Below are 72,089 nucleotides of genomic sequence, written 5' to 3' on the forward strand. Positions count from 1 at the left end.
TGTCAGCGGCAATATTTACAAAGAATACAACCCTAGAGCGGAGGGGAAATCTAGATACGCACTAGTAGGAAAACTATTATAGGTAGAAATGGCATCTGTGGCGCACCTAAAAGATGTGCTCCACAAAAATTATTTCTGTGGCGCAGCAAAAATATGCGCCACATAAATTTGTAATTTCTGTGGCGCATGGACAGACTGGTGCGCCACAGAATGTCGACTTTCTGTGGCGCATGTGGACGGATGCACCACAGAATTTCCATGGGGCCCACACGGGGTCCAGCGCTGCACATGGGCGAAGAGAATTCTGTGGCGCATGGTGTCATGTGCGCCACGGAAGTTCAAAATTCGGTGGTGCATGGTGGCATGTGCGCCACAGAAGTTCATATTTCTGTGGCGCACCAAAAATATGCGCCACAGAATTCTGCAGGATTTTTTCTCCCCACGCAACTCCACCCCCCCTAGATCGCCTTTTTTACCTTTGTAAAAAATAAAAAAAAAAGATAGAAATTTGAAAAAATAAAATCCTTGGAGATTCCCATATATTATGTCATCTAGCACCACTGAAATTTAACAAACATGAATTTCGACTTTTTTTGACAAATTACGTGGGAAAATCATCAAACTGGATTTCTGGTTGCATACGAAGTCGAAAAAAAAACGCACAATATATCAAAAATGTTCCCACGAAAATTAGAATCGTCAAATTCGAAAAGAGTAAAAAGTTACGGCCAGTTAAAGATTTTTTCTACAAAATATAAAAAACGAAAAAAAATTCTGTGGCGCACCAAGTGTCCGTGCGCCACAGAAGTTTTGCCCGAAAATTTTGAATTTGGCCGGCGCCAATCTCCTACTCCTCTTCTCCTCCACCACTTCTCATCCACCACTTCTCCTCTCACTTCTCCTCTCACTTCTCCATCTCCTCATTTCTCCTCCCACCACCATCACCACCACCACCTCCTCCCTTTTCCGGCGACCACCACCACCTTCTCCTCCTCCTCCGGCGACCACCACCACCTCCTCCGGTGAACACCTCCGGCGAGCACCACCAGCCACCACCACCTTCGGCCACCACCATCACCACCACCACCTCCTCCTCCTCCTCCGGCCACCACCACCACCACCACCAACTCCGGCCACCATCATCACCACCACCAACACCACCTCCTCCTCCTCCGGCCACCATCATCACCACCACCACCACCACCAACACCACCACCAACACCACCACCAACACCACCACCACCGGCCAAAACAACCACCACCACCACCTCCTCCTCCACCACCACCACCACCACCAAAAAAATCGGCGAAATTCCGGCGGCCCTAGATCTAGATCTAGATCTGGACGCCACTTTTTTTTTGAAATTCGAAAAAAAATTCTGTGGCGCATATTGGTATGGTGCGCCACAGAAGTTTGAAGAGAATTCTGTGGCGCATATTTGCATGGTGCGCCACAGAAGTTTCGAAAATTCTATGGCGCATGTACATATGCGCCACAGAATTCAAATACTAGTCGCGTGGCAACTGTGGCGATCTGGATATGCGCCACAGAATTCAAATTTGGTGCGCCACAGATAGCCTATTTTCCACTAGTGACGCACACTATCTAGCAAAAGAGAGGAGATAGATGAGGAAGAACCGGATGAAGATCACCTTCACCGTGATGATGCTCATCGTTGACTGCATTTCTCTTCTATGTGATCGTAGTTTAGATCACTAGCTTGCTTTCTATAATACCAGCGACTTGGTCAAGAATTATATACGTGTATAGCTTTCTTGCTTGTGATCTACTAGTTCGGTTCTAACATAATCTATATCTCTTATAAAGCAAAACCCGACTAGAGGGTCATTTAAGTTGTGTATCTCAACATGCAAGCTATTCACATCATCCATTTTATTAGCCATCCAATTGTCCATGTCATCCCCTACTAACATTCATTAATACTCTACATGCAAGCCGCATCATCAATTTTTAAGCCATCCAGTTATCCACATCATCAACTTTTAGCCGCCAACTACATAACCATTTCAAGTTAGTTTTTTTTAAGTTAGCCTCTTGACTATTTACGCCAACTGAATCATGCATGTGCCTACAAATAACATCCTATTCCAATCAACTTATATCCTTTTGTTTTTTACAAAATAGAGTTATCGGAGAAATTCCCGCTGCAACGCGCGGGGTATCTTTCTAGTTGAACCAATGATTTGGCCACTTATCTTCATGCATGTACTCACTGGCGGGCCTATGTGTATTCATGGGTATTCTGTTGAATACCCAATAATTTTGACAAAAATTTCGTGCAGTACTAAGCCCAGCCCAACAACATGAGCCGTGAGGCCTCAGTCCATCTCAGGCTAGTTCGATACGAACGTTCTCCACTTCTCCAGACTACAGTGCAGTACAACGACTGTTCGTTGTAGGCGAGGCGGCTGCCGCACGGGCGCAGCGATGCTGGCGGCAATGTCCGGCGAGCGGAGGCTGGCGGGAGCACTGGAGGACGGAGCTGGCACCCGACATAAATCCCGAATCCAGAATCCAGCGACCGGCGTTGGTCTGCATACGCCAACGACATCTATTCACGAAATCCTCTCACAGTAGGGTTCTAAATCTAAATCCCCAACTGATTATAATTTTCATATTTCCAAACTATCAAACCATCAATTGCTCTCCAAGTTCCAGTTAGATTATTGGTTGCTTGATTAGTGACTCAATCGATCTCATGATGATATACGTTACATCTGTACTAAATTTGTGGTGATAAACTAAGAACACACTGACAAAGAGATGAAGGGGGTGGGGGACAGTGGTGATTTGAAGTTATTGAACAATTTATCATATTATTTATCTACTATTTGAAATGACGGAAAATTTTGTGAAACTTTCTATTAATATTGAACCGTTTGTCAATCTTTATGTCTGTGTTGTTGTATTGCACAATTATTTACCCTTCAATTTTTGAATTGCCTTTTTGTTTGAGTTTGAATACCCATTCCAAATTGTCTTGGCCCGCCCTAGTATGTACTACCTGTGTAATTATATTGTATAATCTATATACTGAACTTCCATAAATACGTAGAAAAGTTTGGCAAAAAAACACATAACAATACCGCCGACGTACCAGTATAAGTACCGTTGGGGCACATGTGCGACATTCCGCCGGCGCACCAAGCTGGTATGCCAGTGGTGGACTCTATTGCCGGCGCACGAGGACGGTACGCTGGCAGTAAGCTGTCTACCGCAAGGGCACCAATGTTTTGCGTGCTGTAGACATTAAGCTTCATTGAATTTTTGTTTTCCTACTTGTAATTCATATAAATTGAAAAGATTTGTTGGTTCAAATTACCTTAGGGATATGACAAGATGCGGGATGAAATATTTTTCGAATAACACTATGATTTAATGCGACAAGGTGAACTTGACTAATCATCATACATTCTCTAGATCAAATAAGTTGCCAAATTATGAATGACATAACTAACACATGGGAATCCACAACTGATTAAATGTTCAACTCAAATTTGACATTCATTAGCATATAACTTATGATTGTTTTTTTATTTTTAAGATTGCATAAACTATAAATTTATTCCACATGCTCTTTGACACATTAAAGATGATGTGAGAATAAGGAAAAACACTATAGTATGTAAAATGCATTCATCAATAGTGTTAGTGGTTATTAATAGGTCGATATTTTTTTCTGAAAAAACAGTCAGCAGTAATCTTAACATCCACCACGTAGCATATGTTCTTAGCATTCATAATTAGATTAAAATTGTCTTCCATGTGTCCATAATAGTCCAATAGTGTATCTAAGGGCATCTCCAACGACCCGATGCAAAACGAACGCGAAAAGTGACTCTGCGTGTCCGTATGCGTGGGGCCGTGGATGAGAAATAGGCTAAAATGGACCCGCTATCTATTTGCTTCGGGGGTTCCCCTAGCGGCCCAACGCATTTGTTTTCCGAAATGTTTTTTGCACTGATAAAACAATTTACATTGTGCGAAAACATGAAAAAAATACCATGACCTACTAAAACCTTAAATCCTATCCTACGCCTCATCGTCGTTGGGCACCTGGGTCAGGTTGACGAGCTCTGGGGTCTCCCATGGCTAGTCGGGTACGTGCGGAGTAAATCCCGGTGCGGCAGATGGTGGAGCGACCTGTGCTCCCGAGGGGGACATGGACGGAGGTGCACCGGCCGGTGATGCCCACGAGTACATGGGCGGAGGTGGCGGTGGAGGGGACGGCACCGAAGACTTCAACGGCAGATTGAAGGCATCTTCCTCCGACAGCCTGGCAGCCTGAGGTGGACGGCGTATCGGGGCTGCGATGGCTGCGGCAACTCCGGTATGAGGATGCCTAGCCTCGTAGCCTCATCCTCGGTCATTTCGTCCGGGAGCTCGATTTCCCTGTCCTCATCCAGTGCCATCTGGATGTTGTGGAAGATGCTCGCGACGAAGTTGTTGGAGTCGTCCCATGTTTCCTAGAGCGGGGGAGGCGGCGCAGGTGGCGGTGTACGCGGCAATGGGCGACAAGGCCATGGAGTCGGGCCGAAGTTGTAGTCCCGGTCACCGAGTAACCACGCCTTACGCCGTTGTCTTTTTCGTGATTGCGATAGACGTCCCACCTCGGGGATTCGATGTCGTACGCATGGTCATCGCGAAGGTCCGACGGGAGAAAGGCCCACCTGCACCGGATCTCTTCGAGCCGCTCCGAGCCTGAACATGCCACCGGCAGGATGGGTACCCGCGTGGAGCTGAGGTGCTACCCGCCTGGAAGTTGCACGTCGTTCTAGCCGTCGCAGGGCTGTGAAATCTCGTAGAGCACCCTGGCAACTCTAATAAGGAGGGGGACCCTCATCCGAGGGTTCTCATCCTTCTTCACCCGCGACGAGGACGCCTCGTGGTCATTCTTCTTCTTCCCCATGGCGAGGCAGCAGAGCGCTGTGGTTGTTGGTGTGGTGGGAGTAATGGAGGCTAGGGAGGTATGGGTGATTGCAGGATGTCGCCGGCACCCTTTTAAAGATGGGTGCGGGCCTCAAAGCCATGTGCCATTGATGGTGGCGCATGATGACCCACAAGTATAGGGGGTGTATCGTAGTACTTTCGATAAATAAGAGTGTCGAACCCAACGAGGAGCAGAAGGTGTTGACAAGCAGTTTCGATGAAGGATTCACTGTAAATGCTCACAGACAAGTATTCAGGGGGTTTTGATATTGCAGATAAATAAAGTACAAGTAAATAAAATGCGAGAGAAATAATTGCAGCGAGTGGCCCAATCCTTTTTAGCACAAAGGACAAGCCGGGTTGTTTACTTATAATGACCAAACGTTCTTGAGGACACACGGGGATTTTAGTCTAGTGCTTTCGCTTCATGTGGCTTAATAATCTTCATTGTTTTGATAAGTGTTGTGTGGGTGAACCTATGCTAATGCACCGCCCTTCCTAGGACTAATACATACTTGTGATTATACCCCTTGCAAGCATCCGCAACTACAAGAAAGTAATTAAGATAAATCTAACCACAGCCTTAAACTGCGAGATCCTGCGATCCCTCTTGCATCGATATACTAACGGGGGCTCAGGTTTCGTCACTCCGGCAACCCCGCAATTAGCAACCGAATACAAGATGCACTCCCCTAGGCCCATAAATGGTGAAGTGTCGTGTAGTCGACGTTCACACGACACCACTAGAAGAATGACACCACAACTTAAATATCATAACATTGAATATTACTCAACCATAATTCACTACTAGCATTTAGACTTCACCCATGTCCTCAAGAACTAAACGAACTACTCACGAGACATCATATGGAATACAATCAGAGGTGATATGATGATGAATAACAATCTGAACATAAACCTTGGTTCAATGGTTTCACTCAATAGCATCTATAACAAGTAGAGAATAATGCCGGGAGAGTTTCCCCTATCATACAATCAAGATTTAACCCGAATTGTTACAGCGGTGACGAGGTGCAGCGGTGGTGATGGCGGTGTAGATGGTGGAGATGATGATGATGATGATGGAGATGATGTCCCGCTCGATGACGATGGCGATGGCGTCGATTTCCCCCTCCGGGAGGGAATTTCCCCGGCGGATTCCTGCCCGCCGGAGAGCTCTTTTCTCTCTGGTGTTCTCCGCCCCGCAGAGGCGGCTGTAACCCTTCGTGAGGTCCTCTCTGTGGCTTAGGTTTTCGGGACGAAGGAGTACGCGAAGAAAAGGAGGCGAAAGGGGTTGTGGGGCCCCCAGACCACATGGTGGCGCGGCCAGGCCATGGGCCGCGCCGCCCTATGGTCCGGGCCCACCGTGGCTCCTCTCTGCTTCCCCTTCCGGCTCCCTCCGTCATCCGGAAAAATAGGAATTTACGTGAAATTTCCTTCCACGAGTTGATCTTCCGAAATATTGCGTTCGACGGTGCTTTTTCCAGCAGAATCCCGGCTCCGGTGCTTGATCCTCCAATGATGATGAAACATGCAAAATAGATGAAATAACATAAGTATTGTGTCCCAATATGAAATATATCAATGAATAACAGCAAATTATGATACAAAATAGTGATGCAAATTGGACGTATCAACTCCCCTCAAGCTTAGACCTCGCTTGTCCCCAAGCGAAACTGAGCTCGATAAACAAGACCACATGTTTATGGAGTGAAGAGTCGATAAATAAAATACGGACAAGAAGCATCATATTCATTCACACAAGACATTCTAGTAAACAACTTCCTCATATAACTCATCTTGAAATAAGTAAAGAGAAATCACAAGTAAAGGTGCATAAGAAATCATAATTGGTGATGGCAAACTTTGTTCTTGGTCAGAGAACTACTAACGGATTGTACTTCTAAGCAAAGCTTTCATATTAGATTTTATAGCTGAGCCTTCATATTCAAGCATGACAATCTCTTCATAATCATTGATAACTTCAAAGTCATATTCATTCAGATAAAATTGGTACTAAACAAGAAAGTATAAAATACATGATTAAGCTGAATCATAGCATAAATGATTGGTTCACAACAACTCAATTGCTTGCTTGAGATAGAGAGAAATAGGTTTACTGACTCAACATAAAAGTAAAAGACAGGCCCTTCGCAGAGGGAAGCAGGGATTAAATCATGTGCTAGAGCTTTTCAAGTTTTGAAATCATATAAAGAGCATAAAAGTAAGATTTTGAGCGGTGTTTGTTGTTGTCAACGAATGGTAGCGGGCACTCTAACCCCCTTGCCAAACGAACCTTCCAAGAGCGGCTCCCATGAGGGACGGCATCTCTACCAGGCAAGGTAGATCATCCCCCTTCTCTTTTGTTTACACATGTATTTTAGTTTTATTAAGGATGACACTCCCCCAACCTTGGCTTTCTCAATCCATGGCTAACCGAATCCTCGGGTGCCTTCCAACATTCACATACCATGGAGGAGTGTCTATTGCAAAATTAAGTTGCTTACCGATAAATCGAGCAAAACATGTGAAGAGAATTATTAATGAAAGTTATTAATTGGGGCTGGGAACCCCGTTGCCAGCTCTTATTGCAAAATTATTGGATAAGCGGATGTGCCGCTAGTCCATTGGTGAAAGTCCGCCCAACAAGATTGAAAGATAAAACACCACATACTTCCTCATGAGCTATAGAACATTGACACAAATAAGGAGTAGTAGTTTGAATAATTTAAAGGTAGCACATGAAGTATTTACTTGGAATGGCAGAAAATACCATGTAGTAGGTAGGTATGGTGGACACAAATGGCATAGGTTTGGTCTAAGGTTATGGATGTATGAGAAGCATTCCCTCTCGATACGAGTCTTTGGCTAGCAAGGTTTGATAGCAAGCATAAAGGTTGAGGGAAACAAACAAATATACATATGATAGAAACAATCATGCATCTTTCTCATAAGCACAAGCAATTTTAACTTAAGAATACTAAGCATAGAGATAATAGAGTAATATATCTAAGTGTATTTCTCTCTTCTATTAAACATCAAGATGTTGTTGCTATTGACCAATGCTAAGTTTGCCAAAACCAAATAGATTTACTTGATGCTCCCAAAGTGATATCAATACTCATGTCAAGAGTAATCATATAATGGAGATTGCAAACTAAAATAAGGTGTGCAAAAAGTAAATGATAAGACTTCTCATTAATATTCCATAACGATAACTCACACCAACGGATACATAGATAACTAACTAAGAGAGATACTTCCACATTGCATACTATTCCATATGATAACTTCCCTACTCATGATATGACACTACTTGATAGTAAAAGATAAAGGTAATGATGATGTGATACCGCGGCACTCCCCCAAGCTTGGAACAAACCAAGGGGATGCCAATACCGATGATGAATTACTCCTTCGGTGATGATGGTGATGGATTCTTCTCGACAAGCTTCTTAACAAGCTCCTTTAAATCTTCAATCTCATAGGTGAGGTTGCGAATCATCTCCGAGTTGTGCTCAACGCGGCTCATAATCATGTCAGGTGGTGAATTCCAACTCTTAGAGTTGTTTCCCCATCCTTCGAGCTTCGATTTCATCTCTCCTGCAATGTCGAACGATCTATATCCCAATTACTTGGCAACACTACCTTGGGGTCCTTTCAGTTTGACGATCGTAGATTAGATTGCGGTAAGGGTTGTAATTGCTCGGAGAAGATGTCCTTGGAGCCAAGTAATGACGTGGAACCGCTCCTCCGGTAGCGATTCGTGCACTCCTCTTGATGTTGGATGGATTTGATATCACGCCAGTACTTGCAACGGTGGCTCGCTGGTGTTCCTGCGGAGCTTCCTCTACTTCTTCCTCATTCTCTCTTGCGTCTTCTTCCTTCAGTTCCGGGTCTTGAATATTTTCCTTCAAAGGTTCCTTGTCTTTGTTGTTGGAGGCCATGGTGCTTCTAGATCAAAACAAATCTGGCAGAAAACAGCTCAAAACAAAACACGACGAGAAAACGATATTACGGACCTCCAGGGGTCCGGGGGATTATATAGCAAATATTTTTACGACAAAAGGAAGGTTCCAGGCCGAAAACGAGTGGAAACGGGACGCCGAGGTGCCGTCACCATAGGTCGGCGCGGCCAGGGTGGGGCCCGCGCCGGCCTGTGGTGGCACGCCCTCGCGCGTCTTTTCCACTCCGTTTCGATTCCGTAATTTTTCATATTTCCTAAAATCAGCAGAAATAATGTTCGTAAAGGTAAACACGGACTTTTTATTACCTGTACTGTTACTTATTCAAAGTCCGAGTTACGGCGGATCGTCAATTTGTCCTTTGATGAAAGCCTCCGGTGTTTCCACTTGAATAATATCAACATCAACATTATAAGAATCACCCGAGATATAATGCTTGAGTCTTTGTCCATTCACCACTTGTGTGGCATTGCCTTGGAGAGAGCTAATTTTAATTGCTCCTGAACGATACACCTCCTCAACAACATATGGTCCTTCCCACTTCGAGAGTAATTTCCCTGCAAAGAATCTGAGACGAGACCGATACAATAGGACTTTATCCCCAACATTAAACTCTCTTTTGATGATCCTTCTATCATGCCACTTCTTAACTTTTTCTTTAAAGAGTTTAGCATTTTCATAAGCTTCACTTCTCCATTCATCTAGAGAACTTAATTGCAACAACCTCTTATTACCGGCTAATTTAGGATCTTTATTTAGTTCTCTAACAGACCCAATAAGCTTTGTGCTCTAGTTCTAGAGGTAAATGACAAGCTTTTCCATAAACCATTTTATAAGGTGACATTCCCATAGGATTTTTATAAGCAGTTCTATAAGCCCATAGTGCTTCTTTCAATTTGCTAGCCCAATTCTTTCTAGATTTATTAACGAGTCTTTCCTAAGATAGCTTTAATCTCTCTATTTGATAATTCTACTTGACCACTAGTTTGAGGGTGATAAGCGGAAGCAATTCTATGATTAATACCATACTTAGCAAGAGTTTTTCTAAAACCTCCATGAATAAAATGAGAACCTCCATCAGTCATAATATATCTAGGTACTCCAAATCTAGGAAATATAACATCTACAAGCATTTTTATAGAGGTCGATGGCGTGTAACTCACACGTTCGTTGGGAACCCCAAGAGGAAGGTATGATGCGCACGGTAGCAAGTTTTCCCTCGGAAAGAAACCAAGGTTTAATCGAACCGAGTAGGAGCCAAGAAGCACGTTGAAGGTTGATGGTCGCGAAATGTGATGCGGCGCAACACCAGGGATTCCGGCGCCAACGTGGAACCTGCACAACACAACCAAAGTACTTTGCCCCAACGAAACGAGTGAGGTTGTCAATCTCACCGGCTTGCTGTAACAAAGGATTAAGCGTATCGAGTGGAAGATGTTTGCAAAGAAAACAGTAAAACACAATTGCGTAGATTGTATGCTATGTAAAGAATAGGACCGGGGTCCACAGTTCACTAGAGGTGTCTCTCCCATAAGATAAAAGCATGTTGGGTGAACAAATTACGGTCGGGCAATTGACAAATAGAGAAAGGCATAACAATGCATATACATGATATGATAAATATAGTGAGATTTAATTGGGCATTACGACAAAGTACATAGACCGCCATCCAACTGCATCTATGCCTAAAAAGTCCACCTTCGGGTTATCATCCGAACCCCATTCGGTATTAAGTTGCTAAGCAACGGACAATTGCATTAAGTATGGTGCGTAATGTAATCGACAACTACATCCTTAGACATAGAATCAATGTTTTATCCCTAGTGGCAACGAGCACATCCACAACCTTAGAACTTTCATCGTCACGTCCCGATTCAATGGAGGCATGAACCCACTATCGAGCATAAATACTCCCTCTTGGAGTTAAGAGTACAAACTTGGCCGAGCCTCTACTAATAACGGAGAGCATGCAAGATCATAAACAACACATAAACAATAGATTGATAATCACCATAATCATAGTACTCTCTATCCATCGGATCCCGACAAACACAACATATAGTATTACATATAGATGATCTTGATCATGTTAGGCAGCTCACAAGATCCAACAATGAAGCACAACAAGGAGAAGACGACCATCTAGCTACTGCTATGGACCCATGGTCCGGGGGTGAACTACTCACTCATCACTCCGGAGGCGACCATGGCGGTGTAGAGTCCTCCGGGAGATGAATCCCCTCTCCGGCAGGGTGCCGGAGGCGATCTCCTGAATCCCCCGAGATGGGATTCGCGGCGGCGGCGTCTCCGGAAGGTTTTCCGTATCGTGGCTCTCGGTGCGGGGGTTTCGCGACGGAGAGCTTTAAGTAGGCGGAAGGTCAACGCGGGGGCCACACGAGGGGCCCGGGGGTAGGTCGGCGCGGCCGGGGCTTGGGCCGCGCCGGCCTAGCCCCCGGCCGCCTCGTGGCCCCACTTCGTTATCTCTTCGGTCTTCCGGAAGCTTCGTGCAAAAATAGGACCCCGGGCGAAAGTTTCGTCCAATTCCGAGAATATTTCTTTACTAGGATTTCTGAAACCAAAAACAGCAGAAAACGACAATCGGCTCTTCGGCATCTTGTTAATAGGTTAGTTCCGGAAAATGCATAAATATGACATATAATGTGCATAAAACATGTAGGTATCATCAATAAAGTAGCATGGAACATAAGAAATTATCGATACGTTGGAGACGTATCAGCATCCCCAAGCTTAGTTACTGCTCGTCCCGAGCGAGGTAAAACGATAACAAAGATAATTTCTGAAGTGACATGCCATCATAATCTTGATCATACTATTTGTAAACATATGTAATGAATGCAGCGATCAAAACAAAGGTAATGACATGAGTAAACAACTGAATCATATAGCAAAGACTTTTCATGAATAGTACTTCAAGACAAGCATCAATAAGTCTTGCATAAGAGTTAACTCATAAAGCAATAAATCAAAGTAAAGGTGTTGAAGCAACACATAGGAAGATTAAGTTTCAGCGGTTGCTTTCAACTTATAACATGTATATCTCATGGATATTGTCAACATAAAGTAATATAACAAGTGCAATATGCAAGTATGTAGGAATCAATGCACAGTTCACACAAGTGTTTGCTTCTTAAGGTGGAAGGAGATAGGTAAACCGACTCAACAATAAAAGTAAAAGAATGGTCCTTCAAAGAGGAAAGCATCGATTGCTGTATTTGTGCTAGAGCTTTTATTTTGAAAACATGAAACAATTTTGTCAACGGTAGTAATAAAGCATATGAGTTATGTAAATTATATCTTACAAGTTGCAAGCCTCATGCATAGTATACTAATAGTGTCCGCACCTCGTCCTACTTAGCTTGGACTACCGGATCTTTGCATGCCATGTTTCAACCAAGTGTCACAAAGGGGTACCTCCATGCCGCTCTGTACAAAGGTCTAAGGAGAATGCTCGCATTTTGGATTTCTCGCTTTTGATTATTCTCAACTTAGACATCCATACCGGGACAACATGGACAACGAGATAATGGACTCCTCTTAAATGCATAAGCATGTAGCAATGATTATTATTCTCATATGAGATTGAGGATATATGTCCAAAACTGAAACTTCCACCATGATTCATGGCTTTAGTTAGCGGCCCAATGTTCTTCTCTAACAATTTTGCATGCTCCAACCACTAAAATGATAGATCCTTCGGACAAGACGGACATGCATAGCAACTCACATGATATTCAACAATAGTTGATGGCGTTCCCCGAAGCATGGTTATCGCACAACAAGCAACTTAATAAAATATAAAGTGCATAAGTACATATTCAATACTACGATAGTTTTTAAGGCTATTTTGTCCCATGAGCTATATATTGCAAAGGTGAATGATGGAATTTTAAAGGTAGCACTCAAGCAATTTACTTTGGAATGGCGGAGAAATACCATGTAGTAGGTAGGTATGGTGGACACAAATGGCATAGTAGTTGGCTCAAGGATTTTGGATGCATGAGAAGTATTCCCTCTCGATACAAGGTTTAGGCTAGCAAGGTTATTTGAAGCAAACTCAAGGATGAACAAGTGCAGCAAAACTCACATAAAAGACATATTGTAAACATTATAAGACTCTACACCGTCTTCCTTGTTGTTCAAAACTCAATACTAGATATTATCTAGACCTTAGAGAAACCAAATATGCAAATCAAATTTTAGCAAGCTCTATGTATTTCTTCATTAATGGGTGCAAAGCATATGATGCAAGAGCTTAAACATGAGCACAACAATTGCCAAGTATCACATTATCCAAGACATTTTAGAATTACTACATGTAGCATTTTCCAATTCCAACCATATAACAATTTAACGAAGAAGAAACTTCGCCTTGAACATTATGAGTAAAGCCTAAGGACACATGTGTCCATATGCAACAGCGGAGCGTGTCTCTCTCCCACAAAGTGAATGCTAGGATCCATCTTATTCAAACAAAAACAAAAACAAAAACAAACCGACGCTCCAAGTAAAGAACACAAGATGTGATTGAATAAAAATATAGTTTCGGGGGAGGAACCCGATGATGTTGTCGATGAAGAAGGGGATGCCTTGGGCATCCCCAAGCTTAGACGCTTGAGTCTTCTTAAAATATGCAGGGGTGAACCACGGGGGCATCCCCAAGCTTAGAGCTTTCACTCCTCTTGATCATAGTATATCATTCTCCTCTCTTGACCCTTGAAAACTTCCTTCACACCAAACTTCAAGCAAACTCATTAGAGGGTTAGTGCATCAATTAATAATTCACTCATTCAGAGGTGACACAATCATTATTTTCACTTCTGGACATTGCATAATGCTACTGGACATTAATGGATCAAAGAAATAAATCCAACATAGCAAAAGAGGCAATGCGAAATAAAAGGCAGAATCTGTCAAAAACAGAACAGTCCGTAAAGACGAATTTAAAGCTGGCACCAGACTTGCTCAAATGGAAAAACTCAAAACTAATGAAAGTTGCGTACATATCTGAGGATCACGCTCGTAAATTGGCAGATTTTTTCGAATTTTCTACAGAGAACTGTGCCCAGATTCGTGACAGACAGCAATGCTGTTTCTGCGCAGCAATCCCAAATATAACATCAACTTTGACATAGAAACTTTACTTGGCACAAAAACATGATAAGGAGAGGTTGCTACAGTAGTAAACAACTTCCAAGACTCAACAAAACAAAAAATTGCTGTAGGTAAAAACATGGGTTGTCTCCCATAAGCGCTTTTCTTTAACGCCTTTCAGCTAGGCGCAGAAAGTGCAAATCAAGTAACATCGAGAGATGAAGCATCAACATCATTACCAGGGGTGTTGGGAGTTTTCTCAACCAAGCATAGTATATTTGATATATAAGTTTTAGCGTGTCCCTTTTAATTAGTCTTAGGCTTGCTACTCTCATCGAACAAATTTTCAGGAACAAGCCAAGCATAGTTATTTTCTAGTGCATCATTCATAGCTAGGAGTTTACATGGTATTGGTGCTTTGATCTCCCCACCATCATTAATATTATTAGTGTACCTTATTCTATCCATGTCCATTTTTTCAAGGAGACCAATAAAATTGGTATGAGAACCTAGCATATTAAATTTAGCAAAAACCTTTCTAGCCTCTCTTGCTAGACCACCAAATTCTCTAAGAAGGGTTTCTAAAACAAAATCTTTCTTTTCCCCTTCTTCCATATCACCAAGTGTAAGAAACATGTGTTGGATTATAGGATTGAGATTAACAAATTTAGTTTCCAACATACGAACTAAAGCAGACGAGCAGCAATTTCATAGGTAGGTGCAAGTTCTACCAAGTGTCTATCTTCAAAATCTTCAGTAATACTAACATGATTGAAGAATTCTTCTATATTATTTCTCCCAACTATAGACCCACGTCCTACCGGTATGTCTTTTGTGGTAAAATTAAAAGGAAACATGATGTAATAAGCAAAAAGTAAACTAGGCAAACAAAGTAAAGACAAGTAACTAATTTTTTTTGTGTTTTTTTTTGATATAGAGAGCAAGACAGTAAATAAAGTAAAACTAGCAACTAATTTTTTTGTGTTTTGATTTAGGTGCAGCAAACAAAGTAGTAAATAAAATAAAGCAAGACAAAAACAAAGTAAAGAGATTGAGAAGTGGAGACTCCCCTTGCAGCGTGTCTTGATCTCCCCGGCAACGGCGCCGGAAAAAGAGCTTGATGGCGTGTAACTCACACGTTCGTTGGGAACCCCAAGAGGAAGGTATGATGCGCACGGTAGCAAGTTTTCCCTCGGAAAGAAACCAAGGTTTAATCGAACCGAGTAGGAGCCAAGAAGCACGTTGAAGGTTGATGGTGGCGAAATGTGATGCGGCGCAACAACAGGGATTCCGGCGCCAACGTGGAATCTCGCACAACACAACCAAAGTACTTTGCCCCAACGAAACAGTGAGGTTGTCAATCTCACCGGCTTGCTGTAACAAAGGATTAAGCGTATCGAGTGGAAGATGTTTGCAAAGAAAATAGTAAAACACAATTGCAGTAGATTGTATGCTATGTAAAGAATAGGACCGGGGTCCACGAGTTCACTAGAGGTGTCTCTCCCATAAGATAAAAGCATGTTGGGTGAACAAATTACAGTCGGGCAATTGACAAATAGAGAAAGGCATAACAATGCATATACATGATATGATAAATATAGTGAGATTTAATTGGGCATTACGACAAAATACATAGACCGCCATCCAACCGCATCTATGCCTAAAAAGTCCACCTTCGAGGTTATCATCCGAACCCCATTCGGTATTAAGTTGCTAAGCAACGGACAATTGCATTAAGTATGGTGCGTAATGTAATCGACAACTACATCCTTAGACATAGAATCAATGTTTTATCCCTAGTGGCAACAGCACATCCACAACCTTAGAACTTTCCGTCACCGTCCCGCATTCAATGGAGGCATGAACCCACTATCGAGCATAAATACTCCCTCTTGGAGTTAAGAGTACAAACTTGGCCAGAGCCTCTACTAATAACGGAGAGCATGCAAGATCATAAACAACACATAAACAACAGATTGATAATCACCATAATCATAGTACTCTCTATCCATCGGATCCCGACAAACACAACATATAGTATTACAGATAGATGATCTTGATCATGTTAGGCAGCTCACAAGATCCAACAATGAAGCACAACAAGGAGAAGACGACCATCTAGCTACTGCTATGGACCCATGGTCCGAGGGTGAACTACTCACTCATCACTCCGGAGGCGACCATGGCGGTGTAGAGTCCTCCGGGAGATGAATCCCCTCTCCGGCAGGGTGCCGGAGGCGATCTCCTGAATCCCCGAGATGGGATTCGCGGCGGCGGCGTCTCCGGAAGGTTTTCCGTATCGTGGCTCTCGGTACCGGGGGTTTCGCGACGGGAGACTTTAAGTAGGCGGAAGGTCAACGCGGGGGCCACACGAGGGGCCCAGGGGGTAGGTCGGCGCGGCCAGGGCTTGGGCCGCGCCGCCCTAGCTCCTGGCTGCCTCGTGGCCCCACTTCGTTATCTCCTCGGTCTTCTGGAAGCTTCGTGCAAAAATAGGACCCTGGGCGAAAGTTTCGTCCAATTCCGAGAATATTTCCTTACTAGGATTTCTGAAACCAAAAACAGCAGAAAACAAGAATCGGCTCTTCGGCATCTTGTTAATAGGTTAGTTCCAGAAAATGCATAAATATGACATATAATGTGCATAAAACATGTAGGTATCATCAATAAAGTAGCATGGAACATAAGAAATTATCGATACGTTGGAGACGTATCAATGTCCTCCATAAACACTACCATGACATTTACTCAATATCTCATGTTGTTCATATTCAGGAACACATCTTCGCATAATACCATCCACTCCTTCTTTATATAAGTGTGGGTCATCCCAAAAATAATGCCTCAAGTCATAAAAGAATTTCCTCCTTTGCTAGCTGAAAAGGTTGGAGGCAAATACTTCGAAACAATAAAGTTAGCATAATCTGCATACCAAGGGCTCTCTCGCGAGCTCACCTTTATTACAGCCAATTGTTCATTTGGAAAACTATCATTAACGAGAACAGGATCATAAGCAATATTTTCCAATCTAGACAAATTATCGACAACAGGATTATCAGCACCTTTCCTATCTATAATATTAAATCAAATTCTTGCAACGAAGTACCCATCTAATAAGCCTTGGCTTAGCATCTTTCTTTGTCATAAGGTATCTAATTGCAGCATGATCAGTATGAATTGTAACTTTCGAATCAACAATATAGGGTCTAAACTTATCACAAGCAAAGACTACAGCTAACAATTCCTTTTCAGTTGTAGCATAATTTCTTTGAGCAGCATCAAGAGTCTTACTAGCATAATGAATAACATTCAATTTTTTATCTACCCGCTGTCCAAGAACACCGCCTACAACAAAATTACTAGCATCACACATAATTTCAAAAGGTAAATTCCAATCGGGAGGTTCGACTACGGGAGCGAGTTGTTAAGGCTTTCTTTAGAGTTTCAAAAGCTTCCTTACAATCATCATCAAAAACAAAAGGTACATCTTTTTGAAGAAGATTAGTAAGAGGCTTTGAAATTTTAGAGAAATCTTTAATAAATCTCCTATAAAACCCAGCATGACCAAGAACACTACGAATACCTTTAACATCCCTCGGATAGGGCATCTTCTCAATTGCTTCAACTTTAGCTCTATCAACTTCAATACCTCTCTCGGAAATTTTATGTCCCAATACAATTCCTTCATTAACCATAAAGTGACATTTCTCCCAATTAAGAACAAGGTTAGTTTCTTCACATCTCTCTAAAACTTTATCGAGGTTTCGCAAGCAATTATCAAAAGAATTCCCATAGACAGAAAAATCATCCATGAACACCTCTACAATACTTTCGCAAAAACCATGAAAAATAGCAGACATGCATCTTTGAAAAGTAGCAGGAGCATTACATAAACCAAAAGGCATACGCCTATAAGCATAAGTTCCATAAGGACAAGTAAACGTGGTTTTCTCTTGATCTTTAGCTTTAACAACAATTTGTGAAAACCCGGAATAACCATCAAGAAAGCAAAAATGAGTATTTTTAGATAACCTTTCTAGCATTTGATCAATAAAGGGTAAAGGGTAATGATCTTTCTTAGTAACTTTATTAACTTTACGAAAATCAATGCACATTCTATAACCTACAACTATTCTTTGAGGAATAAGCTCATCATTATCATTAGGCACAACAGTCATTCCTCCTTTCTTAGGAACGCAATGCACAGGACTAACCCATCTACTATCAGCAATAGGATATATAATACCAGCTTCAAGAAGTTTTAATACCTCGTTTCTTACCACTTCCTTCATCTTCGGAATTAGACGACGTTGATGTTCAACAACAGGCTTTGCATCTTCTTCCATATTAATAGCATGTTGGCAAATAGAAGGAGAAATCCCTTTCAAATCATCAAGAGTATAGCCAATAGCTCCTCGGTGTTTCTTCAATATTTCCAATAACCTTTCTTCCTCAATCTCTCGAAAGCTTAGAACTAATAATAACAGGATATATTTTCTTATCATCAATATGAGCATATTTAAGATTATCAGGTAAAGGCTTTAAATCAAAAACAGGATCTTCCTTTGGTGGCGGTGTTGTACCCAAATCTTCCACCGGTAAATCATGCTTGAGAATAGGTTGACGAAGAAAAATTTCCTCAAGCTCATCTCTTTCTTTCCTAAAAGCTTCACTTTCACTATTCTCCAAATGTTGTTGCGAAGGATTATTAGGAACAAGAACAATAGATGCACACTGCTCCATTTTAAAATCATTACTAGGCAAGTCAGCTTTATAAGGAGTTTTGGTAAATTTAGAAAAGTTAAATTCATAAGGTTCACCAGACAAATCTAGTCAAAATTTTCTCTTTCTTACAATCTATAATAGCTCCACAAGTATTTAGAAAAGGTCTACCAAAAATGATAGGACAATGATCACTAGCAAGCGAGAACCAAGTACCAAAAAGTCAGCAGGATATTTAATCTTACCACATAGAACTTCCACATCTCGAACAATACCAATTGGAGAAATAGTTTCTCTATTAGCCAGATGAATAACCACATCAATATCTTCAAGTTCACAAGAACCATTTTCGTGCATAATCTCCGTGTAAAGCTCATAAGGAATAGCACTAACACTTGCACCAATATCACATAAACCATAATAGCAATGATCACCAATTCTAACGAGATAGCATAGGAACACTAACTTGTTTGGGTTTATTAGGATGCGAAACAATATTAGAAGCATCTTCACGAGAAAATAATATGACCATCCGATACGTCTCCAACGTATCGATAATTTCTTATGTTCCATGCTACTTTATTGATGATACCTACATGTTTTATGCACATTATATGTCATATTTATGCATTTTCCGGAACTAACCTATTAACAAGATGCCGAAGAGCCGATTCTTGTTTTCTGCTGTTTTTGGTTTCAGAAATCCTAGTAAGGAAATATTCTCGGAATTGGACGAAACTTTCGCCCAGGGTCCTATTTTTGCATGAAGCTTCCAGAAGACCGAAGAGATAACGAAGTGGGGCCACGAGGCAGCCAGAGGCTAGGGCGGCGCGGCCCAAGCCCTGGCCGCGCGGCCCTACCCCCTGGGCACCTCGTGTGGCCCCCCGCGTTGACCTTCCGCCTACTTAAAGCCTCCGTCGTGAAACCCCCAGTACCGAGAGCCACGATACGGAAAACCTTCCAGAGACGCCGCCGCGAATCCCATCTCGGGGGATTCAGGAGATCGCCTCCGGCACCCTGCCGGAGAGGGGATTCATCTCCCGGAGGACTCTACACCGCCATGGTCGCCTCCGGAGTGATGAGTGAGTAGTTCACCCCTGGACCATGGGTCCATAGCAGTAGCTAGATGGTCGTCTTCTCCTTGTTGTGCTTCATTGTTGGATCTTGTGAGCTGCCTAACATGATCAAGATCATCTATATGTAATTCTATATGTTGTGTTTGTCGGGATCCGATGGATAGAGAGTACTATGATTATGGTGATTATCAATCTATTGTTTATGTGTTGTTTATGATCTTGCATGCTCTCCGTTATTAGTAGAGGCTCTGGCCAAGTTTGTACTCTTAACTCCAAGAGGGAGTATTTATGCTCGATAGTGGGTTCATGCCTCCATTGAATCCGGGACGAGTGACAGTAAAGTTCTAAGGTTGTGGATGTGTTGTTGCCACTAGGGATAAAACATTGATTCTATGTCTAAGGATGTAGTTGTCGATTACATTACGCACCATACTTAATGCAATTGTCTCGTTGCTTAGCAACTTAATACCGAATGGGGTTCGGATGATAACCCGAAGGTGGACTTTTTAGGCATAGATGCAGTTGGATGGCGGTCTATGTACTTTGTCGTAATGCCCAATTAAATCTCACTATATTTATCATATCATGTATATGCATTGTTATGCCTTTCTCTATTTGTCAATTGCCCGACTGTAATTTGTTCACCCAACATGCTTTTATCTTATGGGAGAGACACCTCTAGTGAACTGTGGACCCCGGTCCTATTCTTTACATAGCATACAATCTACTTGTTTTACTCGTTTTCTTTGCAAACATCTTCCACTCGATACGTTTAATCCTTTGTTACAGCAAGCCGGTGAGATTGACAACCTCACTCGTTTCGTTGGGGCAAAGTACTTTGGTTTTGTTGTGCGGATTCCACGTTGGCGCAGAATCCCCGGTGTTGCGCCGCATCACATTTCGCGACCATCAACCTTCAACGTGCTTCTTGGCTCCTACTGGTTCGATTAAACCTTGGTTTCTTTCCGAGGGAAAACTTGCTACCGTGCGCATCATACCTTCCTCTTGGGGTTCCCAACGAACGTGTGAGTTACACGCCATCAAGCTCTTTTTCTGGCGCCGTTGCCGGGGAGATCAAGACACGCTGCAAGGGGAGTCTCCACTTCTCAATCTCTTTACTTTGTTTTTGTCTTGCTTTATTTTATCTACTACTTTGTTTGCTGCACTAAACAAAACACAAAAAAATTAGTTGCTAGTTTTACTTTATTTATTGTCTTGCTCTCTATATCAAAAACACAAAAAAAATTAGTTACTTGTCTTTACTTTGTTTGCCTAGTTTACTTTTTGCTTATTTCATCATGCTTAATCCTAAGTTTACTTTGGAAGAGATACCGGTAGGACGAGGGTGTATCATTGGAAGAGATAATATAGAAGAATTTTTCACCCATGTTAGTATGGATGAAGATTTTGAAGATATACCATTATTAAAAACTGCTCCTACTTATGAAAGTGCTTCTGCTCGTTTGATACACATGTTAGAAACTAGATTTGTTAATCTCAATCCCATAATACAACATATGTTTCTTACACTTTCGGATATGGAGATGGGGGAAAAGAGAAATTTTGTTTTAAAAGTCCTTGTTAGAGAATTTGAGGATATAGTTACGAAGCTAGAAAAGTTTTTATTAAGCATAAGAGGCTTGGTTTCTTTCCTAATTTTAAACAAATACTTGAAAAGATGGATATGGATAGAATTAAGTATACTAATAATGTTAATGATGGTAGGGAAATTAAAGCGCCAATACCTAGTAAAATACTAGGGATGCATGAAGCTTTGGAAAATAACTATGCTTGGCTTGTTCCTGAAAATTTGTTTGATGAGAATAGTAAGCCTAGGAGCAATGAGAGAGGAGTTACTTATATAGACCAGATACAATGCATTGTTGAGAAAACTCCCAGCTCCCAAGGTAATGATGTTGATGCTTCTACTCTCGATGTTACTTGATTTGCACTTTCTGCGCCTAGCTGAAAGGCGTTAAAGAAAAGCGCTTATGGGAGACAACCCATGTTTTTACTACAGAAATTTTTTGTTTTGTTGAGTCTTGGAAGTTGTTTACTACTGTAGCAACCTCTCCTTATCATGTTTTTGTGCCAAGTAAAGTTTCTATGTTATAGTTGATGTTATATTTGGGATCGCTGCGCAGAAACAGCATTGCTGTCTGTCACGAATCTGGGCACAGTTCTCTGTAGAAAATTCGAAAAAATCTGCCAATTTACGAGCGTGATCCTCAGATATGTACGCAACTTTCATTAGTTTTGAGTTTTTCCATTTGAGCAAGTCTGGTGCCAGCTTTAAATTCGTCTTTACGGACTGTTCTGTTTTTGACAGATTCTGCCTTTTATTTCGCATTGCCTCTTTTGCTATGTTGGATTTATTTCTTTGATCCATTAATGTCCAGTAGCATTATGCAATGTCCAGAAGTGTAAAGAATGTTTGTGTCACCTCTGAATGTGTGAATTATTAATTGTGCACTAACCCTCTAATGAGTTTGCTTGAAGTTTGGTGTGAAGGAAGTTTTCAAGGGTCAAGAGAGGAGAATGATATACTATGATCAAGAGGAGTGAAAGCTCTAAGCTTGGGGATGCCCCGTGGTTCACCCCTGCATATTTTAAGAAGACTCAAGCGTCTAAGCTTGGGGATGCCCAAGGCATCCCCTTCTTCATCGACAACATCATCGGGTTCCTCCCCCGAAACTATATTTTTATTCAATCACATCTTGTGTTCTTTACTTGGAGCGTCGGTTTGTTTTTGTTTTTGTTTTTGTTTGAATAAAATGGATCCTAGTATTCACTTTGTGGGAGAGAGACACGCTCCTCTGTTGCATATGGACACATGTGTCCTTAGGCTTTACTCATAATGTTCATGGCGAAGTTTCTTCTTCGTTAAATTGTTATATGGTTGGAATTGGAAAATGCTACATGTAGTAATTCTAAAATGTCTTGGATAATGTGATACTTGGCAATTGTTGTGCTCATGTTTAAGCTCTTGCATCATATGCTTTGCACCCATTAATGAAGAAATATATAGAGCTTGCTAAAATTTGATTTGCATATTTGGTCTCTCTAAGGTCTAGATAATATCTAGTATTGAGTTTTGAACAACAAGGAAGACAGTGTAGAGTCTTATAATGTTTACAATATGTCTTCTATGTGAGTTTTGCTGCACTTGTTCATCCTTGAGTTTGCTTCAAATAACCTTGCTAGCCTAAACCTCGTATCGAGAGGGAATACTTCTCATGCATCCAAAATCCTTGAGCCAACTACTATGCCATTTGTGTCCACCATACCTACCTACTACATGGTATTTCTCCGCCATTCCAAAGTAAATTGCTTGAGTGCTACCTTTAAAATTCCATCATTTACCTTTGCAATATATAGCTCATGGGACAAAATAGCCTTAAAAACTATCGTAGTATTGAATATGTACTTATGCACTTTATATTTTATTAAGTTGCTTGTTGTGCGATAACCATGCTTCGGGGAACGCCATCAACTATTGTTGAATATCATGTGAGTTGCTATGCATGTCCGTCTTGTCTGAAGGATCTATCATTTTAGTGGTTGGAGCATGCAAAATTGTTAGAGAAGAACATTGGGCCGCTAACTAAAGCCATGAATAATGGTGGAAGTTTCAGTTTGGACATATATCCTCAATCTCATATGAGAATAATAACTTTGCTACATGCTTATGCATTTAAGAGGAGTCCATTATCTGTTGTCCATGTTGTCCCGGTATGGATGTCTAAGTTGAGAATAATCAAAAGCGAGAAATCCAAAATGCGAGCATTCTCCTTAGACCTTTGTATAGGCGGCATGGAGGTACCCCTTTGTGACACTTGGTTGAAACATGGCATGCAAAGATCCGGTAGTCCAAGCTAAGTAGGACGAGGTGCGGACACTATTAGTATACTATGCATGAGGCTTGCAACTTGTAAGATATAATTTTCATAACTCATATGCTTTATTACTACCGTTGACAAAATTGTTTCATGTTTTCAAAATAAAAGCTCTAGCACAAATACAGCAATCGATGCTTTCCTCTTTGAAGGACCATTCTTTTACTTTTATGTTGAGTCAGTTTACCTATCTCCTTCCACCTTAAGAAGCAAACACTTGTGTGAACTGTGCATTGATTCCTACATACTTGCATATTGCACTTGTTATATTACTTTATGTTGACAATATCCATGAGATATACATGTCATAAGTTGAAAGCAACCGCTGAAACTTAATCTTCCTTTGTGTTGCTTCAACACCTTTACTTTGATTTATTGCTTTATGAGTTAACTCTTATGCAAGACTTATTGATGCTTGTCTTGAAGTACTATTCATGAAAAGTCTTTGTCATATGATTCACTTGTTTACTCATGTCATTACCTTTGCTTTGATCGCTGCATTCATTACATATGTTTACAAATAGTATGATCAAGATTATGATGGCATGTCACTTCAGAAATTATCTTTGTTATCGTTTTACTCGCTCGGGACGAGCGAAACTAAGCTTGGGGATGCTGATACGTCTCCAACGTATCGATAATTTCTTATGTTCCATGCTACTTTATTGATGATACCTACATGTTTTATGCACATTATATGTCATATTTATGCATTTTCTCGGAACTAACCTATTAACAAGATGCCGAAGAGCCGATTGTTGTTTTCTCGCTGTTTTTGGTTTCAGGAATCCTAGTAAGGAAATATTCTCGGAATTGGACGAAACTTTCGCCCAGGGTCCTATTTTTGCACGAAGCTTCCAGAAGACCGAAGAGATAACGAAGTGGGGCCACGAGGCAGCCAGAGGCTAGGGCGGCGCGGCCCAAGCCCTGGCCGCGCGGCCCTACCCCCGGGCACCTCGTGTGGCCCCCGCGTTGACCTTCCGCCTACTTAAAGCCTCCGTCGTGAAACCCCCGTACCGAGAGCCACGATACGGAAAACCTTCCAGAGACGCCGCCGCCGCGAATCCCATCTCGGGGGATTCAGGAGATCGCCTCCGGCACCCTGCCGGAGAGGGGATTCATCTCCCGGAGGACTCTACACCGCCATGGTCGCCTCCGGAGTGATGAGTGAGTAGTTCACCCCTGGACCATGGGTCCATAGCAGTAGCTAGATGGTCGTCTTCTCCTTGTTGTGCTTCATTGTTGGATCTTGTGAGCTGCCTAACATGATCAAGATCATCTATATGTAATTCTATATGTTGTGTTTGTCGGGATCCGATGGATAGAGAGTACTATGATTATGGTGATTATCAATCTATTGTTTATGTGTTGTTTATGATCTTGCATGCTCTCCGTTATTAGTAGAGGCTCTGGCCAAGTTTGTACTCTTAACTCCAAGAGGGAGTATTTATGCTCGATAGTGGGTTCATGCCTCCATTGAATGCGGGACGGTGACGGAAAGTTCTAAGGTTGTGGATGTGTTGTTGCCACTAGGGATAAAACATTGATTCTATGTCTAAGGATGTAGTTGTCGATTACATTACGCACCATACTTAATGCAATTGTCCGTTGCTTAGCAACTTAATACCGAATGGGGTTCGGATGATAACCCGAAGGTGGACTTTTTAGGCATAGATGCGGTTGGATGGCGGTCTATGTACTTTGTCGTAATGCCCAATTAAATCTCACTATATTTATCATATCATGTATATGCATTGTTATGCCTTTCTCTATTTGTCAATTGCCCGACCGTAATTTGTTCACCCAACATGCTTTTATCTTATGGGAGAGACACCTCTAGTGAACTGTGGACCCCGGTCCTATTCTTTACATAGCATACAATCTACTTGTTTTACTGTTTTCTTTGCAAACATCTTCCACTCGATACGTTTAATCCTTTGTTACAGACAAGCCGGTGAGATTGACAACCTCACCTGTTTCGTTGGGGCAAAGTACTTTGGTTTTGTTGTGCGGATTCCACGTTGGCGCGAGGAATCCCCGGTGTTGCGCCGCATCACATTTCGCGACCATCAACCTTCAACGTGCTTCTTGGCTCCTACTGGTTCGATTAAACCTTGGTTTCTTTCTGAGGGAAAACTTGCTACTGTGCGCATCATACCTTCCTCTTGGGGTTCCCAACGAACGTGTGAGTTACACGCCATCACCATCCTCCACATTTTCAATCACAAGATCTTTAACTATTGCAACAGCAGGCTCAATTTTAATTTGTTCTTCAGGTTCTTTAGGTTTCTTTTCACTTTTATTAACCGCACTAGATATGACAGAGTACTCCTTCATTTTAGCAGGGAAAGGAGTTTTTTCAATATAAGCTTCGGGAATAACATTATCAACAGTTTCAATCACTACACATTTGTTTACAGATGAATCAACTTTATCTTTATATGGTTCATGATACTTATCAAAATTCTTCTTAGGCAGTTCATAATGAGAAGCAAAAGCTTTATAAAGATTTGCAACAACTTGGGAATCAAGACCATATGTAGCACTCATATTACGAAATTTATCAGTATCCATAAAAGCTTCAATGCATTTATAATCATAAATTATACCCGATTCTCTATCTTTGTCGTTCTCCCATCCTTCGGTATTTTCTTGGATCCGATCAAGAAGGTCCCTTTTAAACTCTTCATTCTTGCGTGTAAATGATCCAGAACAAGAAGTATCCAGCAAGGTCTTGTCTTGAAAAGAAAGTCTTGCATAGAAATTATCAATAATAACATTACCAGGAAGCTCATGAATGGGGCATTTGAGCATTAAAGACTTCAATCTCCCCCAAACTTGGGCAATACTCTCTCCATCATGAGGCCAGAAATTATATATGCGGTTCCGATCTTTGTGAATTTCACTTGGAGGATAAAATTTGGAATAAAATAAAGGCACAATGTCCTCCCAATCAATAGAATCACCATTCTTCAGCAATTTATACCCAGTGCGCCGCTTTACCAGACAACGATATAGTGAATAGTTTCTTCCTAACTTCATTCATAGAAATACCTGCACATTTGAATAACCCGCATAATTCATGCAAAAACAATAAATGATCACCAGGATGGACAGTTCCATCCCCTTCATAGCGGTTATCCATAACACGTTCAATAATTTTCATAGGTATTTTATATGGTACTACTTCCTCACCTCGGCGCTTCATCCACTACCGTTGCGGTAGTAGTAGACTTCCCAAATAGAAATTGAAGAGAAGATCTCTCCATAATGACTTATAGCAGCGAGCAGAAATAAAATCAGCACAAACGAGTAAAGGTTTTCCTTACCAATTCCACTTACCAATAGCGCTTCACTCCCCGGCAACGGCGCCGGAAAATAGTCTTGATGACCCACAAGTATAGGGGGTGTATCGTAGTACTTTCGATAAATAAGAGTGTCGAACCCAACGAGGAGCAGAAGGTGTTGACAAGCGGTTTCGATGAGGGATTCACCGTAAATGCTCACGAGACAAGTATTCAGGGGGTTTTGATATTGCGGATAAATAAAGTACAAGTAAATAAAATGCGAGAGAAATAATTGCAGCGAGTGGCCCAATCCTTTTTAGCACAAAGGACAAGCCGGTTTGTTTACTTATAATGACCAAACGTTCTTGAGGACACACGGGGATTTTAGTCTAGTGCTTTCGCTTCATGTGGTTTAATAATCTTCATTGTTTTGATAAGTGTTGTGTGGGTGAACCTATGCTAATGCACCGCCCTTCCTAGGACTAATACATACTTGTGATTATACCCTTGCAAGCATCCGCAACTACAAGAAAGTAATTAAGATAAATCTAACCACAGCCTTAAACTCTGAGATCCTGCGATCCCTCTTGCATCGATATACTAACGGGGGCTCGGGTTTCGTCACTCCGGCAACCCCGCAATTAGCAACCGAATACAAGATGCACTCCCCTAGGCCCATAAATGGTGAAGTGTCGTGTAGTCGACGTTCACACGACACCACTAGAAGAATGACACCACAACTTAAATATCATAACATTGAATATTACTCAACCATAATTCACTACTAGCATTTAGACTTCACCCATGTCCTCAAGAACTAAACGAACTACTCACGAGACATCATATGGAATACAATCAGAGGTGATATGATGATGAATAACAATCTGAACATAAACCTTGGTTCAATGGTTTCACTCAATAGCATCTATAACAAGTAGAGAATAATGCCGGGAGAGTTTCCCCTATCATACAATCAAGATTTAACCCGAATTGTTACAGCGGTGACGAGGTGCAGCGGTGGTGATGGCGGTGTAGATGGTGGAGATGATGATGATGATGATGGAGATGATGTCCCGCTCGATGACGATGGCGATGGCGTCGATTTCCCCCTCCGGGAGGGAATTTCCCCGGCGGATTCCTGCCCGCCGGAGAGCTCTTTTCTCTCTGGTGTTCTCCGCCCCGCAGAGGCGGCTGTAACCCTTCGTGAGGTCCTCTCTGTGGCTTAGGTTTTTGGGACGAAGGAGTACGCGAAGAAAAGGGGGCGAAAGGGGTTGTGGGGCCCCCAGACCACATGGTGGCGCGGCCAGGCCATGGGCCGCGCCGCCCTATGGTCTGGGCCCACCTTGGCTCCTCTCTGCTCCCCCTTCTGGCTCCCTCTGTCATCTGGAAAAATAGGATTTTACGTGAAATTTCCTCCCACAGTTGATCTTCCGAAATATTGCGTTCTGACGGTGCTTTTTCCAGCAGAATCCTGGCTCCGGTGCTTGATCCTCCAATGATGATGAAACATGCAAAATAGATGAAATAACATAAGTATTGTGTCCCAATATGAAATATATCAATGAATAACAGCAAATTATGATAAAAAATAGTGATGCAAATTGGACGTATCAGCGCAGAAGACCAGCCGTCACCCGTGAGACCTGGCGCGACCTCTCAATACGAGGCGTGCCATTGCTGGCGTCCGCAGAAGGTTGCGGCATACGCATGCGCGAAACCAAAGAGGCCGAATCTATGCGGCCTCTCGCCCGCTGTGACAGGGAACAAATCGACACGTGGTGCATCCATGCGGTGACCACACATATGCATTAGGGCATCTCCAACGGGGCGACGCAAATGGACGCTAAGCAACCGTTTGCGTCCGCGCGGTTGAAAAATGCATCTGGGCCCTGCTCGAGCGGGGTGACACATAGTGACCGGACCGTCCGCGGAGACGCAAACATGGCCCAAATATGCGCCTCGGATGCGTCTCTTCGGACGCTGCGCGGACGCGCAAAGTGTGTGCTCGTGTCTGGCGGACATTTCATCAGGCCCGCCTGGCAGCGACCCTGGCTCGATGCGTCTTCTGAGGCGTGCCAGTGACTGGCGCCGCTGCGTTGCTTCGGCAGTTTGCGCCATGTTAATGGTGATGCCTCGCCTGCCGAGCGGCCGCCGCCCACCTATGCCAACGCAGTAATGGCGATGCGACGTGTGTCGCGCCCCTCGCCTATCTTCGGCCTATATAATGAGGGAGTGCGCTCGTCTTTTTCATCCACTCCTCCACACAAACCCTAGTTGCCGCAACCTCCATCGTAGCGCCGCATCGGTCTTCCTGCGACGCAACCAGCCCCGTGAGGAACTCCATGGCGTGTCCAGGTGGCCGGCGAGGTGGTTGAGGCCGTGGGCGTGGCTGCCCCCGGGGCCGGGGCCACCGAAGTGGAGAACCTACGGCCCCACGGTCGTCGTCGCCTGCGCCGTTGTCATCTTCGCAGGATATACCGGTGCTTCGAGTTCCTCCTCCGCATCGACGAGGAACCCCTCGGCATCAAGCAGCTCCCGGACAAGTTCGCCGAGTTCGTTGATGGCGCCAATTCGACCCAGTTGCAGCTACGGGAGGCCAGCTGCAACTTCCGCCGGTGGCATATCGAGGTCTTGTTCGATGGTCGGGGCAAGATGTACCTGCACACCGGGAGGGACAATTCCGCCCGCGACCTCGCGCTCGAGCCCGGCTGCCAGCTCACCTTCCTCTACGAGGGGGATGGCGAGATGATCGTCAAGGTGTTCGACGACACATCCTGCCGCGGGCACTACCACAACGGCGAGTCCGGCTCGGACACCGATAGTTAAAGCTGTCAAAGTGTTCTTTCTTTGCAGCGAATATGGTCACGGGTCAATTGAAGCCGCTAGTGGCGGTTTCTGGATGTTCGTCCTCGATTTTCCAGTTTGGGTGACTGAGGAGTGCCTGGGAGGGTTCTTTTTTCGTAGCGAACATACGAAAGCTGCGAAGCCAACACTAGTTAGGTTTCCTCATTTTGCAATGTTTTAACTATGCATTAGTTTGTATAAACCATGTTCCAAACTATGTATTAGTTTGTGTAAAACCATGTTTCCAATTATGTAGTTTGTGTAATATGTTTAAATGAAAAAGAGGAAAAAACAAGTAGGGGGAAAATATATGTCAGGCCGCTGGAGGCACTCGCAGGCGGAAACGGACGCGGATAAAAAACGATCATTTTAACATCCGTCAAACAACGTAAACGGACGCGTGCGGATAATTTAGTCCTTCGTTTTGCATGGCCCATTGAAGATGCCCTTACCGCACAGGATAGAATGCATACATGTTTTTTGCGACGCGGAGGCAAAATTTGCATCCATTTACGTCCGGCACTGAAATATTTAAAATCTAGCATTCTTACTTATGCACATGCACGAGGTAGGCCGGGTCGTTTCAAATGTCACCGTCCCACAACTTGGCCTACTTGTATTTTGGTACTACTAGCAGGCTACTAGTGGAGATATGGACCGGCCACCGTAAAGCACGTCTTAAGTGTAAGTCCAACGGCCTGACGTCCTGACGCTAAAGGGATGCAATATAATCGTTTGTATTCGTGCATTAAAAAATAAGCCTGTGTATTTCAGTCCAGCGTGCTGATGCAAACTGATCGATCTATATATCCGCGGGAACTCAAACCAGGACGAAATCGCCTCCGTGTGGCTTGCTTGTTCCCTCCCTCGCCTCCACTAATTAATACAGTGCTAATGTGTTGGTCACTCCTAGCAGACCCTTTACGGTGAAAATATGAACGCTACCATGGTGCAGAAGCATACAAACATGTTAATAAAAGGTAGTACGGAGTAGCTATTTTCATGTCCACGTCAGAAGTAAACAAACATAAATCGTGTTTAAAATACAGTTGGATCGCTAGATGTCCTATGGAATCTTTCTTCTCTTGGCCGAGGACGGGAAGACCCGGGGTCGTCGCTTCAATCATGGGTGTGGGAACGAAGGCGACGGGACTCGTATTGCCATCGTCGTCTGTATGTGATGACTCGATGAGTCGTTTTCCGCGTCCTAATTTAAAGCTCTGACTTCTTCGAACTTCATCCGCAGTGCTTTCGCTTCGTTCCGCTATTCCTCAACCTTTCTTGTATCTATATAACAGCTTGTGTCTTCCACGTTGGTTCTCAAACTATTGGATAGCAATGCCAAGAATGGGGACACCCGTCTTCCCTGCACTCCTTCCCGCTCTCTTCGTCGTCATAGGTTTGGCTGCTCTGCAAGCAGCCGTGTTACACGCCGGTGCCGCCGATACGCTCACCGTCGACCGGCCTTTGTCTGGCAGCCACACGCCACTGGTCTCCAGGCGTGGAATGTTCGCGCTGGGATTTTTCCAGCCAGGTACGTACAACCAACACATGCATGTACTCCTCTTTCTTCTTCTCTTTGCTTTTGTCTACCCTGTGACCTCTGTCATGCATGTAAAAACTACCCAGCTACCTTAATTAGCTCCTTTACTCTTTTGATTGATGAACAAAGACATAACATGCTTGGTGCTCCCTCCATCCCGAAAAAAATCTATCTAAATTAGGATGTATAGTCTAGGACACGAATTTTAGCACATAGGTGCTATGCACCCTATAAAGCCTAAAATTCGTGGTAATCTCTATATTGAGAAAAATACAAATCCTCCTCGAAACAAATAAGATGATTAAATATTATACTCGTATAAAAATATTTGCGTTCCAAATGATTCCCATGATATCCTAGGCAAAAAAGACAAGTTTATGACGAACATAGCGTGAATAGTACATGGGACAGAGGGTTTGTTCGTTTTTTTCTTTTTACCCGGAAACAATAATAGTAATTTCCTTCGGAATTATTTTTATACAACTACAATATTTGATCATCTTTTGTTCCCAAAAGGATTCAAATTTTTTAAACCTTTTTTTCGAATTACCACAAATTGTTTTAGATGTACAGGGTGCTTGGCACCCATGAGATTGATGTATTTTTGGTATAGTCTAGACGTATCTAAATTTAGATTAATCTACGACAATAATTCTTTTCGCTTCTCATGGTGGAGGTTATATTTATTTTTTCTCAAACTTCTAACTGAGTTTCTAGATATGAGTAGAGGAAAATTTTAGCCTTTCTTCAGTGGCGTCCCTTGCAAATTACAATGGTTCAAAAATTCAATGGTCGGCATTTTCAGTTTAGAAATAAGATATTCTCTACCCAGGTAGAAATTAAGCAGGCATGCTAAATATAAATAAATAAATAAAACTGAAGCTCCCAACAAAAGAATTTTACTACCTCCATCGCGCATTCACGTTTCCTTATGCTGTGCAACAGGTAACACGGGGCGTTGGTACATCGGCGTATGGTACAACCAATTACCGGACCAAGTTTCTGTCTGGGTCGCAAATAGGGACTCACCGGTCCCTAGTCCAGAGTCGTCACGCCTAACCATAGTAGCTGATGGTAATATGGTCCTCCTTGATCATTCAGGGTCAGTGGTCTGGTCTACCAACCTGACGGCCATCAGCTCTTCGACGGTTGGTATCATCCTTGAAACTGGCAACCTTGTCCTAGCAGACGCATCCAACACCTCCAACATCCTGTGGCAAAGCTTTGACCACTGCGGCAACACGTGGCTCCCTGGCGGCAAGCTCGGCCGGGGCAAGCTCAGCGGCGGGTGCACACGTCTAGTCTCCTGGAAGACTTCCACCGACCCAGCACCAGGGTTGTTCTCCATTATACTGGACCCAAACGGCACGAGTCAGTTCTTCCTCATGTGGAATAGTACCCAGCAGTACCAGACCAGCGGAAACTGGACTGGACACAGTTTTGCTGGCATGCCCGAGATGAATCCCAACAATGGCTTCCCCAACTCGATGTACACATTCGACTACATCGACGGTGCAAACGGGAGCTACGCTGTGTATGGTGTCAAGGTCGGTGGGCTCATCACGAGATTTGTCATGGACGTGACAGGGGTTATTAATGTCATCAGGTGGTCGGTGAGCGCCAAGGATTGGATGGTAACCTTGTCGAAGCCCCATACACAGTGCGATGTGTACTCGTTGTGTGGGTCTTTTAGTGTCTGCACCGAGAATGCATTCTCATCTTGTAGTTGCCTTCATGGTTTTAGTGAGCAATACCAGGGCCAGTGGTCAAAGGGCGATCATACTCAAGGGTGCAAAAGAAATGTTGCTCTTCAGGGCAGCAACAACGGATCACGAAGTGACAAGTTCTACACTATGGTTGATGTGGAATTACCTAGCAATGCACAAAATATCGTCGCAGCAAGTAGTAATCAGAACTGTGAGCTTGCGTGTCTAAGCAACCGTGACTGCACTGCTTATTCGTTCAATGGCAGCTGCTCACTTTGGTACAAGGACCTTATCAACCTACAAGATTTGAGCAGTGCTGCTACTGGTACTAAAGGTGTTTCCATTCAAATTCGTTTGGCTGCATCCGAGTTCTCTAATAAAAAGAACGCAAAGAAACTGGCCATTATAATCACCATGGCTACTATCGGTGTTACACTAATAGTTGCTGCTTCAGTTTTCCTGGCGAGGAAGAGGTTTAAGGAGGTGGCCCATGTCGACGGCTCACTGATTGCATTCAGATACCGGGATGTGCAAGCTTTGACCAAAAACTTCTCCAATAAGCTCGGAGGAGGCGCCTTTGGTTCGGTGTTCAAAGGGTTACTACCTGAAGGAACCTTGGTGGCTGTGAAGAAGCTGGAAGGATTTCATCAAGGGGAGAAGCAGTTCCGTGCAGAGGTGAGCACACTTGGCACCATTCGCCATGTCAACCTAATTCGACTGCTCGGTTTTTGTTCAGAGAGAACGCGCAAGCTACTCATCTACGAGTACATGCCAAACACCTCACTGGACAGATTCCTCTTCGGGAGTAGCCATCAACCTGTGTTAAGCTGGAGTACCAGGTACCAGATCGCGCTGGGAGTAGCAAGAGGATTACACTATCTCCATGAGAGATGCAGGGACTGCATAATCCACTGTGACATCAAACCTGAAAACATACTGCTGAGCGACACCTTTGTGCCTAAAGTTGCAGATTTCGGGCTCGCAAAACTCATGGGCCACGACTTCAGCCGTGTCCTGACAACGATGAGAGGAACCGTTGGATACCTGGCGCCAGAGTGGATAGCAGGCACGGCCATCACGACCAAGGCAGATGTTTATAGCTACGGCATGATGTTGTTTGAGATTGTCTCGGGCAGGAGGAACGTGATAAAGCGCCAGGACGGCACGCTGGATTTTTTCCCGTTGCTAGCCGCGACGAAGGTAACTGAAGGAGACCTGGAAGGACTTGTGGATACCTTGCTGGACTGCAACGTGAACCCAGCCGAGGTGGAGAGGGCCTGCAAGATCGCGTGCTGGTGCGTCCAGGACGACGAGGGCGCTAGGCCATCCATGGCGACGGTCGTGCAGGCTCTTGAGGGGCTGGTTGAGGTCAACGTCCCGCCGGTGCCGAGATCGCTCAAACTTCTGGCGAACCAGACGACTTACGTGGAGTTCTATTCGAAGCTACCATCGGAATGAGCTTTGTTTCACGTGTCCAAACCACGTTAGCAGTGAATTGTACCTATGTAAGCAACTAAGCATATGTTATGTTAAACTATCTACTACACTGTACCGTAACTTTTGAAGTCCGAGGCGCTGCAATGGTCATCAATAAATTCAGTATCTAGTTAATTATTTTGCGGTGTTGTTATGTTATCTTTGATAGAATTCTCCGGTTTATATATTCTTGTGTTCCAGACTCTAGTGCATCATCGAATGCATCCGGGTTATGCCACATTACCACCTCCATTATGAATGGATCACCGAAATTGTCGACTGTTGGCTCAGATCCGGCAGTACTCTCGCCGATCTGATACCAAAGACCAGCCCCACTACGCCGAGTACTTTCCAGCATAAACGACGAAGACGATCCTGCGAGAGACACGCACGTACACCAGTACTTCCGCGATGGTGCGTATAAACTAGCTAAGCAACGAAGCCTTGATCGATTGATTAGCTACTAGCTCACGCACGCACGAAATAGCTGTTTGATTGCCACAGGCTCATATCGAGCCTTGGATTTCTTTATTGCTCAACTCACGGTGGTGTTTACAGGTCTAGATTACACATGTATAAATAGCACAACGAGCTAGCTAAACCAATCCTATTCGGTGACTAACTCTAGTACTACACGGATCATGTATTACTCTGAACCGTACAACACACCTAGTGTTCTCATCGGAAGCATGTACGTATACTACTCGTATACGCGAGCACAGAACGCCGTACCGTGTCCGGTCGTGATTATTTCTAACAATCATCCCCTAAACACGACGTGCACTTCACCTCGACCTGGGTTCCAAATGCGCCAGCTGCTTCTCGCGGGCCGGCATTGCTTTTGCCGCTCCTCGTGGCACCCATGTCGTCGACTTTACCTTCGTCGGTTTCTCCAGAGCTTCACGCTGACAGTCCTCCTTGTCCGCGTCTTCAGTCTTCACCGGTTCCTCGATGAACAAACATATCTTCGTGTGCTTCATCTTCACCGGATTATTTACCATCCGAAGTTCCTTCTTCGGATAGTAGTTCAACACGCGTCGCATGCGTGCTCGTGTCGGTCGTAGTCGTCTCGTCTCCAGTGCAGTCGGAGATAGCACGACGTACTCTTCTGCGTCCGACGTCGCATTTGTTTCTTCACTTCTGGATCTTTCATTTGCTGGCTGAGGACCCACGTCGCTTCTTCGCGACTCACCTTTGTAATCTCGTCGAAGTACTTCCTTCTCGAGATTGACATGAACGTTGATACTGAAATTACTAGCAAAGATGGCTAACTCCTTTCCTGATGAGTGCAATTCTAGCTCATGCTTTTGGCCATAACTCACCCACGTACGAGCTTGCTCACCTATAGCTAGATCGATCAGGTCTAGACACACATAACGTGTATGCCTTTTTACTGGAATATCTGCTTCCAGCTGAACTAGTGCAGCTTGAACTGGTCTACCTCCACCCAATTCAGCTGAACCGTTGCTCTCTTCTGACCCGGTTAGAGCAGCGCAAGGACAGCTCCTTTCTGGCCTACTTGCTGGGCTGCACGAGGCATGCCCGTTTGCTGTTTCTGCTGGGTCGCTTGGTGGAATTCCTTCGCCACCAACTGTGCCTCCTGCTTCTGGCCTTGATGGCCCCAGCTCCTCACGTGAAAGCCATGCATCGATCTGCTGTGACCGGTCTCCAAAGCATCTTCAGTCGCGTCCCCCAAAGGAATTTGGGGACGCCGGCCAAAAAAACGTCCCAGTCGCGTGTCTCAAAAGCCGCTTCGGTCCGGACGTGTTCCAAATGTTGTCCGGCGTCCCTAGCCCATCCCCTGTGTATAGAATCTCTACCGGGAACGCTGGACACGACTTTTACACTTACTTTTTGTTTGGAGGTCGTGTTTGGGGGACGTGGCTAGAAAATGGACCTTCTCCAAACGAAAATTTTATCCAGACGTCCTCCAAACGACTAATCCGACGCTTTGCCCAGACATCGTTTGGGGAACGCGACTGGAGATGCTCTTAGAACTGAGCACAACTCGTTGCAGACTCCCTCCTGACCGAACAACACTTCCGCCACGGCCTTCTGGCCTCACTACAGACGTGATTGATGGCCTCATCCGGCCCTCCTGGCCGGCGTCCTTTAGCTGGGCCTAGCTGCTGTTAGGCTCCTGTGCGGGGAGACGCACGAGGACGACTCGCTCGGCTCGGGTATAAGCATACGGCCAGGCATAGCTCCTTCGTTCCTCCTCATTGGCTGGCCACACACCGGTATGCTCCGCTAGAAACACATTTTCACGTAGGGTGTATATTTTACGTTCTTATGGATGAGTGCTTGTGTATATCAGTCGTTTGTGTTTGTACGATGTTCCTAAAAGAACATGAAAAGCATGATAAAATAGAAAAGAAAACAAGAATAGAAAGTAAACAAGAGTGAAAGAAAAGAAAAAGGTGTATGCTACTGTTGAGTTCTACCCCAAACTAAGAAACCGCTACCAAAATAAAAACTCGAACATGCGGATATTTAAAGCAGAACTTGAGCCCGGAGCAGATTCTCTAACCTGCAACCAGCAAGTAGTCAGAGGCTGCCTTGGGCACATCCGATGCCGTCCGTTCAATATCGTCTGGCTGCTGCTTTCTTCTGCCCTCTCAATGCACACTAGCCAAGCAACGCACGTCATCCTGCCGATCATGCACCGGCGACTCACTACACAAGTAAGATAGACCTCATTCTTTTTGCGTGTTTTCATCTAGACTTGTAAAAGTAATTTGGATGTCTTGAAGATTCGATGGCACAACCAAACAAGTACTCTCTCCATTCTAAAATGTAAGGCACCTAAAAGCTAGTTAAAACTTAAAAATTAAGTTTTACTAACTTTTACTAATATTTAGGAAAACAATATCTACATATACAATATTAAATGGACATATTAAGAAAATATACTTTGTGGTGAACCTATTGATATTGATTCAGTGTTGTAGTTGTTCATTTTTTATGCATATAAAGGTTTTTAAACTTAAAAAACGTTGACTCTGAGTAATACTTATACGCCTTACATTTTAGAACCGAGAGAGTTAAGTCAGAAATTTAGAAATTTGGATAATGGTTGGTGGTTGAGAATTAAGCCGGATATTAATAACCACGTGACCACTCCCTTTTCCCACGGGGCGTGCCGAGATCTAGCGCAGGCGGCGTACTCCGCGACGATCCCGCTTTCGCCGTGGACTCCAATCAATGGCACACCTATCGCCGCCGGGCCAAGGAGGATCCGAGGAGGAAGGTGGTCTTCCTCGACGATCGAGATTTCCCGTTTGAGCGGCCACCGCCGAATCATTATCGAACACTACAGCCGCCGGCTCCTCATGCACCTCCACTAGACGACGACGACTCGCTAGCCTACCACAACGACGATGACCGATGAGAAGATCGAGAAGCTCAGCCTCCTTGTGTCGCAGGTGGACCGACCGGTGCAGCCGCCACTGGGCCCCGCGCCCGTCGCCGCATCCACCTCCACCGTTCAACCCGTGGGCTCCTCCACCTCCACCACCGGCGGCACTGGCGTATGTTCCGCCAGTGGCCAACTGGACGTGGCACATACCTGAATTCGTCATGCTCGACAACCACGACGTTGAGTAGGCTAGGGTATCACGCGGTACATGCGCCTTTTAGTACTTATATATCTTATTTTCCTTTATTCACTATGTAAATTATGTTTATGTTGAAAGAATGCAAAACCAAACCAAAAAAATGCGTCATGCTGCTAGGGCACCCTCCGGCGCAAACGGACGCATGGTCGATTTTGAGCATTTTGACCGACGCAAAGGAACATCCAATATGCGTTGACCCGTCGGAGATGCCCTAAAAATACTCTTCACAAGACATTTTCTGTCTTTTTTGCACAAGACACAAAAAAGTCGATTGTCCGCAAAACTTGACATGTGCATATAGAATGTCAATATGTGACTACAATTTTTTAACATTTTAAACTATTTTTTTACGATGGCAGGAGCATATGCACATGCATTCAAAAGTGTATTTCTGGTTTATTTTCAGATATTGTATCTATTATCGTGTCCCTTCCAAGCTGGCCTAGTTTTACTCCTGAATAAGTTTGTGTGGGCTGGCCTGGCTAGTGTGCGTTGAGAGAGCAGAAGAAAGCAGCAGCCAGGCGATATTGAACGGACGGCATCGGGCGTGCCCAAGGCAGCCTCTGACTTGCTAGTTGCAGGTTAGGGTTCGTTTGGATGCAGCCTTTCCCGGGCGGATCCGCGCGTTTTCCCCGGGCGGAGAAAACACGGGCCCGATTGCCCCGGGTAGGCCCACCGTTCCATTTGGTTGTCGTCGAGGGGGAGAAGCCCGGACTTTTCCACTCCCTTCCCCGGGCGTCACTTCCGCGTGTCCAGAGGTCGGGGAGGATTTCCCCGGCTCATCTCTCTCGCGCGACAGATTCACACAGGCGGCGGCTCTGGGAGCGATTCCTCCGGCCTCCCGAGTCCCGAGCTTCTTCCTCCGGCGACCAGAGCGAGCCCCCCTCCCGTTTCAGCTTTCTCCAGTCCTCGCCTAAGATCTGGTCGGCCTCCGTCGTCCTTCCTCCGACGGTCCAACCTCATCTCCGCTTCGAAGATCCTCTCCCCTCCGGCAACGGCCGACGGTGGTCTTCCTCCTGCCGTCCTGCGACCAATGTTACTGTTCTTGCTCTTTCGTATCTTCCTCTTGTTGTTTTCTTCCTTTCCCAACACTGACGAGGTTGTTGCTCCAGATCCACAGAAAACACCATCTCCTTCGGGTACAACCTCCTCCTATACTACGACGATGCCCCGGCAGTCCCTCAATCGCCGGTCAGCACAACCTCCTCCCCTCCTCTCATCCCCCAAGTCACTGTGCTGGCCATGCGAATTTTGCTTCTAGGATTTAGATTACTGTTCTGGGGAAGGATATGAGGTGACGGCTGCTGAGGGATGGCTCAACGTGAGGCTATTTCGTTCTTGCAAGATTTATCTATAGGTGGTATACTTTTTGCAAACCAACTGCAATTAGTCTTTGCTTGTGTACCTCTACTGCGAGAGTTTGATTTCAGTTAGTAAATATCTTTGACCTACTGTAGATTGCAGTTTTCTCAAATGAACCGACGATTGCAGTTTAGACTCCTGCCAATTTCTGTCTTTCATCTTGTAGTTTCAGAAGAGTAGATATAAGCTAAAAACTGCAACTTTGTTGTTCACTGGCATGTTTATGTTCGGCAATGTCTGCACTTTGAAAAGTAAATTAAAATCATCTCTGCAGGTTGAAAGCAATTAGTTAATATTTGCTTCACTAATTTGGGCAAACAAATCTAATATTCTGCATGCATACTGGTCTTGTTAGCTAGCTCTTCTGTTCATTGGATTTCATATTTTTCTTCTTTTCTTGTTTCTTGATAATGTAGTTATCTGCTTGTACTTCTTGCTGACCACATTTGGCAAAATAAATAGAAGTATGAGTTATTGTTGTAATGTAGCTCTTTGTTACAATCAGATGCTTATAAACAGAGCATCTTCTGAACAGAGCAGCAGCATGGTGCTGAATTATCATGAATCGCTTTGATGGTTAGCATTACATCTGCTGCTGCTTATAACTTCGATGAATTCGTATGTCTCCAAGTATCATACAAAAATAAATTAAACCAGCATCATATCATAATTAGGATTTATATTATCTTATGATCAGAGTGTGAATTTTTTAGTGATACCTGAACCAAAATACTAGATTGCCTTGTGATCTTAAGACTCATTGTAATGTGTTTGCAATCATACTATAAATATATACCATTGTTCAGTAGACATTTAGTTCAGAGGTCTGTGTGACATTAATTCCATCAGGCGGTGACATGGTTCCATTTAGATACAAGTCCTTTATGCGACACCTCTCTTATCTTCAGGGCATTCATGGGAGTGACATGGTTCCATTTAGATACAAATCCTTTATGCTACAAGTTAGTGAATTTGAGTTAACTGAATGACTTGCATATTAACGCTCTTGATCTTGCCCCTTTTGCTTTGTCTACTTCCAAAAAAGTTTTGGGTTTTAGTGTAAACCTGAAGCTTGGATATAGCTAGCTATTGGTGATTGTTGAATTCTTTACATTCTGGACTCCATGTATTCTAACTCTTTACCGTAAACTTCGGCTAGGAGCATGGCGGCTGGCGATGCTCTCGACGACCAGGAGCATGACGGCCGGCAAAGGCTATCAGCGAGCAACAGCATGGTGACGGCCGACGTGCTCGGCAAGCAGGAGCACAGTGGCTGGCGAAGCTCTTGGCGAGCAAGAACACGACGGCAGGCGAAGGCGTGGGCGCTTTACCACGTCGCGGCACAGACCAATGGAGGGACGACATCAGGGCCCGACGGGCTCAACTCACCGCCGCCGAGCGGCAGGATCTGACGTGGGCGGCAAACAACAACGACGACGGGTGGAAGACGTACTTCAAGGCGAAGTACGACGTCGAGATGCACAACACCCAGGGGCTCGTCGGCGGGCCCAACAGCTGGAACAAGGACGGCTGCGCCCTCGTTCGGGGCGTTCCGGGCGCACCCTCGAGAACGTCATCCGCGGCATCTGCAACGGCGCTCCAAGGTTGGAGACGCCGTCGTCATCGCCACCGTCTCCTCGAGGAGGACCACCGCAATGGCAGCCGAGGAGGACGACGTACTCGTCCTCCTCGCACTCTTCTTCCTCAGGACCGGCGCGATCGATGCCGTCCTCGTCGTACCGCTCGGCGCCCTACACCGTCCCCAAACGGGAGGTGAAGGAGGAGCCGGCGACGCCTGTCAACACGAGGCGTGGCGGCAGCGGCAGCAAGGAGGCGCGGCGGCGCCCTCCTCATCCCGAAGCTGGAGGTGAAGGAGGAGCCGGAGGAAGCGTCGCAGACGTCGCTGCTGGCGGAGTACGAGCGGCAGCAGCGGCTCATCGCCGGCTAGCCGACGACCCCGAGGACCGCCCGTGGCTGCGGGCGGCGTTCTTGGCGTCCATGAACGACAAGGACGCTCGGAGAGGTGACATCGACATGGCGATCGCCATGTCCATCCGCGACTCCGGCAAGCCGCTCGTGGACCTCACCGACGACGGCGAGCGGAGACCAAGCGGCTTGGTGAAGGACGAGCCCATCGACGAGCGCGTCAAGCAGGAGGTTGTCACCGACGAGATGTACAACTTCCAGCAGTACTACGATGCCTCCGGCCGCCGCAAGTACTTCTAGATTAGATTTAGTTTAAATTTAGTCAAATTTCGTTTGAATCTATGTAAGTTTGGACGAATCTAATCGAATCTCGTTAAGTTTAAAATTTCCAAAATTTTGTTTGGGGGATGCGACTGGGGAGCGACGTCCCCCAAACGCGGCACGAACGAAACACGTCCCCCAAATGCTCAATCCGGCTCGTTTTGGGGAACGGTTTGAGGGACGCGGCTGGAGATGCTCTTATTTGCCTGGATATGTAAAGATTAATGTATGCTTATGTCGGTGTGGTTGGTTGAATATGTTTCTTGAAATTTATGTATGAATTTGTATGCGTCAATAATCTATTGTGAAAAAACGTACAGTTTTAGCCTTCTTTCTGAATTTTGCTTTTTTCCTACTGTTCCCGTCCGTTCCCTTACTTTACTGTCCAAAGAGCAATCGCTAATTTACCCGTAGTGGGAGGGGAAACGGGGGGTTCCCTCGTGACCAGGGAAATCTCGGATGGGGATTCTGTTCCCTGGTTTTTGGGCCCCTTGCAACCAAACGAAGCCTTAGAGAATCCGCGCCAACATGAAAAGTTAATGGGCCAGCGAAACGGGGCTATGAAACGTTCAGGCGTTACCGAGCAGTTTCCGCTTGAAGCGATAGGATTTCCCGCGGACTGGCGTAAGCTGAAATCGTGTCACCCTAGAGCCCACGCATCTTTTTTTTTTCTCTCTGGCTTGTGATTTATTTTTCGGAAGAACAGAAAGAGCAAAGTAACCGGATAGGAAGTGCTTCCTCTATCCTCGTGCAGAGCTCAAGCGTCTTGCTTGAATGGCTCTCCTCCGCCTCCAAGAACACTGCTCCCTCCTCCAAATTTCCAGCTCCCACCTCCCAAACCTCCTCAAACCCGCAAGAACTCCTCGCCGGAGCCAGCTCTCGCTTCCCAATGCAGCCAGGATCCCCGGCTCCTCCACAACACCCACTGTAACCCCGGCGCGAAATGCGGCGGCGCCTTGGCGGGGCGAGCTCCTGCTCCTCCTCCCCGCGGCCGCGACCTCCTGGACGCCGCTCCCTGCCCTCGCCGCGGAGGCCGACGGCGGCGGGAAGGTGAGCCTGGAGTCCATCGTGGTGGCCATCGACGACTTCAACAACCGGAACCCCTTCTTCGTGGCCGGGGTGGTCTTCGTGTGGCTCGTGGTCATCCCGCTCGCGCAGGAGTACTTCAGCAAGTACAAGGCCGTGGGCGCCCTCGACGCCTTCCGCAAGCTCCGGGACGTGCCGGAGGCTCAGCTGCTCGACATCAGGCGGGGCAAGAGCGTGCAGTTCATGCCGCCGCCCAACCTCAAGCTCGTCGAGAAGAACGCCGTCCAGGTGGAGTTCGACGAGGAAGACGAAAAGGGGTTCCTCAGGGAGGTTCTAAAAAGGTTCCCGAACCCGGCCAACACCGTCGTCTGCGTCCTTGACAAGTGAGTGCTCCATGGTACCTCGAGTACTCGATCGATGCATGCTGTGGATTTTGTAACCCCATTACTGAATGCTCTATGACTACGTTTGGTCTCAGATGCATTGTCCATGGATTAACGTGCATAGTGCTAGATGTCTTTGTATGCAGCAGTGTCAGTGTGCACAACTTAGAATTAGAAGTGCAATACTGTTGTAGTCAACTTAGTATGAGATCCAGCCATTGTTGGGTGTGGTTGTAACCAGCCCTCCAGCCTCCAGGGATCCCACTTTTGACGCACACCTTATACAACAATGTATCATAGTGCTAGATGCTTACTAGTACCGCCACTGTAAATCAGAATTTGTTGCTGCTATGCAAACAATTGGTAACCGGTATATATGTGCATACATGGATAACAAAAATTTATAGTGCATACCATTTATGCTAGTTGCTAGTCGTTGCATCACTCTTCCTGGGCAATGAAAACAAAGGATGAGGCTTTCTTATTCTGTTCCCATTTAAAATATTGTATGACCCAGTAACTAGATAAGTAAATTAGTATTAAAAGTTCCCATTTAAGTATTGTCTGACTCAGTAACTAGATAAGTAAATTAGTATAAGTTCTTGTCATGTTCTGCCGGAGATTGATAGTTTGAATTCTGAGTTAAGAATTCAGATAATAGCAGATTTACTTACGACACGCTGATATTACTGATGCTGCTGTATGCTTTGATCATGCCAAAACAGTTATGTTTAAATTCTTTTTGAGCCTTCGAACAATTATGCTGCAATCAGTTACCAACCTAAGTTTATGCTGTGGAAGGTAGCTTTGATGGTAATTCAGTAAAAGTGGCTGAGCTCTTGGTCAACAATGGTTTCAAGGAAGCCTATGCAATCAAAGGAGGAGTAAGAGGGCCAGAAGGTTGGCAGGTCAGTTATGAAACTGTGGATTGAAACCAATAACAGCAGCACATAATACATTGCTGTTTTAATACTAAACGTTGTTATTTTCTTAGGCAATTCAAGAAAAATATCTTCCCCCAGCTGTTCATGTTTTCCCAAAGAAGAAGAAGAAGAGCAAAGGTTTGACACATACAGATGCCACTACTGAAGGAACAGATGATCAACATGAGAAAAATGGAAAACCGTTAACTTCAGATGATCAGCATGATTCAAGCAACGGGATCGAAGATGGTCATGAAGAACTAAATGGAAGTACTTCAGCCACTAAGCATTCAACAACAAGACCATTATCACCATACGCTAATGTATGACTCTGTTACCTTGTTACCGCCACATAATAATTCAGCATGCTCCTAATTCAGCATGCTCCGAACTTTATTTTCATTGAACTTCCACCTAGCTGCTAGCTCATAGCAGTTAAAATTTTTGCTCAGATATTAAAAACAGTTTCCTCAGGACTAACTTAGTTTCTTCATATTATAATTTTCTACCGGAAAGGGGGAAAACCCACTGAATGTGTTATACTTACAGTTAACTGCTTTGGAATATTAGCTTGTAAACCTGACAAATGTCTGAGCTAGATAGTTTTTTGTTGTTGCGAAAGTCTGAGCTAGATAGTTAATTTGTGTCAACAATACCAGACACTTTGCTCCCTTTACATGATTTGAATTTATCATGCAGTATCCTGACTTGAAGCCTCCGTCATCTCCGAGTCCATCCAAGCCAGGGAGGTAAAAGCAATATAGGCAAAATAATGCCTGGACTTAACGAAGGCAGAGTCGGTCATTTTTGGCATAACCATTTTGTCACACTAAATCCATGGATATAGAGGCGATCAATGGGGGTCACGATGCAGAAGACCATTGCTGCACAAAACGAAATGTTATTATTGATAGCATGGTGATTTCTTACCGTTTGTGTAAATGTCAAACTTTTCCCAGTTTGTGTATCTGTTGTCTGTACATTGATGTTGGTATTGTTGTGTACAAGACTAAACATTTGATTTCATTTTGGTCTCCTATTCTGGCCTGTGCTGGAGACATCTCTGAGCATGGATCTACCTTTTTTTTTTTTTTTTTTTTTGAGAGTTGAGCATGGATCTACCTGCTAACTCGGCTCTTATGCTTGACCCAAATTATCTTTTGGGCCGTGAGTTGGTGGGCTCTAAAGAATAGGCAATCCCAGGTTTTGGATCAAATACTCGTGATATCATCTGCATTATGCTCAAAAAAAAAAAAACTGCATTAATGCGATGCGAATTCTGTGGACTTCTGCTCAGTTTTCTATTTGAGAATATATTTGAAGATAGTAATTTACTGGCTGATGTGTGCGGGAAATTGGAAACTTTTTGGAAGAAGAGAGATCAGTTGATGGTCTTACGTGATGGAACGATTGAGGCTCAGATAAGTTTTTTTTTAAACAGTAGGCTCGCTAGGAGCCCAACTTTGAATTAACAAAGCCATCAACCGGCCAGGAATTACACAAGGTGAACCGAACAAACACCCACACACAACACCACACTACACAACACACACAACACAACGGCCGAACCATACAAGGGTACACCCTGAAAGGCTTACAACTCAACACTACTAGCAAGCACCAAAGGGACTTGCAAAGCGAAGACTACAACTCTCCGGCACCGAGGGCAACGAGCAGCGAAGGCGCGACGAGGCACTGCCAAAGAGCAGGATGGAAATTCATGAGCGAGGAAGGCCCCCTGAACTGCAAGCACCAAAACACATTCCGGTTCCCACACCGAAGAGGGCCCCTACCCTCTCGCCTTGGCTCGAAGGCGTCGAACCATCGGTCATGGGAAAAGCTCACCCGAGAGCTAGGGAAGTGCTGAACTTGAGCACCAGGAAGGGGGAGCAAACCACACCGGCCAAACCGTCGCGGCCTAAGGACGACCAGAGAGAAGCAGGAAAGCCACCGGGAGCAACTGCACGAGACCAAAGTTTCCGCCTTCAACCTCACCGAGCATCGCACTCCCCAGGCGACGCCTCCAAGGAGGATACGGCGTGCAGCACGTCGACGCCGCCCAATCTGAGAGATTTTGGGCTTTCACCCGGGAGGTTGGTCGGGGTGGAGACAGGGGACCTCAGCCACGCCTCCAAGGAGGAAGAACGGTGCCCGCAGGCGCCTCCGCCGCTGGGCCGGGCCAGCCAACCTAAGGTTTCCCCCGGTCCCGAGCCACACATCAGCTCCGTCCACAATTCAGAGCGAGCAGCAAGCCGCCGCAAAGCCCAAATCGCGGAGGAGAGAGAGAGAAGAGGGGAACAATCTCGATCTGCCGGGGAGGGGGCCTCCAAGCCGCAGCCGCCACCCGCCGTGGTCCAACCTCCCAAGAGGTCGCGGCCGACGGCCAGAGTCACCCGCGCCGACGCCTGCCGCGCGCGCCGTCGCCTCGCCTGAAGGGCCGCCGCCCCCCCCCCCGGTCATGTAGTCCTCCACAGCGAAGCGGAGCGACGAGATCCTCGCCGCCACCGTCCTCAGCAGCCGCACGGCTTTCCGGCGGTCACCTCAGGTGGCGGCAAGGAAGGGGGAAAGGTGGGAGGAGGGGCCTGGCGGCGCTAGGGTTTGGGCGCCGCCCGTGTCGCCCCAACGGGAGCGACGCGGGGGCAGAGCGTTTTTTCCCAAAAGGAGACATAGGGGAGCAGTTGCGGGCCAAAAAAGTTTTAATTTTTAAAAGCAGATTTGTACATATGTGTAAGCAACAAAATATCCAGAGTATATGTTATATAATGCCTATTTACAGAAGGAAAAAAGTGTATACGCGTTAGGTAAATTTGATCATTTTAGTATAAAAAATAAATAAATATGTACTTACGTCCAAAAAAGTAATTTGGCCTATGCAGGGCTCGAACCTGCGACCTTAGCCTTATTAGGACCACGCTCTAACCAACTGAGCTAATAGGCCGTTTTTATATCTTTATTCAAACAATGGTAATTATTAAATAAATAAACTGCATAAGTAACGCCATCAGAAAGGCTCAAGAAACGCTGCAAATTCCCCGAAAAAATGCCGGCCTTGCGCGATCCACGGGCCACCATGGAGCATCCACTGCAACACCGGCCCTGCCCATATATAACCCTTGATCAACGGCGACATTTTTTTAGATAAAAGGCAACAGCGTGCCCGACTTTAAATTAATAAAGCCCTCAGGTTCAACAAGTTTTACATTGCTGCGGCATACAGCTTAGCCAAAGGAACGATGAAACTAGCAGGGACACAGGTAACTAAAACGCGAGGAGCCAAACGAAACATCGAGCGTGCACAGGGTCAGGCTCCAGGCGCAAGGAACACTAAGACTTCACTGGCTTGGTTGTCCTGGTCTCACGGCGGCGTACAGCTCCCTCAGCTTGTTCTCCACCCACCGGAGGCCCTCCCGGTCGCTTGGCTTTACCTTGCCGCTCCATAGCTGTATAAAGATAGCAGTTTTGAAAATCACATTAGCGGGGTGGTTAATAACTTTCTTTTCAATAGTTAGTTTATTACGAATGTTCCACAGGGCCCAAGATTGGGCGAGAAAGAGAAACCACAGCAGCCTACGGGCCCTTCCCGCAAGGCTGGAGAGAATAGCATGAAACTGTGGGAAGTTCCCAGGGTTCCAGTTACAGTCGAGAATCTCACGGATGGCACTCCAAGCGAATTTTGCAAGGGAGCAAGCGAAGAAGATATGACCCGCATCTTCCGTGTGACCACAGAGGGCGCAGTTACCCGAGGCAGGGCCGTGGCGCGTCGCGATTTGCTTGCTAGATGGCAGTCTATCGAGGATGAGCTGCCAAGCGAAAATTTTAATCTTCAGGGGGACTTTAGCTGACCAGACGTCCTTGTGGTAGGCAACAGAGGCCCCTTGAGAAAGTTTGGCATACAAGGATTGCACTGAGAACTTCCCCGAGGGTTCTAAGTGCCATAAGATTTTGTCTTTTCCTCTGGAAAGGACGAAAGGCTCAATGAGCATCCCCAGATTACTCCATTGTCTCCGTCCTTCCAGATTGAGGGATCGACGGAATGTGATATTGCGGTTCCCAGCGTCTATGGCCGCAGCCACCGTAAGATTAGGGTTAGAGCAGATATTGAAGAGATCAGGGAACAGTTCTCTGATGGGTTGGTTACCGCCACTAGTAGAAAAACGCTCATCTGTACCGGTTCCATAGGGGCATTAGTACCGGTTGAGCAACCGGTACTAATTATCCGGCACTAAAGGCCCCCCCCCCTTTCGTACCGGTTGCTTACGAACCGGTACTAAAGGTGCCTCCACGTGGGCACGGAGGAACCCGTGGGGCTGGAGACCTTTGGTACCGGTTCGTAACACGAACCGGTATTAAAGCCTATTTCGTTTATTTTTTTTTTCCATTTTTTCTAATTATTTTTCACACCCTTTTTTTCACGGCCTTTTTTTTATTTTTTCAGAATTACTAGTATTTCCGTTAGTCTCTAACTACACTTAATCTCTAGTCAAATTACTTACCCGTAGTCAAACTTCCCGGTCGGTCACCCATCCTCACACTACTCCCGCACTAGCACGCTTAACTTCCAAGTTCCATCCCGTTCCACTTCCAAGTGCTTCGCGCGCATGTATGTGATAATAGTATCATATCAATCCTATTAACATGTTGGTCGATGTCACACTTTTTATCGTTTGAATTCCAAATAATTGTTTTAATAAATAAAAGTAATGATGTAATAATAATGTTGAATAAATAAATAAAATTAACTTTTTTAATTTTTATTATTTTTAATTATTTTTAAAAAAATTAATATTTTTTGCAAAACCTAAAACTTGAAAAATTGAAAATCTTATAATTTGATAAAAGTAATAGTAATATGTTAGGACTCAAAAAATCTTACAATTAATATTTTAATTAAAAAAAATAAAAATATATAAAATTTTAAATTTCTGGAAAAAAACTAAAATCTTCCTGCTTTCATATTTTCATTTGAAATTTTGAGAATCTAAAAATTGGCTAACCGGGTAAACCCGGGTGAATTCGGATGTAACTTTTTCCCAGGATTTTTTGATATATTATACGTATTTTTTCGACGTCGTATGCAAAAGTTATTGCGGTTTTACCATTTTTCAAAACTTTTTTGCAAAAAAAGTGAAAATTCGAATTTCTTAATTTTTCCTAATAGTAGGTTGCATAACATAGAAGAATGTGAAAACATTTTATTTTTTGAATTTTCTATCATTTTCTTTTCTATTTTACGAGTGTCAAAAAGGCGATCCACGGGGTGGGTGGAGCTGCGTGGGGGAGCAGAAAAACCTTTAGTACCGGTTCGTGACACGAACCGGTACTAAAGGTCTACCTTTAGTACCGGTTCGTGTCACGAACCGGTACTAAAGGTTTTTCACTGACGCAAACCCTTTAGTACCGGTTCGTGTCACGAACCGGTATTAAAGGTCCTTACGAACCGGTACTAAAGGTCTGAGCAGTGCAACCGGTACTAATACACCCTTTTGTACCGGTTCGTAAGGGAACCGGTATTTATGGCTTAGATGGATGAGAGGTTTTCTACTAGTGTGCACCACCAATCAGTCCAGAAGAGAGTGCGTCGTCCATCCCCTATGACATGTTTCGCTCCCAGCTTGAAGAAATGTTTAATTTTGTGCAGGCTTTTCCAAAACTACGAGCCCCCGTGTCCGGTACCCTCGAACAGGTTGTCGGCGTCGCGATATTTGGCTCTGATGATCGTCGCCCAGATAGAAGTCTCGCCTTGGTAGAGCTTCCATATCCACTTGGACATCAGGGCAATGTTCATCCTCTTTGAGTTAAGCAAGCCTAAACCTCCCGAGGATTTCGGCCTGCAAACCGAAGGCCAATTGACCATATGGTATTTACGTTTGTTGCCCGCACCTTCCCAGAAGAATTTGGATCGGTGCGAGTCGAATCTAGCATGAATCCCGTCATGCAGAAGAAAGAGGCCCATGGCAAAAATGGGAATACTATCAAGGCATGCGTTAGACAGGATCAGTCTTCCCCCAGAGGTGAGGAGTTTACTCAACCACGGTTCGATTCTGCCAGCCAGCTTACGGACCAAGAACAACCATTGTTCCAGCCGCAGTTTCCTGTCCGAGATAGGGAGGCCCAGGTACATGAAAGGGAAAGAGCCGCATTTACAATTCAGCTTATTCGCGACTCTTTGCTGTTCCTTCAAAGGTTGACCCATAACAATGACTTCACTCTTATGATAGTTGATTTTCAAGCCGGACATGTCTTCAAAGCACATCAGCAAAAATTTGAGGTTGGCTATGTTTTCCTCCGAATTTTGGATAAGAATGAGCGTATCATCCGCGTACTGCAGGTGTGAAATCCCACCAGGGATCAAATGAGGCACCACACCTTGAATGTGACCTGCCGCCCCCGCGGCGGAGAGGATACCCGACAGCGCCTCGCCGATGAAGTTAAACAGGAGAGGAGATAACGGGTCCCCTTGGCGCACTCCTCTCTTGTTCCTGAAGTACGGACCAATCACACCGTTGATGGAAATGGCAGTCTGCCCGCCGGACACTAATTGTAGCACTCTGTGGATATAAGCCTCTTCAAAACCTTTGCACCGAAGAACCTCGGCCAGGAACTCCCAGTTAACCCGGTCGTAGGCCTTCTCGAAGTCGATCTTAAGGAGAACCCCTCCTAATCTCTTTGAACGCAGCTCATGAACAATCTCAATGAGAGCCAGAGGTCCTTCCAACAAGTTCCTCCCTTTGATGAAAGCCGTCTGATTCAGACTTATGGTTTTCTGCGCAATGGGATCTAGACGAAACGCAAACGCCTTAGAAACGATTTTGAAGATCACGTTAATGAGGGCGATTGGGCGAAACTGGGAGACATTGTCCGCACCTGGGACTTTGGGGATCAGGGTGAGGATGGCGAAGTTTAGGCGGGAGATGTCTATGCGTCCCAGCATAAAATCATTGAGAATATGGAGAACCCCGCGTTTCACATTGGGCCAGAAGCGTTTGAAGAACAGAACAGGGAAACCATCGGGGCCCGGGGCTGTGTCGGACTTCATCTCCCGGACGATGAGATCTAGCTCCTCTTCAGAGAAAGTCAGCATCAGCTGGTTGTTGTCTTCGATGGACACTTGAGCGCTTGATGGCCACGTCCTTGGGGACAGGCTACAGGAGCGGCTCCCCGCCGATCCGAGCAAGGCACGGTAGAAATCATAAATGGCAGCTTGAATTTTCCTGGGATCGTCCGTAGTTTCGTTCCCAAGGTTAAGAGAAGAGATCGAGCACTTTCGTCTCCGACCGTTTGCCACCGCGTGGAAGTAGGCCGTGTTGGCATCCCCCTGGAGGGCCCATTTGATCCTTCCTCGCTGTCGCCAGTACTCTTCCTCCGCACACACTATTTGGAGCAGTTGGTCCTCGAGGTAGTATCTACGAGCCCAATCGTCCTCATCCAGCCCACTGGAATCGGCCTGCACATCGAGCTGCATGATCTGGGTCATCAGGCTTTCTTTCTCCCTTTTACTGGCCATACCCAAGTTGCGAGCCCAACCTCGAAGCTGTTGGCGCAAGCTGCCAGACATGAACTGCCACCAGTCAATGATATCCCGGCCTCCCACTTTGGCCGAGAGATTGATCCAGGTATTGTGAAGCATGGGGAGGAAGTCCTGGCGTTCGAACCAACCTGATTCGAAGAAAAAGCGGTTACTTCGCTCCGGCAGCCCTTCACCGGAGTCAAAGATGAGCGGGGTGTGATCTGATCCCAAGCTCGTTTCCGCAGAGAGGGAGCACAGAGGAAAGAAACCTTCGAAAGACGGAGAGATGAAAACACGGTCGAGGACCGAGCGAACTGGGTTGACTTGACGGTTCGTCCAAGTGAACCGAGCCCCAGAGCGTGGGATTTCCCGAAGAGCCCAGCCCGCAATATGCTCATTAAACAGGTCCATGAGTCTCCAGTTCAGACGATCGTTGTTCTTGTCACAGGCCGCTCTAATGAGGTTAAAGTCTCCGCCCATGAGGAGGGGAGTGTTGGTTCTGGCCACCTTGGCCGAGATTTCCTCGAGGAAGACCCCGGATCGCCCATGATCCGCCGGTCCATAGATCCCAATGATCGTCACAATGCGCTTGTTTGCGCGATTAAGGATGGAGGTGCTAAGGTAGAATTGGCCCATATCTACCACACCGACTTCAAAGCTACTGTCTCGAACGCCCATGAGCATGCCCCGGAATGCCCATTAGCCGGGAGCCAGCACCAGAAAAACTTGTCGCCCACCTCCAGGCTGCGCAGCTCTGCGTCAGTGAAATCTTGTTTGATGGTTTCTTGGAGAACCACTATGTCAATCTTGTGATCTCGGAGGTAATCCTTCAGGAGAGTTCGTCGCCCCCTACGACCGAACCCCCGGATATTCCAAAAGAGGCATCTCATTTGGAAACCTTCCCTTGAGCCCGTGCTTGGCGGGTTAGCGGTCTTGGTCCCACAGGGTATTGCTTCTTCATCACCTTTCTCTTTTTAGCTGGTTTGTCCTTGGAATCAAGGTTGGTGTTACCTTCCCCAGATTGTGCCACAAGCCCTTCTTGTGACATTTGGGGGTCCTTCTCGACCGTGGCCGACGCTTGCGCCTTTGCCGCCTCAACTTCCGCGTTGTGTCTTGCAGCTGCCAGATCGGCTTGTGCAAGCTCCCTAGCTTGTATCAAGGAGATAATTTTCTCGGGAGGGCCCAAAGAAGAGGAAGGAAAGATAACACAACTATCGTGCGCCACCGACAGCAATTTATCGATAGGGACGGATTGGAAAGCAGTAAAGTTGGACGAATCGACGTTACCTGGTTTGGATGAGGACGGAGCGTTTTTGCCAGACGCGAGGCGGATGGCTCTGGCCAGCACTGGCTCATCCGCCACCCCCGCACTCCTTGCACTCTTCCTCAGGGCTTCAGCGGTAGAGATCTTGGTTCGGGGCGCCCGTGCCACCGAAGCCCCCAGCGCCGGGATTGGGGATTCTTCCAGAAGAGCTTGCGGAGTTGTTGAGGTGTCCTTGATGGCAGGGGCTTGGTGCAGCGAGGTCCTCGTCACGTCTGGCCCGGAGTTGTCTTCCTCAGCGAAAAGTTGCGACCCAGCAGCTTCCAGCATGAGCCTCCTGGATGGGCGATCGTTGTTGCTTTTGCTGCGCCTTTCACTGGCCTGACGAGCTGAGGCCGTGGATTCCCCCGAAACCGGGCTGTGCCAGCCGATCTCCTTTTTGTCCTCGGCCCCCAAGGCCAAGGCCTTCCCCGGCGTGATATAGGATTGTCCCCCATCCGTTTCATCAGATAAAGAGGTAGAGAGCTGTAGCTGTTCCAAGTCTGACCGCCGTGGGGACGAGGCAGGAGGGGAGACGAGCACTTGCTTGATCATCTTGGCCACCGTGGGAAAAAATGTCGCCTTGCTCCGTGAGATTCGAGCCATACTGAGTGAAAGCAGTTGCCGGGAGCGTTACCAGGTTCGGCTGGGAGTCCTTGGGGCGGCAGGTAGAAGGCGAGCAGGGTGAGGTGGGCCCTTCTGTGGCTACATGCGGGACAGATTTCCGCGCAAAGCCCTCTTTTCCCCCTGCCGGAGCGGAAGCGGGAGTGTTCTTGGCCTTATCGGTGTGTTTCTTGCGCCTTTGGTCCCACCTGTCTTCATCAGTCTCTTCTTGATCTTCCTCTTTGTCGTCTTCTCCGTTCTTGGCCGGCGGGGAGGGTGGGTCGTTGTTTGTTTCCTCTGCAGGGCCCTTGGAGATGGGAACAATCCGGATCCGGAATCCTTGCATGTTCACAAACAGAGTGATGTGCTCTTGCAGCTGGACAGGGGCTTGGCACCCAAAGGACATCTTGATGGGGCCATTTGGGTGGTCAAGAGACTCCACATCCACCGCGATGGGCCTGCCCACCTCGCGGGTGCTGAGGAAAAGACGGTCTGCGCGACGGAGAGGAGGCGGAACGCCAACGAGGTGAACCCACACCTCTTCCAGCTTCTCCACCACCAACGGATCATCCGTGGGAATCGTGACGATGGCCTTGGTCTTGCTCATGGGTAAGGTGATGCCGCCCCCGCGGATCGCCATGCGCAAGCTTTCTTTGGACGGGAAAACCACGGAGTAATCTGAGCCGTTGAGCTTGCACACCTGCCAGGACCAGTTGTCATCCACCAAGTCTTTCAGCTCATCTTCGAGTTGTTCTTCATTGAGGCCCTCTTTTTCCAGAATGATAAGAGCGGCGTTGGTTGCGGGTTGATACATTTCCTCGTCGGGCACCTCGCAGCAGACGAAGCCTTTACGATTGCCTCCGAATCCCGCCCAGTAGGGATCCAGACTCTTGGAGAATGAAGCGCACATAGCTGTTGGGTGGCCGTGTTTCTTGCATTTCACACAGAAAGCTTCCGCGGTACATTCCGCCTGGACATGTCCTTGATTACCGCAATTGTAGCAGGTAATATGAGTTGCGTCCAGGCCGGTGCTGTTGGACCCTCCAGCAACCAGACCAGGAGCAGCCTGGGCAGCGCCGGCCCCTTGCGGGATTCTAGGCGCACGTTGATGCCGCTTCTGTCCTCCCCGACCCTGGTCGCGCCCTCGCGGTCCAGCTGGGGGGGGAGGAGGTGGCGGGGGAGGAAACTGCGAGTGATCAGATCGGCGATGTTGGTTGTAACCTGAGCGCTCCCTGTCTCTGGCAAGGTCGCGGTGCCCCTGCTGGCGGCGATGTTCTTCTTCTTCGCGTTCCAACCGCTGTCGGAGTTCGCGGTCCCTTGAGCGCTCGCGACCGTCGTCTAAGGCCTCGAACGGGCGCTTGCCCCTGTAGATGCGCTCCCGCTCCATGGGGATCAGGGACCAGGCGAGCTCGCCGGAGGAGGGGACGATGGAGCGGTGGAGGGATTTGGCGTGGCGGCGGTTTCTGCGGATGTCTCGACCGGGAGCAGGAAAGCCAAGATCTGGATCTAGGGTTCCAGCTCTGAGCCAGAGCCACTTATATGCCGGCGGCGGAGGGGTAGAATCGTCCCAGACGTATCTTTTGCCCTCGGAGCCAGCCTCGTCCGTCGATCCCAGCCCAAGGGACACGTGTGAGCCATCCACGGTCGAAGCGTTCGAGTTGGGCTGCATACCAGGCCCCGAAGCCGACGGCCCACCAACCACTTGACTCACCAGGCCCGGCCGGCCCAGCGAAGAACGGTCTGCCAGGACGGGCCCACCCGCGTCCTTGGGCAGCCGAAACCCTAGCTCCCCGCCGCCGGGCGGCTCCGCCGTCGACCGCGCGGAGATGCTGAGCCCCAAAGGAACTGCCATCGTCCCGACGCGAAATTCCCGTGGCGGCGACAGGGGGGCAGGAGGACTCCCCCGCTCACCATGAGACGGGAGAGGAGGAAAATCCGAGCTATCCGGAGCAAAGATTGGCGGCGAAGGGCGCCCGCCCGTCGGGGTCTCCGCGGGCTCCGGCGGTCCGGGACGCACAGGGCGACACCGCGCCGGCGACGAGGGCTCCCTCAGCCCAGGTCCCGTGAAGAAACAGCCGAGCGAGATCTGAGATGGGCGGGGGAGAAGATCTGCCTCCTCGACGTCTTCGGAGAGATCCTCATCGGATCCGGCAAGCAGAGCGGCGTACCTGTTGCCGGCGACCGCAGTCACCTTGCTGCGGCGAGGCTCGTCAGGGCGCCGGCCCCGGCGGCGGCCGTCCGCCCGCCGGAGGCGCGGGGATGGGGGGAGCCCGTGTCGCCCCCCAGGTCGCCCGAGCGTCGCCCGAGACGCCGCGTGAGACACATCCTCACTTCGAACCCAACGGCGACATTCTCGAGTATCCAACTAGCTTTGGTTAAAGTTAAGCTCAGCACGTTCCGTTTACCACAGATTACTTCTGCTACAGAGACATCCTCGAAAGAAAAAGAAAAAACACTTTTGCTTCGTAGACAGGTGTATCAGGAGAAAGAGAAAGACGACGCAAGAAAATCTAGTTACTCGTGTCGGTTCTCTATGACATTTATAAGGACCACACTCTAACCAGCTAACCTAATAGACCATTTTATTTTAATTATTACTACATTTATATACTAACTAATAAAATAAAAACCTTGGAAAATATGGAGCATGACTCAAATAAGGGCATCTCTAGCTGCCTGAAGTTTCGGTCCATACAAACAGGAAATGGGTAAATTCCTAGCCCGGCGGCTCAACGTATAGTCATCGGCATGTTTGGACCGACACATTCTAGGTCTAAATTTGGGTTCTGAATTCGTCGGGAGGACACAACGCGTGGCCGCGTCCTCCCGGCTCGGGCCCGCTTGGCGGTGGGTGAGTGGACTGCATATCGCTTCCCTTGCGCGCACCTGGTCGCTACTTTGCCGTCAGTGGCACGCTTCGGCTGCAACGTCAATGGCAGGACTGGCATGCGACGACTGATCTTATGCGCCGCCATCAATGGTACGAACCTGGCAACGACAAGTACAACTATGGCGCTCCGGTCGCGCCACTGAAGGAGGAGGATGATGCTTACGACAACGACTGTAACCCAGGAGAGGAGGAGCGGAACGAAACCAATGACTTCTTCGGCTACGTACCTCGTGGAGAAACCAAGGAGGAGGGCACGGTGGATTAGCTAGCTCCCCCTCATGCTAGAAGGCGTGGATGAGGAGGATGTGATGAGGTTGGCCTGCAGGAGCAGCCGCCGCCTTGCTATGTTGTGGCGGTCATGCCTTTCGGTATGTCCAAGGAGCAGGCCCTAAGGGTAGCCATGGACGCCTCGTGCATGCCACCACATGCACCTCCTGGGTGCCCAACTTTTCTTGGGCACATCAGCCACCAGCTGCACCGACCGTCCCTCCTCCACCATCCACCATTGGTCTAATATCTGCCAGTGCCAAAACCTAATTGGATGTGGGCAATGCCGGTGGCACTGGACCTCATGTAGGACGACGGAGACGACTAGTAAAATAGTCCTAGATCTTGGCCCGCTATTGTCAATATTTTTTCAATCTATGTAAATTATGTTTTCTATCAATTGTTTTGAGAGGTTATGTAAATTGGCCTTAATAGGTTGTGTCTGATAATGGTCTTGTTGGAGGCATGGTTTTGAGAGCAGAGACTATCTTCAGGGTGGAATCTAATATCTTTGATCGAGCGGCAATGATGCTTGTGCATTGTTCTATTTTTGGAGGCGTCGCTTTTGGAGAGCGTGGAGTTTAGGTGTTGTCTTGGTGGTGGATGTATTGTTGCTGCTAGGGCTGGAATACCGTAGCAGGATTTTTTTATTTTCCTTTTCTTTTTTTAGTTGTGTGCATCTGTATTGCCATTAGGATATTACGTTGTTTGCAGAGGTTGGGTGTAATTGATATCTCTCAATATTATTATATTCTCATTATCCAAAAATGTAAATCATGTTTTCTATCAACAATTTTTTTTTTTTGCGTTGAGCCCGTTGTAGCAGGCTCTGGACCAAACAAACAAAATGCATATTGTTGTAATATAGAGAGAAGAGATACAAAGGAATGGAGCAAATGATTCTCATGTTTCATTTCAATGTGGGAGACCCACTTATATACAGGCTGAAGGGGTATGTTGGGGAGACACCTCTTCCCCAACAGACACCTCCTGGGAGGCATCCCTCCCATAACACAGTTGATCACATATTTTATTTCCTAACACTCCCCCTTGATCAATTTGTCATATGTATATTGCAATCCAAAGACTCCTCCTAAAAAACCCTGTGGGAAAAATTGAGGAGAAATATTATAACGATATGCCACCGAAACTCCTTTAAAACCCAGTGGGAAAAATTAAGGAGAAACCATGTGTCATACGTCCGCACTTGTATTTATATTGTCTCGTTAAAAACCTTGTATGAGAAACCTTAGGGAAAACTCATAAAGGGAAAAAGAGTACAATATCAGTGATCGGAAGATCATCAATGAGTTATAACTAGGGATTTTACTCCCCCTCAACATTGCAAACCTAAAGGTTGTCTCATACCAATTCCACAAACTTAATTATGAAATACAACTGTTGGTAGAGATAATGAAATATCACAATATTTTGTTTGCAAATTATCCCCTTACATTTCTGTAATTTATGAGGATAAATATAACTCATAAGCAACACAAGTGACATTATCTTGGTAGATAATGATAGGTGATTCGAATGAATCTCCACATGAACTCACATGTGGCTAGTCATTCTGCGAATTCATACACATCTTGTGATGCTTCATATGATTTCTACAGAATGATCACTGGAAGCACCCATTTAGAGTCTATTCTGAAGGCTTCCTTCTGAATACTCTTCCAGTAAATCCAGTCTTTGATATGGCACTGTTGGGATCACATAATTAGCCACTATCATATATCACACATTGGTCCCATCTTGATTTTCATACTAGAATTAATCAAGAGTTTTGTGCATTGGATATATATTAGAATAATCCATACACAAACTTTATACCTTTCGGGGGATTGCACTCTCAATAAATGGCCAATAAACATAATGTCAGACCTGACGTATTTTGCAAGATATCTCAGTGCTTCGATGGTAGATATGGAATTTCAGCTCCATCTATCACTTCACCATCTTCCCACCTTTCGAAGGATTGGTATCCCATATTAGATATAATATGACCATATGTGTCTCCGATATTATATATCCGTATTGAACTTATTCAATATTTTGGGATATATGAAGACTGATATATATTTATTCCTAGGGGAACAAGCTCAAGTTAAAACTTAAGCACGATTTGGTTTGACCCAAATCTCCGTCTTAAAATGATTGTGTGTATCTCAAATGTCTCGCATAAAGACATTGATGATAAGATCATCAACACCACTCAGGTGACGTAAAATCGGATTTATCCATGAGTACACATTAACAATCATTGATATTAGAGTTATCTTCATCATGGAAGAACTCACACAGTCGGTTGTACCACAAAATTATCTCCGACTACTTCAAGTCATAGAATGACTCCAGAAGTTTTCCACACACATGTTGCGATTTTCCTTTGGAATCGAATATTAAGTCCTTCAATGACTTCAATATATAAGTCCAAATTGAGTGACCAGTGGGAGTATGTGGCACAACTACATACATCAACCACATGGATCAAGTATCGCCAATGACATTTAGTATCGAAACATGATTCCACTCATACCAAGAAGGTATATCACATCATGACCGATGTCGGGCTTCGCGAAAAACCCTTGTGCTACAATAGCCTCGCTTTATCACCACCTCATTCTCTCTTCCCTATGGGAGATACTTATGAGGAGAAGGTTTTACTATCGTAAATACCTCTCTCTGATGAGCGAGCGCTATTCTTCCTCAATTGCTTCCTTTGATTTGAACCAATATAAGTGCAACAACACTCTCCATGGATTTTGGTTCAGGGCCCAAAAGGATTTTAGCAATTGCTAGGAAGATTTATATGTCGACATATGTAGACTTTATCATATACGATTCTCATGAATCAGTATCATCAGTGGAATTTTCATTGTGCCTCTCAACTCGTTGTGACTTCCCATAACAACAGAGTCAAGGTGTTTCGATGTCCCAGCACACAAAAATGTGTGCGCACTGTGGCCGGGTCCTGGATGATACACATCCTTCAGGTGTCATTCAACCTCAGGTTGAACCACATTTAGTGATTGGGAGACCATCTCTTTTGTTCCAACAAAAACAAAGAGAACTTAGTCTCATATGATCAGAATTCTCCCCCTCTTGCTCTCATATGGGGAGACGAGTGGTTTATTAGGTACCTCCACTCAATCTGATACATGACCAAAATGACACATTTGTCATAGTAAATATATTGGCAGATTATTTGCAATAAAATGCAAATTTCTCATAACCAGAACCTCTAGTTCAGTTACTTAAGTACGTGGATCAAATGTCAACGACATTTCTTAGCCATTTCCTGGCATTCCGTGTGGTACACATCTCCCCCTAATGCCAGAAAATGTCCTTATTGCAAAAGCAATCAGCGTACAGGCCCCTAACTCCCTTTTCAGGGTTAAGGTATGTGACGGATTAACAATCATACCACAGTTATTCCTCACATAGATCCCAAATATATGTGAGGGCCCATGACATACGCCGGGGTGGTGATATCGGATGCAACCGATTACCGCAGATGGGAAATCCTATTTCCACGTACAAACTGCAAGGAGACGCAGTATTAAACATGCGGCGTGTGATTCCGCATGTTACCGCCAACTAAATGTTGGCAAATCACAATTCTGTAACATTGGCCATGCCACTTTGACTCTCTTTCAGAAGAGATCTAGCCAAACCATTGTGGGTATGTACAAAATATACTGAATATGACCATTGAATGTTCGTGAAACAAATTCAGCGACAATTCCATTCCAATGGTATTATCCCACGTTAGGACACTCTGCTCTTAATTCGTCAATTTGAGCACTTAATTCAGTATTCACATGGTTTTGTGTGAATGATACACACATAAGACCATCTTAAAGATGCATCTGTGCAACCACGAAGCACCAACATAACCCACACGATGGTTGAGTAATTCACATACATTCTTGAATGCTTTCAAGAGTAATGTGTGGCTCATTCTGAATTTTAAGGTGAGAGTGCCTTAAAATTAATTCCCCTATGACACGTCCAGTGCACATAAAATCTTATGATTGTTGGGAATATTGAAACAGTCAAGTGTTGGTCAACAGAATTGTCAATAATTTCTCTAACTTCCCATACCATGGTGATAAAGGAGGAAAAATTATTGTGTACGCAACAAAATTGAGTATGAAATGATTCATACACTCAATTTTCTCAACTATCATGTCCTCGGGACATAATGTTGCGAATTATACTACATGTAGTAGCACAATTCTAGGCTAATGATATTTGGGATAACCAGGAGACTACACGAGATCTCCAGGACATCTTGGGAATAACCATCCACAAGTATATCATCACTGTATCGGAGTTAATTTTCCTTCTACAGTACCAGAATATTTCTGGTTGTTCCTTTGAAGTTGAACTTCAATCTTATCCCATTGAACTCATTTGCCTTCTCCGATAAGGAGTTGGTGGTATGATCAATCCAATACTTGACATATTGTTAACCGTTGGTACGATATTTCATACTACAACCCCTTTGACAAACTTGAGAGTCGTCATTGTGATCATTTCTTTTAAATAATCCATTCCCTTTTGAGATATATACTTCATTTTTATTTGTCATTTTGCCTTTACTTTACATTCAACTCTCCATGGTTTTTAACCACTAAATTGCTTAACACTAAGAGCGCAAGCATGCATTTCAGGCAATGGTATCACACCCATTGAACGTGATGATCCTTCATAAGAAGTTCAACATATTTTGACCCTGAAATAAAAATGGTATTTATATTTACCATCATAGGAGAACGTAAAGTGCAGTAAGGTCTTACAATCAGATATGTATCCGAAATTGCCTTATCATATAATCTCAACCCAATGTTGATTTATAGACAAAAGACTTATAAGCCTTAACGGACTTGCAGTCCCAAACACGAATCAATAGTCATTCGTGTGATGCTTATAACAATATATCTCCTCAAGGGGGGTCCCAAAAGGCACAATGGATATTCACCATCGATTTAAATACTCAATTTGAGAATCGAGTCATTGCGATTATGCTATCTTATAAATAGCCATGACATTATCTACATGTGGAGTTTCTGTGGCGACATGGCCACGGGTCGACAAAATCATCAATGTCCAGGACCCATGTTAAATGATTACTCCCACATAATGTCATCTCATCGCACTACCTTTCGAGAAAGGTCAGCCATATGATGCATGAAATGTTCATGCATTAATTTACCATCAGCAAATTAAGTAGAATGAAAATGCTATGGCTGAGCATAATCATGGTCATGGTGATTCGTAGTGACCCATAGGTCAAACCTTCCACAAGAACGCCACAAATGTGGTGTAGATCTTCAAATTAAAGTTAGTCACCTCAAAAAGGGACAAACATAATTTCCTTAAAACACATGGAGGTAGTCAACCACCTAGTGGTGCCTCACTCTTATGGACATTCTCATCGATCATAGCCTCCACAACCTTATGTTATTTATAACACATGAAGGTAATCACCACAAAATGGTGTTAAACCTATCAGTTGTGCCTGAAAATTAATTCGTAGCTATGATGGCGTCTCATAAGTTGTGTTTACATGGAAGGTAATCACCAAATTATGCAAGTATTTTGCATAATTCTCTTCATAGCATAACATGGCGATGTTATCGTCGCTAATGTCTTGGTTCCACATTTAATGGAGTACGTGACACTAAAGTCACAACCAATGACAAATACTATGAAGTTGTGAAGCATTTGGAAAAACTTTATCAAGATATTCACCAGATGTGTAGACATCATAGTTTTAAACGAAAATTATTTCGTTGCTATGATACCATGCCATAACTATTGCGCCTTCATTTTTGCTTGAAACACATGGAGGTAATCACTACTATGTAATGTAGACCTCATCTTACGGAGCTTTTCCAACCTTGTGTTAACTAAAACACATTGAAGGTAATCACCACATGGTGGTGTAGACCTCACAGTTGTAAACGAATTAAATTCGTTGCCATCATGCAATCCATAAGTTATGTGCAAAATTGAAGGGGTCATTATGCCATGACATAATTTAGACCTTATGGTAACGGTGCATAATCTACAATTATGTAGTAGATGCCACATATCAATTACCTTCTAATTGATAAGTATAAACTTGACATAGTTATGCAAGTGTCATACACTAGGTTACCTGATATTTTCCAAATTTCCAAGCAAATTCCATATTCTATTCGAATGATGGAGATGCTCTCGGCGTCGCCGATGTGTTTGAAGTTTCCAACAAACACAATATGCAAAAACTGAACAAGCTATAAAGCTTAAACAGAAAAGAGAACCAGAAAAAAATACTGGGCCGAATCTATACAGCCCAATACAGTGGTTGAGGCCACCCCTTTTTTTCGCTCTGCTTTTTTTTCGAATAGGGCAAACTGCATGGGCCTTGGCCCATCCGGCTGGTTTGCCCAGCCCAGCCCCACCGACTGGGACGAGCGGATAAGGGTGGGGGCGTCGGTTCCGTCGTCGACAACAACCACGCCCCTCGTTCTCCATTCACGGCGGCGCGCGTAACCGGCGCCACCACCACGCCCCGCCTGCCTCGGCCGCCGACCTCAACGGCGAGCAGCCGCAGCCCCCGGCGTGCCGTCCTTCTCCTCTGAAGAAGATCCTCCGGGGAGGTGCGTGCCGGGCGCCACGCCATTGGAGTGGCCGTTGGAGAGGCCGAGCCTCACCGGGCTCCACTCCACCCGTCGTCGGCCGGCGCGGCCGGCCTGCAGCACGGCGCACCGGACGATGAAGCGGCGGCTCCGTTGTCGAGAACGTCCTCACGCACGGCTGCCAGTGCTAGACGGGGCGGACTCGACGAGACCACCACCGCCATTAGCCGGGCTTCCTTGCCGGTTGCCGTCGCGCGGGGAGCCTCAGACGTCTGTGTTGACAGTCGTGCTGCCGCAGCGGCGGGCGCCACGCAGTGCTTTCGTCAGGCAGCAGTAGCGTTGCTGCCTTTTGCGGGTGAAATCGCCTGATTCCGGTGGAGGAGGCCACACCGCCAATGCGGAAGACACCATTCCAGGAAGTCGTCGCTGCGCTGATCCTCTGTGGTGTTCTTCCTGTTCCCGTGTGTTCGATCGATCCAATTGATCCTGTGTGTGCGTTCAATCTAATGGATTCGTTCTTAGATCATTCATTGAACACAAGATAACAAAAACAAAGTCGGCAATGTCCTGATCATCTCTATTCTGAATGAGTGCGTGCATGTCTAGCCGCACGACATCTTTTCCGACGATCCGATTCGTCTTGTGTAGACGGGGCTCTTCCATGAACGACGGGCTTCGCCAAAAAAATAGCAAATGCTCCCGGTAGAATCTACGTGCTGATAACGTGTTGTAATATAGAGAGAAGAGATACAAAGGAATGGAGCAAATGATTCTCATGTTTCATTTCAATGTGGGAGACCCACTTATATACAGGCTGAAGGGGTATGTTGGGGAGACACCTCTTCCCCAACAGACACCTCCTGGGAGGCATCCCTCCCATAACACAGTTGATCACATATTTTATTTCCTAACACATATCATGGCCGATTTTATGTCTAAGGCCGGACAGGACAGACCAAAACAAACACATTCCGAATTCAAAATGCGTTGGGTCGGGCGAGATACCATGAAAGCGCCAAAGACACAAAGGCACAGTGACGCTGCGAGAGTCAGGAGTGTTTCTTAAATGACGGGGCACTGTTGCGCCATACATTAACCTGTGCGTTCCACAGGCGTCAGGCGACCTTTTGAATCACAGAATCAGCGATGACGTTCAGCAGTAACCAGGCAGCAGCTGAGCACGTACCAAGTACCGCGTCCTTGACGGTTGACACACGCGCGCACGCAGCACCATCTTGTTCCCTCCTTATTTCTGTCAGTCCGTGAGCAGTGTAGGAGGAGCTGCGCGCACAACTATTCGATCGTGGCAGATCATACCCCTGTCCCGTCGCGGCCGTACGTACGCCGGTGAATGCCCTGACGAGACGCAACGTGCGCGGGGCCGCCTAGCTAGCTACTGTTTCCATGCCGCTACTACGCGTAGGCGTAGACGCACGCACGCGCCACCCTCGGGCAGGCCGCCGCCAGCGTAGCAGAGCGGAGCACGATCCGCGGAGATGAGGGAGCTGATCGATCGGGACCGGCCGGCGGTGAGCTTTTCCCGTCAAATCCGGGAACGCCGTGGTCGTTGGAACTTGGAAGCCGATCGATCGACGCTGGCCCTGGCGCGACGGTGGCCGGTCACGGCGACACGACGGGTGTTGGGGCCGCATTAACGCGCGCACCGGCCGTGACCCGGCCGCCGGCACGCACGCGCCGCGTGCTGGATCGCCTGAGAGACGTGACGGGGAGATGGACCGATGGCGGGCGGCAGGGGCCGCGTCCGACAGCAGCAGCGCAGAAGCATTCGCATTTAACGCGCGGATGCAGGAGGAATGGGGGATATCAAGGTACCAAACATCTCTCTCCTCTCCTCTCCTCCCCGTGCCGTGCTTGCTGCTGCTGCCACCGTCGTCGTCGCCATCATTGCCGTTTCGTCCCCCGCCCGATCGAGAGGCATGATTGCGTGACGCTCTGGCTACATGCGTCGCCTTGCCGCCATCCTGTTCCTCTCCGGTGATCGGGCCCCATGCCATTCACATCGTCGTCAAATCTTAACATAAACGACGCTGGCTAGGTACGTCTCACGCACTGATAATCTCGCTTGGTTAAGCTAAGAATTTGGTGATCAAACATCATCGTCGAAGTTTAGCTAAGATTTTGGCCATCTTTGAGAGCATCTCCGGTTACATTCCTAAAGTCTCGAATCAGACATATCGAACACTGGCACTGCTGGCCATGTATTGGGGGCGCCTCTGACTCTGACCAGCTCGGTTCCCAAATTTCTTTGAATGTAAATCCAAATTAAATTTATTTAAATTTTGTTATGTATTATAAAACTAAATAAAATTTGGCTAAAATTTATCTTAACTAAACCTAATCTACTTGCCTTTGGCAAGGCCGCAAGAGGGGCCAGCCTCATGATCCTCCCACACTAGTGGAGAACGGGCTAATTGTCTCGGCCCGTAAGAGGCATTTATCCTGGTTGTGCAACTGGAACAACGAAAACGGGACAAAAGGCCTAACCCCGGTCCGGTTATCAGCCGGGACAAATGGCTCTCCACGTGGCTACGATGCAGGGTTTGAGCCGGAGGACATTTAGTCCCGGCTCGTAAGCCCGACCGGAACAAAAGGCCCAACCTTTTGTTTTTCATTTTTCAAATTTATTTTTTCATTTTTCTTTTTTCTTTTTTCATTTTTCACTTTTCACTTTTCACTTTTCTAATTGTTTGACTCGTAACTCTCTCACTTGGGCCATTTTTAACACTAATTACACTTAATTTGTACTTAAATTCTAGACTTGGTCACATCTCGGTCGGTCACCCATCCTCACACTACTCCACCCTCAGCACGCTTAACTTCTCGGTTCTTTCCTGCCGTGCTCCCGCGATTGTGATTGTGCCTTGTTGTAAATACTACCATATCAATCATATTATACCATTGTGTCATATTTCTGTATTTTTTGAAAACAAAAACAATTATGTAAGTAAACAATAATGAATAAGATAATAATATTAAATTCCAATGAAAATAAAATCAGTAATAAAACTATTTTATTATAAAAGTAATATATGCATTATTAATATAATATAGCCAAATAATTAAATATCTTTAAATCTGTAAACTGCAATTGGACAAATAATATATGCATTATTATTAGAAAAATGAGAGGAATTTGAATACGAAATAATTTTTTATTCATTTATTATTATTATAAAAACAATATATGTACTATTCACATAATATGGACAAATAATTAATATCTTTAAATATGTAAATCGCAATTGGACAAATAATATATGCATTATTATTAGAAACTTTTGACCAATTTGAATATGAAATAATTTTTTATTCATTTTTTGTTATTATTATAAAAATAGTATATGCATTATTCATATAATATGGCTAAATAATAAATATCTTTAAATCTGTAAACCACAATTGGACAAATAATATATGCATTATTATTACAAAAATATGAGGAATTTGAATATGAAATAAAAAAATTATTCATTTATTATTATTATAAGAATAATATATGCATTATTCATATAATATGGCCAAATAATTAATATCTTTAAATCTGTAAACCGCTATTGGACAAAATATATATGAATTATTATTACCAAAATGCGAGGAATTTGAATATGAAATAAATTTATTATTCATTTATTATTATTATTATAAAATTAATATATGTATTATTCATATAATATGGCCAAATAATTAATATCTTTAAATCCGTAAACCGCAATTGGGCAAATAATATATGCATTATTATTACAAAAATGTGAGGAATTTTAATATGAAATAATGTTGTTTTTGTTCATTTTTAATTATTATTATAAAAATAATATATATTATTCATATAATATAGCCAAATAATTAATATCTTTAAATCTGTAAACCGCAATTGAACAAATAATATATATAATTTAAGCACATTTGATTCAGTAGGACTACTTACTTCATAGTTCATACATGGTTAATTCTCTGAATCCTGCACTTGTAGTCTTGACAAACGCATGTATCCAAGTATCAGGTTAGTTATTTCTGTTAGTCTTCTTTTTTCAAGTTCAATTATTTGGTATTGACAAAGCTCTAACACATGGATAATCCCTGCTTCCCTCTGCGAAGGCCCTTTTTTTTACTATTATGTTGAGTCTTTGCCTTCTACTTTATGCACCGATTAAGAGAGCATAGTTGTTATTGTTAGTGCAATATGCATAGTCCCAAAATTATTATTGATTGATTCATGATTGTGCTATTGCTTGCTCTCAAATTACTTGTATCTAGTCACCCTTTGAACTTTGAAGGTGTCCTTGTATTTATGTTTTGCTATTCCACAAGGACATGTTGAGTACCACTTTATCATGTTTACTCTATGATTATAAGCACACAGTTACGTTCAACGCACTATTATTCATGGTCCTTTGTTTGAGTTACTCTTCATGTTATAACATAATTGCTAAGTTAATTGAATTATATCTACCATGCCTATGTTAGAGTACTTAGATCCCAGCTCACAATGCTTTACATGCTTGATCAAGATTGTGTTGGCTTCAAGTCACCTCAAAAATTATTTTGTTATCACTTACCTACTAGAGGACGAGCAGGAGTTAAGCTTGGGGATGCTGATACGTCTCAAACGTATCTATAATTTTTGATGCTCCATTCTTGTTTTACATCAATTTAAATGTGTTTTCTTTACACTTCGTTGCACTTCTACATGATTTCCGACACAAACCTATTAACAAGATGCCACAGTGCCAGTTCCTTGTTTTCTGCTGTTTTTGTATTTCAGAAAAGGTGTACAGGAAATATTCTCGGAATTGGTAAAAACAAAAGCCGAAGTTAATATTTTACCGAAACAAAGAGGAAGTCTGGAGGGGGGACGAAGAGGCGCACCAGGGCACCCACACCTTCCCTTGGCGGCCTGGCCCGCGCCAAGGCATGGTGTGGGGCCCACAGGCGCCCCACCGACCTCAATCCTCCGCATATTTAATCACGATCTCGGGAAAACCCTGGATACCCGAGCCTCCATCCGTGAAAAGTTCCGTCGCGGCTGCCATCGCCGAACCCATCTCGGGGGGGGGGGGGGTTCTGAAGCTCTTCCCGGCACCCTGCCGGAGGGGGAAATCATCGCTAGAGGCATCTACATAGCCATGCCCACCTCCGAAGTGATGCCTGAGTAGTTCAATCCTGGACTATGGGTCCATAGCAGTAGCTAGATGGTTGTCTTCTCCACCATGTGCTTCATGTATCGATCTTGTGAGCTGCCCTACATGATCAAGATCATCTTTATGTAATCATCTATGTTTGGTTTGCTGGGATCCGATGAATATTGTGTACTATGTTAAGATTAATTATATATTCATGTCATATGATATTTGTGATCTTGCATGCTCTCCGTTGCTAGTAGAAACCTTGCCAAGTGGATACTTTTGACTCCAAGAGGGGGTATTTATGCTCGATAGTAGGTTCATGTCTCTAGTTTCATGGGAGAGTGACTTTATAACTTCAAAGGTTGTAGATGTGTTGTTTCTACTAGGGATAACCCAACAATGTTTTATCCGAGGGCAACTCGATTGTTTACTTTACACACATTGCTTAATGCGATAGTTTGTTGCTTGCAACTTTATACTGGAAGAGATGCGGACGCTAACCTGAAGGTGGATTATTAGTCATAGACGCAGTTGGATTACGGTCTATGTATTATGTTGTAATGCCCAATACCAAATTATCATAGTAATCATCTTGTCATGAATGGTCGATATTCTGTCAATTGCCCAGATGTAATTTGTTTACCCAACATGTTATTTATTTATGGAGAGACACCTCTAGTGAACTGTGGACCCCGGTCCTATTTCCTTTACTGATAAATTCAACTGCAATCATGTTATGTTTACTTTCTGTAAACATCTCCTTCCATTCGATACATCTAATCCTTTGTGTTCAGCAAACCGGTGGGATTGACAACCTCACTGTAAGTTGGGGCAAAGTATTTTGGTTGTGTTGTGTGCAGGTTCCACGTTGTTGCTAACGCCGGTAGTGCGCCCTACCACTAGCCAGCCAGCAACACCTCCAGAAGTCATGCCTTTCTCCTACTGGTTGATTTAACCTTGGGTTCGTACTGAGGAAAAACTTGCTCTTGTGCTCATCACACCTTCCTCTTGGGGTTCTCCAATAGCATGTTGCTAGCGTGTTGAAGCTTCCTTGTGACGGTACAGCACACGTCCGTTGGGAACCGCAAGAGGAAGGTATGATGAGCACAGCAGTAAGTTTTCCCTCAGTAAGAAACCAAGGTTTATCGAACCAATAGGAGATGAAGGCCACGTGAAGGTTGTTGGTGGAGGAGTGTAGTGCGGCGCAACACCAGTGATTCCGGCGCCAACGTGGAACCTGCACAACACAATCAAGATACTTTGCCCCAACTTAACAGTGAGGTTGTCAATCTCACCGGCTTGCTGAAAACAAAGGATTAAACGTATGGTGTGGAGAATGATGTTTGCTTGCGAAGAACAACAAAGAACAGAGATTGCAGTAGATTGTATTTCAGATGTAAAAGAATGGACCGGGGTCCACAGTTCACTAGTGTTGTCTCTTCAATAAGATAAATAGCATGCTGGGTGAACAAATTACAGGTGGGCAATTACAAATAAAGATTCATATACATATCATGATGATCACTATGAGATTTAATCAGGGCATTACGACAAAGAACATAGACCGCCATCCAAGCATGCATCTATGCCTAAAAAGTCCACCTTCAGGTTAGCATCCGCACCCCTTCCAGTATTAAGTTGCAAACAAGAGACAATTGCATTAAGTATGGTGCGTAATGTAATCAACACAAATATCCTTAGACAAAGCATCGATGTTTTATCCCTAGTGGCAACAGCACATCCACAACCTTAGAACTTTCTTTCACCGTCCCGCATTCAATGGAGGCATGAACCCACTATCGAGCATAAATACTCCCTCTTGGAGTCACAAGTATCAACTTGGCCAGAGCCTCTACTAGTAACGGAGAGCATGCAAGAACATAAACAACACATATATGATAGATCAATAATCAACTTGACATAGTATTCCATATTTATCGGATCCCACCAAACACAACATGTAGCATTACAAATAGATGATCTTGATCATGTTAGGCAGCTCACAAGTTCTAAACATGATAGCACAAGAGGAGAAGACAACCATCTAGCTACTGCTATGGACCTATAGTCCAAGGATGAACTACTCACGCATCAGTCCGGAGGCGGGCATGGTGATGTAGAGCCCTCCGATGGTGATTCCCCTCTCCGGCAGGGTGCCGGAGGCGATCTCCTGAATCCCCCGAGATGGGATTGGCGGCGTCTCTGGAACTTTTTCCGTATCGTGGCTCTCGGTACTAGGGTTTTCGCAACAGAGAGATTATATAGGCGAAAGGGCAGAGTCGGAGGGCGCTCGAGGGGCCCACCCCATAGGGGGGTGCGCCCTGCCCCTTGGTCGCGCCTCCTTGTGGGGTAGGGGGCCCTCTCCGTCTATCCTTCGGTGCTCTGGAACCTTCCACGGAAAATAAGACCGTGGGCTTTTGTTTCGTCCAATTCCAAGAATATTTCCTGTGTAGGATTTCTTAAACCAAAAACAACAGAAAACATGAACTGGCGCTTCGGCATCTTGTTAATAGGTTAGTGCCGGAAAATGCATCAAAACATCATAAAGTGTGAACAAAACATGTAGGTATATATTGTCATAAAACTAGCATGGAACATAAGAAATTATAGATACGTTGGAGACGTATCAAGCATCCCCAAGTTTAGTTCCTACTCGCCCTCGAGTAGGTAAACGATAAAAACAATAATTTCTGAAGTGACATGCTACCATCATAATCTTGATCAACATTATTGTAAAACATATGAGATGAATGGAGTGATTCGAAGCAATAGATTGCTAACAAAGAGATAATGATTAAACAACTGTATCATATAGCAAAAACTTTTCATGAATAGTAATTTCAAGACAAGCATCAATAAGACTTGCATAAGAGCTAACTCATAAAGCAATAGATTCAAAGTAGGTGGTTTCGAAGCAACACAAAGGATGATTAAGTTTCAGCAATTGCTTTCAACTTGTAACATGTATATCTCATGGATAATTGTCAACATAAAGTAATATAACAAGTGCAATAAGTAAACATGTAAGAATCAATGCACACAGTTGACACAAGTGTTTGCTTCTAAGATAGAAAGAAGTAGGTAAACTGACTCAACATAAATTAAAAGAAAGGCCCTTCGCAGAGGGAAGCATGGATTACTATTTTTGTGCTAGAGCTTTTATTTTGAAAACATAGAAACAATTTTGTCAATGGTAGTAATAATTCATATGTGTTATGCATAAAACTTCCTACAAGTTGCAAGCCTCATGCATCGAATACCAATAGTATTCGCACCTTGTCCTAATTAGCTTGAATTTACATGGATTATCATTGCATAACATATGTTTCAACCAAGTGTCACAAAGGGGTACCTCTATGCCGCCTGTACAATGGTGCAAGGAGATAAATCGCATTTGATTTCTCGTTTTTGATAGATCTCAACTAAGGACACCCATACTAGGACAACATAGAAAACAGATAATGGACTCCTCTTTAATGCTTAAGCATTCAACAACAGATAATATTCTCATAAGAGATTGAGGATTAATGTCCAAACTGAAAACTTCCACCATGATACATGGCTTTTGGCGGCCCAATGTTCTTCTCTAACAATATGCATACTCAAACCA

The 72,089-nt window shown here is 45.1% G+C and overlaps 2 protein-coding genes and 1 non-coding gene across 3 annotated transcripts; 2 read left to right on the forward strand and 1 right to left on the reverse strand.

The window, feature by feature from the left end:
- Positions 1–31,148: 31,148 nt before the first annotated feature.
- LOC124668534 (G-type lectin S-receptor-like serine/threonine-protein kinase At2g19130) lies at positions 31,149–34,665 on the forward strand. The gene is made up of 2 exons (XM_047205656.1): positions 31,149–31,384; positions 32,339–34,665. The coding sequence occupies exons 1-2, from the start codon at positions 31,189–31,191 to the stop codon at positions 34,555–34,557; spliced, it is 2,415 nt and encodes an 804-aa protein (XP_047061612.1). The 5' UTR covers positions 31,149–31,188; the 3' UTR covers positions 34,558–34,665.
- Positions 34,666–42,548: 7,883 nt separating this feature from the next.
- Positions 42,549–45,176, forward strand: LOC124660900 (rhodanese-like domain-containing protein 4A, chloroplastic). Its single transcript, XM_047198740.1, has 4 exons — positions 42,549–43,210; positions 44,016–44,118; positions 44,205–44,456; positions 44,833–45,176. The coding sequence occupies exons 1-4, from the start codon at positions 42,576–42,578 to the stop codon at positions 44,884–44,886; spliced, it is 1,044 nt and encodes a 347-aa protein (XP_047054696.1). The 5' UTR covers positions 42,549–42,575; the 3' UTR covers positions 44,887–45,176.
- Positions 45,177–46,997: 1,821 nt separating this feature from the next.
- Positions 46,998–47,071, reverse strand: TRNAI-AAU. The gene has a single exon. It is a non-coding gene; the product is annotated as a tRNA-Ile (tRNA).
- Positions 47,072–72,089: the final 25,018 nt, after the last annotated feature.

Source organism: Lolium rigidum, chromosome 6 (genome assembly GCF_022539505.1).
Source record: "Lolium rigidum isolate FL_2022 chromosome 6, APGP_CSIRO_Lrig_0.1, whole genome shotgun sequence".
NCBI classification, from domain to species: domain Eukaryota; kingdom Viridiplantae; phylum Streptophyta; class Magnoliopsida; order Poales; family Poaceae; genus Lolium; species Lolium rigidum.

Coding starts and splice junctions, on each gene's coding strand:
- LOC124668534 (XM_047205656.1), top strand. CDS start 31,189: ATGCCAAGAATGGGGACACCCGTCTTCCCTGCACTCCTTCCCGCTCTC. Junction 31,385..32,338: donor GCTGGGATTTTTCCAGCCAG/GTACGTACAACC, acceptor GCTGTGCAACAG/GTAACACGGGGCGTTGGTAC.
- LOC124660900 (XM_047198740.1), top strand. CDS start 42,576: ATGGCTCTCCTCCGCCTCCAAGAACACTGCTCCCTCCTCCAAATTTCC. Junction 44,119..44,204: donor GAGGGCCAGAAGGTTGGCAG/GTCAGTTATGAA, acceptor TTATTTTCTTAG/GCAATTCAAGAAAAATATCT. Junction 44,457..44,832: donor CATTATCACCATACGCTAAT/GTATGACTCTGT, acceptor TTTATCATGCAG/TATCCTGACTTGAAGCCTCC.